Source organism: Schistocerca gregaria, chromosome 2 (assembly GCF_023897955.1).
Source record: "Schistocerca gregaria isolate iqSchGreg1 chromosome 2, iqSchGreg1.2, whole genome shotgun sequence".
NCBI lineage: Eukaryota > Metazoa > Arthropoda > Insecta > Orthoptera > Acrididae > Schistocerca > Schistocerca gregaria.
In genome coordinates this window covers 120,280,567-120,352,655 of record NC_064921.1, presented here as the reverse complement: position 1 = coordinate 120,352,655, position 72,089 = coordinate 120,280,567, and positions in this window count along the sequence as shown.

Below are 72,089 nucleotides of genomic sequence, written 5' to 3'. Positions count from 1 at the left end.
TCTGAAACACACAGATGGAGAATGTCAACTTTTATATGATGTCGGTCTAAACAATATTATAAACGACAGTAAACTCTTGTGCAAGTAGACATACCTTTATGTCAGAAAGAATTTCGTAAATTGATGGGAATCGTACAAAGGGGTGTTGATATTGTCTGGAAGTCCTGAAGACAGCCAAACTCTTTCTCCTGGGCTTGGCATAAAATCTGGATTCAAATTATTGTCATCCTGAAATATAAATAGTAAGAAATTAAGTTTTTCGATGTTTGGGCCATAAACAGATTGTACTTCACACATTTATTTGTCAATGTACCACTTACATTCTGCAGCGGTTCACTCACACTGTTTAATTCGTCTTGTATTTTGATAGTATCTCGTAAGAACAACCAGATGAATATTTCATCATGAAAGCAACAGAACAAGCTTCTTTTACATTCCGCAACTCTTCAGGGTTGCATTCCGCACCCATTTGAAAAAAGGAAATAATTTTTAAATTAGTATCTACAATTTGACCACAACCATGTAGGTTTACTTACTTACTGATACAAAACGTGTGTCCCTTGGATAATGTCGCGCTTAAACCCTCTTGTCAGCTTTTGATTCTGCTAGTGGTTTGCGGTGCATGTGGTAGTCGAAATATTAAATAAGAAATGTAAGATGTATTATTTTTTCGTATTACAAATACTATGCAGTCAATTCAGCACACATCTGAAACCAAAAGAGGGTTGAAACTAATTGGAGGTAGATGAGCATGTTGTAGTCGAAATATTAAATAAGAAATGTCAGATGTATTATTTTTTCGTATTACAAATACTATGCAGTCAATTCACCACACATCTGAAACCAAAAGAGGGGATGAAACTAATTGGAGGTAGATGAGCAGAACGAGTGGCTTTTCCTACGATTCTCTGTGTTACAAAGTATAAATTACCTGCGAGTCCGATTTATTTCCACGTTTCTCAAATTGGCGCAGTGTGGTAAGAGGGATTGTGAAGAGTCTGAAGGAGCTTAGTAGTCGGTTAGTGCCGAGATTGTATTTTATTTCTATATCTTATATAACCTTTAGACTGTTTTGTGCCCATTTGAAACAACCTCATTGAATAAGTTAGATGTCGGACGAAACAATATTATCAACGGGAGTGAACCCTTGTGAAAGTGGACACAGTTTGTGTCTGCAAGTATTTCTTCGATTGATGTAAGTCGTACAGATCTGTGTTGACGTTATCTGGTATAATTCCGTTTAAAGTATTGAAGATAGCCGTAAATGTACTCCTGACTTCGACATTCAAGCTAGATTCCAGTTCATGTCATCCTGACATATAAAAAAGTAAGAAATTAAGTTTTTTGAAGATTAGGGCCATAAACAGATTGTACTTCACACTTTTTTGTGTCAATGTATCACTTAGATTACGGAGCAGTTCAATCCCAGTGTTTAATTTTTCTTGTAGCGTGATAGGATCACGTAAGAACAATCAGATGCATATATCATCATGAAAGGAGTAGAAAATATTTTTTTTTACGTTTCACAATACTTCAGGATTCCATTCCGCACGCATCTAAAAAAACAAAAGAATCTTTAACCTAGTATCAACAAGTTCAGCAGAACCATGTGAATTGTCTTACCTTGTGATAAAAAACGGGTATACCTAGGATAATGTCGCGCTTCTACCCTCTTGTTAGCTTTGGATTCTGCTAGAGGTTTGCATAGCAACTTGTAGTCGAGATCTTAAATCAGAAATGGTAGAACTGTTATTTTTTCCTATTACAAATATTATGCTTTCAATTCAGCACACTTATGAAACCAAACGATGGGTGAAATTAATTCGTGATAAATGAGCAAAACGATTGGCTTTTCCTACGCATCTATGTGATACAAAGTATGACTTACCTGCGAGTCAGATTTACTTCCATGTTTCCCAAATTGTCTCCGGCCGCTGTGGTCTCGCGGTTCTAGGCACGCAGTCTGGAACCGTGCGACTGCTACGGTCGCAGGTTCGTATCCTGCCTCGGGCATGGATGTGTGTGATGTCCTTAGGTTAGTTAGGTTAAGTAGTTCTAAGTTCTAGTGGACTAATGACCACAGCATTTTAACCATTTTTTCCCCAAATTGTCACAGAATGGTACGAGGAATTTTGGAGATTTCAGGTGACTTAGTGTTCGTTTAGTGGCGAGATTGTATTTGTTTTCTATATCTTCTATCACCTTTAGACTGTTTGTACCTATCTGAATCAGCCGCACTGAATAGGTTAGCTTTTACATTATGTCGATCGAAACAATATTATAAACAACAGTTAACTCTTGCGACAGTGGACATACCTTTGTGTCTGAAAGGCTTTAGTCCATTGATGTGAGTCGTACAGAGCTGTGTTCATGTTGTCTGGTATAATTCCGTTTAAACTCCTGAAGATAGCCGAAAATGTCGGCCTGAGATTGGTGTAAAAGCGGGTTTCCAATTAACGTCATCCTGAAATATAAAAAAGAAACAGATTTTTTGGAGTTTTGGCCAATAAAAAGATTGTACTTCACACACTTTTGTGTCAATGTCGCACTTACATTATTAGCGGTTCGCTCCCACTGTTTAATTCGTCTTGTACTTTGATAGCATCACGTAAGAACAAACAGATGCAGATTTCATCATGAAAGCAGTAGAACAAGTATCATTTACATTCCACAATTCTCGAGTAGCCCATTCTGTAGTCCTGAAAAAAAGGAGAGATTTTGAATCTACAGGTTGGCCACAATCATGTCGTTTACTTACTTTGTGATAAAAAAAGGGGAAACCCTTGGATAATTTCGCGCTTCTGCCCCCTTGTCAGCTTTGAATTCTGCTAGAGGTTTGCGGTGTAAGTTGTAGTCGACATCATACATAAGAAATGGCAGAACTACTATTTTTACGTGAAACAAATACTATGCACTCAATTCAGCACATATCTGAAACGAAAAGGAGGGTGAAAAGAATTAGTGATAGGTGAGCAATACCAATGGCTTTTCCTACACATCTATATGTTAAAAAGTATGTCTTACCTGCGAGTCTGATTTATTTCCACATTTCCCAATTTGGCGCAGCATGGTACGAGGAATTTGGAAGTGTTTCAGGGGACTTAGTGGTCGGTTAGTGTAGAGACTGTATTTATTTTCTATATCTTCTATCACATGTAGACTGTTTCTTACCCATCTGAAACGTACGCACTGGAGAGGTAAGGTTTCACAAGATGTCGATTGAAACAATATTCTAGGTGACCGTTTACTCTTGTGAATTTGGACATATCTATGAGTCTGAAAGGATTTCGCCCATTGATGTGATTCAAACGGTGCTGTGAGTTTGCTATCTGGTATTAATACATTTAAAGTCCTGATCATAGCAGAAAATGTTCTGACAATGGCATAAAAGGTGCATTCCAATTAATGTAATCCTGAAATACAAAAAATTAAGAAATTAAGTTTTTTGAAGATAAGACGTATAAAGAGGTTGTACTTCACGCATTTTTGCGTCAATGTGCCACTTACATTCTGGAGCGCTTCATTCCCAGTGTTTAATTAGGGCTGTAGTTTGACAGCATTACGTAAGAACAATCATATGCATGTTTCTTCATGAAAGCAGAAGACCAAGTTCCTTTAACATTCCGCAACTCTCAGGAGAATTTTCCGCATGCATCCTAAAACAAAGGATTTTTGCAATTAGTATCTACAGATTGAGTACAACGATGTATGTTTACTTTTTTGTGATAGAAAACGGGTCTACCTTTGATAATGTCCCGCCTCCACCCTCTTGTCTGCCTTGGATTCTGTAGGGATTTGGTTTGCAAGTTTTAGTCGAAATCTTAGGTAATAAATGTGCAGAACTACAATTTTTCGTATTACAAATACGATTCAGTAAATTCAGCACACATCTGAAATCAAAAGAAGGGTGAAATTGATTTGTGATAGATGAGCGAGAGTAATGGCTTTTTTATGCATCTGTGTGTTACGAAGTGTGACTTACCTGCGTGTCCAATTTATTTCCACATTTCCCAGGATGGTGCATTATGGTATAAGGAATTTTATAGAGTTTCAGGTGACAGAGTGGTCGGTTAGTGTCAAGATTGTTTTTATTTTCTATACCTTCTATCTGCTTTTGACTGTTTCGCACCCATCTGAAACATATGCATGGCAATTATTATGTTTTAAATGATGACGATAGAAACAATATTCTACAGGACAGTTAATTGTTGTGTAGTTGGACATACCTTTGCGTCCAAAAAAGTTTCACCCATTAATGGGAGTCGAACGGTGCTGTGTTGATGTTATCTGGTATAAATCCCTTTAAAGTCCTGAAGATAGCAAAAAATATTCTTATGACATTGACATGAAAGCTTGATACCAATTAATGTCATCCCGAAATACAGAAAATTAAGAAACTAAGATGTTTCAAGATAGGGACCATAAATAGATTGTATTTACACTCATTTTTGGGTCAACGTAGCACTTGCATTCTGGAGGGCTTGATGTTCCCTGTTTAATTTGTCTTGTTGTTTGATAGCATCAGATGCATGTTTTATCGTCAAAGAAGCAGGAATAGCTTCTTTTACATTCCGCATTTCTTCAGGAGTTCTTTATGCACGAATCTGAAAAAAGAATTGAATTAGTAATACATGTTGAGCACAAACATGTGGGTTTACTTACTTTGTGATACAAAACGGGTCTCCCTTGGATAATGCCGCTTCTCTACCCTCTTGTCTGCCTTGGATTCTGCTAGAGTCTTCCGTTGGAAGTTGTAGTCGACCTCTTAGATAAGTAAAGTGCAGAACTTTCATTTTTTCGAATTATAAATACTACACAATCAATTCAGCATATATCTGAAACCAAAAGAAGGGTGAAATTAATTTTGATGGATAAGTAATACCAATGGCTTTTCCTACGCATCAATGTGCTACAAAGCATGAGATCAGTTTTTGTTGGTAAGGACTATAAAGAGATTTCTGTGTCAATGTATCACTTTCATTCTGGAGCGCTTGATGTTCAGTGTTTAGTTTGTCTTTTAGTTTGATAGCATCACGTAAGAAAAATCTGACGCATGTTTCATCTTGAAAGCAGCAGTGATAGCTTCTTTTGCATTCGGCAATTGTTCTGGAGACCATTTCGAACGCAGCTATTAAAAAAATAATTTGGAATTAGTATGTACAGATTTAGCTCAACCATCTGAGTTTGCTTACTTGGTGATACAAAACGGGACTTCCTTGGAAAATGACTCGCCTCTGCCATCTGGTTAGCCTTCGAATGTGCTAGAGGTTTGCTTTGCAAGCTGTAGTCGACCTATTAGACAAGAAATGTGGAGAAATATTATTTTTTCGTGTTACAAAGACTATGCAGTCTATTCAGCTCACACCTGAATTATTAAGGAGGGAATAAATTAGTTTCCGATAGATGAGCAATACCAATTGCTTTGTGTTACAAAGTATTCCTTACCTGCGTGTCCGATTTATTTACACATCTCCTTCGATGACTCAGAATGATACGAGGAATTTTGAAGAGTTTCAGGCGACTTAATGGTCGGGTTGTGTCAAGATAATGTTTATTTTCTACGTATATCTTCTATCCCCTTCAGACTATTTAGTAATTATATGAAACATACATACGGTAAAGATTAGTTTTTACATGACGACTATCATAACAATAATCTACACAACAGTTAACTCTTGTGAAACTGGACGTACCTTCGTGTCGCTAAAAATTTCGCCCATTAATGTAATTCGAATGGTGCCGTGTTGATGTTATCTGGTCTATGTCCCTTTTCAGTCAACAAGATAGAAGAAACATGTTCTCATATTCGCATAAAACCTGGATTTCAGTTATGACATCCTGAAGTATAAATAATTGAGAAATTGAGTTTTTTCAGGATAAGGACTATAAAGAGATTGTACTTCATACTTTTTGTGTCAATGTACCACTTACATTGTGGGGAGCTTTATTTTCACTGTTTAATTTGTCTTGTAGTTCATAGCATCTTGTTAGAAAAATTAAGTGCATGGTTCATCATAAAGCAGCCGAACTCCCTTGTTTTGCATTTCGCAATTCTCTCGGAGTAAATTCCGCACGTTCCTGAACAAAAAAATTGTTAAATTAGTATCTACAGGATGAGCACGACCATGGTCATTTGCTTAGTTTGTGACACAAAACGGAACTCCCTTGGATAATGTCGCGCTTCTACCCTCTTGTCTACTTTGTATCCTTCTTAAGGTTTGCTTTGCAAGCTGTAGTCGACGTCTTATACAAGAAATGTGCAGAATATTATTTCTTCGTGTTAAAAATAATATGCAGGCAATTCAGCACTCATCTGAAATATAAGAAAGGGAAGAAATTAATTTCTGGTAGATAACTAGTACCTATTGCTTTTCCTTCGAATCTATGCGTTACAGAGTATCACTTACCTGCGAGTCCGATTTACTGGGTGATCAAAAAGTCAGTATAAATTTGAAAACTGAATAAATCACGGAATAATGTAGATAGAGATGTACAAATTGACACACATGCTTGGAATGACGTGGGGTTTTATTAGAACCAAAAAACTAGAGAAGTTCAAAAAATGTCCTTCATCTCATCAGAATAGCAATAATTAGCATAACAAAGTAAGACAAAGCAAAGATGATGTTCTTTACAGGAAATGCTCGATATGTCCACCATCATTTCTCAACAATAGCTGAAGTCGAAGAATAATGTTATGAACAGCATTGTAAAGCATGTCCGGAGTTATGGTGAGGCATTGGCGTCGGATGTCGCACGGACTGAGGTATGGGGACCTGGGAGGCCAAGCATAACGAAAGTCGCTGCTGAGCACACGATCATCACCAAACGACGCGCACAAGAGATCTTCCACGCGTCTAGCAATATGGGGTGGAGCGCCATCCTGCATAAACATCGTACATTCCAGCAGGTGTGTATCAGCCAGGCTGGTGATGAGGAGATTCTGTAAGATATCGGCGTACCTCTCACCCGTCACGGTAGCAGTTACAAAACCAGAATCACGTATTTCCTCGAAGGAAAGAGGCCCGATAACGCTAGATGTGGGAAATCCAACCCACACTGTGACTTTCTCGTCGTGCGATGTAGTTTCCACGACAATTCTATGATTTTCGGTAGCCCAAATTCTGCAGTTGTGGGCGTTGACAGACACTCGGAGCCTGAAATAGGTTTCGTCGGTCCATAATACGTTACTCAACCAATCGTCATCTTCCGCCATCTTTTGAAACGCCCACACCGCTTATACCCTCCGCTTCACTAAATCACCAGGTAACAGTTCATGATGCCGATGGATTTTGGACGAATAGCATCGGAGGGTACGCCTAAGTGCCAACCAAACAGTAGTGTATGGAGTACCGGTGCGACGTGCGACTGCACGAGCGCTGACTTCCCCGTGAACCCGCTACAGTCTCCATTTCTTCCTGAACTGTCTCACCAGCATTACGCCTTGTGCTCGGTCGGCCACTAAGGGGTGTATCGTGTAACAACCCGTGGCTACGAACTTCGATATCATTCTCGCCACAGCTGCATTTGTCAACGGACCTTTACCCGTTCGAATCCCCTTCCTATGGCGATAGGATCGTAATGCTGAACTAGCACATTCCCCATTCCGATAATGCAGCTTCACTAAAAGCGCCTTTTCAGGTAACGTCAATATGCTGCGACTGCTGGCGCATCTGATTCTCTCTCTCATTGCAGCTCCTTTTATACACGATTGTCATGCGCAGTCACTGACGTTTTGCTGTACAGCGCCATCCGCTGGACATTTTGTGAACTTTGTTTTTTTTGTTGTAGTAAAACCCCATGTCATTTCAAGCATGTGTGTCAATTTTTACCTCTCTATCTACGTTATTACGTGGTTTATTAAGTTTTCAAATTTATACTGACTTTTTGATCACCCGGTACTGTTCCCTCGATGGCGCAGCACGGTAGGAGGAATTCTGAAGAGTTTCAGATGACTTTGTCGTCGGTAAGCACCAAGATTGAATTTATTTTCTATATCTTCTATCTCCAGCAGACCATCTGAAACATACGGATGATTAAGATTAGGTTTTACATGATGACCATCGAAACAATATTCTACATGTCAGTCAATTCTTGTGTAGTTGGACTTACTTTCGTCTCCGTAAAAACTTTGTCCATTAATGTGAGTCGAACGGTGCTGTGTTGTTTGTATCTGGTCTAAATCCCTTTTCAGCCAACAAGACAGCAGAACCATATTCTTCTGACCTTCGCATAACATCTGGATTTCAGTTAATGTCATTCTGAAACATAATAAATTGAGAAATTGAGTTTTTTTGAAGAGAAGGATTGTAATGAGATTGTACTTCGCTGATTTCATTTTCAATGTTTAATTTTTCTTTTATTGTGATGGTTCCACGTAAGAGAATGTAGATGTATGTTTCATCACGAAAGCAGCAGAATTAGCTTCTTTTGCGATACGCAGTTCTTGTGGTTTCCATTCTGCACGTATCTAAAGAATATGGAATTGTATAATTAGTATCTACTGGTTTATCGCGACCATATGATTTTACTCACTTCGTTATAAGAAAAGGCACTCTCTTACATAATGTCTCGTGTCTGCCCCCTTATCTGCCATGGACTGTGCAAGAGGTTCCTTTGCTCTGCATCTTTTTCAAAAAATGTGCAAAAATATCATGTTTCCCTGTTACAAATAGTATTTAGCACACATCTGAAATATAAGGAAATGAGGAAATTAATTATTAGTCCAGGAGTAATACCTGTTGCTTATCTTTGGCACATATGAGTGACAATGTATGACTTCCTTGGAGTCCGATTTATTTCCATATTTTCCTCGATGACGCGACATGATACGAGGTGTTTTTCTAAGATTCCAAGATGGTTTTTGATCGGTTATCTGCATCATTGAATTCAATTTCTATTTTTTCTATAGCCTGCACATTATTTAGTACCCCTCTGAGACATAAGCATAGGTAAGATTAATTTTTACAACATGACCATCACATCTTTGTTATGCATGACAGTTTTTACTTTTTAATATGCTCTGCAATGTGCACATTAGTATTTGATCTGGCTTTAAACCCTTCTAATTCAACAGATGGCAGAAATGTGTCCTTTTGACATTCGCAAACACTTACAGCATTATATGATAAGAATCTACAATGTAAAAGACTAATGCATTTAGTTTTGTTTGAAGTTGCGGAACCCAAGGAAATTCTACTTCACAATTTTTTGGGGCAACATATATCTAACTTTCGAGAACGTCTGATTTCCAATGTTTAGTTTATCTTGATAAGCGCTATTATCACTTAGCGGAATGTAGTTGTATTTTGCTTCATGAAACCAGCACAAATAGCTTCTTTTGCATTACGAAAATCTTCTGGTGTCAATTTCGCAGCATCCGAAAAATAAAAAGTGATACATTAGTATGTACAGCATTAGAATCAACAGCTGGTTATTACTCAACTATCTGATACATATCAGTACTCCCTTCGAGAATGCTCTGCTCTCTTCGTTACCAGTCTTAAAATTTGCTAGAAAGTAGTTGAAAAACTGCAGCTCAATTTTTATCAAACATACTTTCCAAGACAACGTGTTTGCTTGTTGCAAATATTCTGCAGTTAATTTCGTACATTTCTAAAACATAAAAAATGGATAGATTAGTTTTTATTGGATGACCTTAAATTTTTGTTTTTACATCTTGAGGACTACCACGTTTATGTACTTTAATACTGTTTCTCATAAAAAATGGTTACCTTCCAGTCCAGTACACTGTCTCTCTTTAATTTACTCACAATGTGCTGGGTGGTATTTTAAATGGTTTAAATGCCGTTTTATTAACAAGGCAGCAAAATCTTGTTTTTTTTCTCTATCCATCTGCATTATGTACCCTTCTGACCCATAAAAATGAATAAGGCCATTTCTTGGAATATGAGTGCCATAAATGTGTTTAACTGCACAGGTGTTTCGTTGGAAGCAGGATTATTTCTGATTCTGAATCATTTTCACTTCAAATTTTTCTTCCTGAGCGCTACAGTATACTTCAGTCCTTTAGCTGCCTTTTAATCACTAAACCAGCAGAAATAGCTTGTTTCTATGATTGAAAATCTTCTGCACTCTATTTTGTACACATCTGAAACATAAAAAATGGATAAGACTTAATTGTGGAGGATGAGTGCCACCGGAAGGTTTCGCTTCACAAGTATTTGAGACAACGTGGGACTTACCTTCCAGTCTGAATTATTTTCATTCTTTAATTATTCACCCAATGTGCTTTGAGATGTTTTAGATTTTTTTCTGGATTTTTAATTGATAAACCTGAAGAAATAGGATGTTTTGCCTTTTGCGCATATTGTCAGTCCATTATTTGGCCATCTGAATCATAAAAATGGATAAGATTAGTTTTTACAGCATGAGGACAACCACGTGGCTCAACACTTTCTTACAGAGCAGGACTTACTTTAGATTTCAATTCGTTCCCATCGTGTAATGTGCCTCCCAGTGTGATATGAGATTCACTTACGTTTATAAAATAAAGGAACACCTTGAATGGCTAGAGATGGGACGTTCATACTGACAGGACATGTACATTAGTATGTTCTGCAGAAATAATTAGCATTTCAGTCGCCTCGGTTCAGTATGCGTCCTGTTGCCTAGTGTACACAGGGTCGCCCTAGGCCCTGACAACTTGTTCCATACGTGATGACATCGACGCATGTAAGGCGCGAATGCCATGTTGTGGTATAACTACCCATGCTACATGCACCTCGTTCCAAAGTTCATATGTGGTGGTTGGCATTGGGCCACAGCACTGCACCCGTCGTTTCGCGATAGCCTACACATTTTCGATTGGCGACGAGTCTGATGATCTGCCGGGCCAGGGCAAGAGACTGACATCTTGCGACACCAAGAAGCCATCTGGAGTCACATGTGGCGGTGCATTGTCTTGGTGAAAAATGGTGTCTGGGATGTTGTGCAGAAAGGGTGTGGCTACGGACTGCAGGATGTCATTCACGTAGGTCACACTGGTCCCAGTGACCTGGACGGGCACCAACTGTGGTTTTTGAGTGCACTCAATAGCACCCACACCACAAGGCCTCGAGTTGGCTCTGTGTCTTATGCGAATGCAGTTACTGCGATGGTGCCCTCCCTGCGTGCGGCGAAGCAAAAAATAAAAAAATAAAAAAATAAAAAAAAACGAAACTGGATTCTCACTCAGACACTATCCAAAGCCATCCATTCCTGTCAACAATGACGTCGTTCCGTACATCATTGCCGTCTAGCATGTTTCTGCACATTCGTCAAAGGTTGGTGGAGAATTTTTTGTACTTTGATGCTGTCTATAATGCACAGCGGGAAGCAGTTGGTTGCGATTCATGCTGACACTCTTAGTTACTCGACATACGACAACTACTGACTCAAGAGCTCCAGCTAGACATCTTAAATACTGAAGACTGATGTGCTCACCATCACGAATGGCTGGGTGGGCAACCTTTTTTGCTAAACAAGCTAATAGTGTATCTATCTTTCTTGGTGTCACAACATGTGGATATAGTCATTGTCTTTCCCAATTTTCATGTGGCTTGTGTATACTGTATAAATACTGATATTTCAAAATTGATTTGTGCCGTTTCACCAGAGTTAATTTTTGAAACGAATCCACATTCGCAGATGAGAAATACAGGGAGGGGAAATCCCTCTAGGAATTCTCTCTCGATAATACAAATAAATACTGATGTTTTAAAGCTTTTTCGCCATGAATATTTGTTAATGCAGAACACCTCCTTTGCTTCTAGAGGTGTCCTGTCAGGAAGCTGCGGTGCGATAAGGCCCTGGGTAAAACTGTGGTAAACAAGCATCAACTCATTTTTCTTGTGGGGAAGCAGGTCTCGGCTCGTTTAAGTTTTTCTGTGTCTCTGATTCAGCACACAAAATACGAAATCTCTTTCGCCTCTTGTAATGGTACTTGAATTACGTAACCATTACGGCACCCTCAACCAGCCTCTCGATACCAGCAATATTCAACTGTCTTTCTGTAAAGTAGATGACATATTTCTGAGACAACATTCAGATTTGATTTCATTAATGTAGAGGTACTTTGATACATCGATATGTTTATATTGTAATGATATTATTCTTATGTGTATTCTTTCTTTTGTCACTATGATCTTTGACGTACTTGTACCTCTGATTTTTGGGCGCGTAAGCGATTATTAGTTGTTAGAGAGTCAGATTATAAAATGTGAACTTTAACAGTGAGGAAGATGTTTTCAAGTATGTTTTGTATTGTGAAGTGATGTTTTGTGTGTTAAGTGATATTGCAGCAAAAGTAATATAAAAGAAGTGTAACTTAAATTCGGAGTGGTGATTATTTTTTACATCACCATTGTGCTAACTTTGAAAGGTTCAATCTTCAAGAATGGTTTGTGAAGCGCATCTACATAACTTTTGAACATAGCAGAATAAAACCTAGGCCTCTTTGCATCCAAACTTGGAATCGTCACCACCTAGATTTTCGACGATGTAGCCATGGTTTTACAAAGAGACCAGCATAGGGAACACGAAGAGATGAGTGCCTAGTTTATCCATTATTACATGAAATGACTTTATTAACTGTGCTCTAATGAAACCTGCCACATAATAGCTTTGTTGTTCCCCGCAAGTGCAGTATTCAGCAGCGTGAGCAACACCACAATCATTATTAATGTTGTGGTTGGCAGGAGAGCCAACCGTATGGTTAAAGGAGGCCGAAATGCACGCGTTTTAGCTCACGCAGGCTGGCGTGAGGTCTGGAACATGACAAGGGAATTACAATTGAGAAAAACGGACGTAGCTGGTGGAATACTTAACTTTAATCCATTAATGGAGAACGTCGCTCTTTATGGTACATGATTCACAATATCAATAGTACGGATACTGGCGCTTGCTAGGTCGTAGCAAATAACGTAGCTGAAGGCTATGCTAACTATCGTCTCGGCAAATGAGAGCGTAGAAGTCAGTGAACCATCGCTAGCAAAGTCGGCTGTACAACTGGGCTGAGTGCTAGGAAGTCTCTCTAGACCTGCCGTGTGGCGGTGCTAGGTCTGCAATCACTGATAGTGGCGACACGCGGGTCCGACGTATACTACCAGACCGCGGCCGATTTAAAGGCTACCACCTAGCAACTGTGGTGTCTGGCGGTGACACCACAATTAAATTTTGACCTTTGTTGTGGTAGGGTTGTTAGACTCTGCAGGGAGGTGACTTTTCACAGCCCAACTGTTAACATCGTGATCAGCTAGGCGTTGAGAGAGAGAGAGAGAGAGAGAGAGAGAGAGAGAGAGAGAGAGAGAGAGAGAGAAAGAGCAAAGTCGAAAATTCGGCTTGAAGTATTCTTCTGTTTATCCAGTTTGTCGTTTTTTGTCATATCTATGATCACATGTTTTTGTCTGTCATTTAATGTTACAGAATCTGCTGTCCTCCTGATTGAGCGACGCTGTATCCGTTCCCCATCTGTGTCTTTGAGGGCTGCACTCGGCGCTGACTTCATTTCTATGGATAACAATGCACGACCGCATCGAAATGCGCGAGTGAACGAGAACGTGGAACGAGACGATATTCGGTGAATGGACTGGTCTTCCTGTCCCTCGACTTAAATCACATTGAGCACGTATGGGATACGTTGAGCAGACATACTGCAGCACTTGCGTCGACCTGGAAGCTATCAACTACACTGTTGGAGGAATGGAACATCCTACCAAAATAAGTCTTTAGCAACATTGTGGTCAGCGTGGGGGAACGTTGCAGCGCAAGTACTGCACACTGGCGTTCGTGCTGATCTTTCTCCCTGTTAAGAACCATGTCCCATCTTTTGTAAAGTCCAGGAGGCCATCACGAATCGCGATGACTACAGTGTAGTTATTGTCTTTGAACAAAAGTGTTATTTTCGTTCCGCTCATAGCACATTTCCTTTAATTAATTTCTGTGCTATATTGTACTAGTTGTTTCTATGTATGGTCTAAGTTTTCCTCGAGCTATGTTACTTGGCAATGGCACTGCATGCGAAATTTGCTTTCGTTCTTACGTCTTGCATACCACTCTACGTGAGTACACTGAAGATTTACAAGAAAAAAAAATCGGTATGGTCACAATGAAAATGCAAAAGAAACTCTTCCTGAGTGATTAAATTTATGTCTGATAAGTATTCCATGCTGGACCTTTAACTTTCGCAGGTAATGCTCTAATCAGACGCGGTATTTTGACATGCACCATGGCCAACTTCACAGCTACAACCTACTGTTATTGTCTACGATTTTACAAAGTGAGCAAACATGTAAATAAATTGTAACCGACATGACACTGACCTCAGGTTTAGATTAAGATTGTCGGATTCAATTGAAAGATCGAATGTTCTAAAGTTTAATTGAAGGAATGGATGTTCTAAAGTTCGTCCATCATAGTTTCTCAGTTCTTCTTTTCAGATTTCGTTTAGTCCTAATTATAACCAATTAAACATCTGTTTTGCTATGTTGTACAAACTACTAGCTGGTAAAGAATCACATTCACAAATTAACCAACTGTACGTCGCATACTGCATATAATTTTGGCAAAATGGCTGTTGCACTATTTGACAATATCATCATAATAATACGTTTAAACAGAATGCATTATTAATTTCGGTTCCTACTCTAAATAAAAGAAAAAAGACATTTTGTTTTATTTCAGTGTCCTAGCACTTATCCCAATAATAGTGTTTATCTAATGATTACCTTCATAAAAAACTGTTTCAATGAGTTCAATGTGAACAGGAAATGAGTAATTAATTATAATACTTTTCCAACCTTGACGATAAGGCCGAAGTAGCCGCAGTTTTGATAAATTATCCAAAGAAACGCAGAACAACCGAAAAGTCACTCCCATAAAGATGGGAACTATTATAAACTGAAGTGGAAATAGTTGCATCCATAATACCAACATGGCACTGCACGCACTCCAACAATGGGTGCCGCCAACACATGTCATAAAGCGCTCACTGTCAAATGCATTAGACCTGTGTATGCCTTCAAGAAAATCGTGTTTTCTCGGAAGCAACGAATTTCCGTTGATGAACAGTATTTTAAAAGTCGGTTGTGTGCACGTAGAGTAGACCAGCTTTGTTATAAATATTCAGCAGAGGTAGTGTTTAACATACTGGCAAATAACGTTTCTGAGGAAGCAGACACGAATATTGGAAGCCGATGGTTTACTGAGCGTAAAATCAAGTAAGTTGGGACAATGGTGCGTAAGTTGTCTTCCAACTACCCGAGGATAGACTCACTGCAGTCAGAAATTTCATATGGAGAAGTTCCAAAATCATCATATATGAAGTGAAGGAACTGCCTAAGAAACGCTAAGGATATATTAGATGGGTATGGTCATACGAGTATACACTGCTATTGAGTTACAGAGGTTGATGGAATGTTCCCGTAGATGAAGTGCGGTTCCACAATAGAGTATCTGCAATGAGTACAAATACGTGGGTTTAGTCTTCCGAAAATCTGCACATATTACATGAACAGACTTGACTATCAGAAAATTGGATGATGTGCGCTATCAAATGCCACAGAACAATAGGCCAGGCTATACACAAAAGTACTCATTAAGCTAAATGGTGCTACTTATTAAATGTCAAATGAATCCATACAATTCTTGTATAAGTATTTCGAAAGCAGTTTGTTCTAGTACGAAATTTGGTTATTCACACTAATGCCCAAAAAGGGTTTGAAATGTTGTGTGATGTGGTTGATATCAATTCCAGCATTTTACAGAAAATATATTTAAGATACATACCGAAATTTCAGCGAATGCAACATTTCACCTTTCCCAGCTTTCATTTACTTCTCGCATCAACATTCCATACTGTTACTGGTGTTGTTGTTGTTGTTGTGGTCTGCAGTCCTGAGACTGGTTTGATGCAGCTCTCCATGCTACTCTATCCTGTGCAAGCTTCTTCATCTCCCAGTACCTATTGCAACCTACGTCCTTCTGAATCTGCTTAGTGTATTCATATCTTGGTCTCCCTCTACGATTTTTACCCTCCACGCCCTCCAATACTAAATTGGTGATCCCTTGATGCCTCAGAACATGTCCTACCAACCGATCCCTTATTCTTGTCAAGTTGTGCCACAAACTTCTCTTCTCCTCAAACCTATTCAACACTTCCTCTTTAGTAATGTGACCTAAACATCTAATCTTCAGCATTCTTTTGTAGCACCACATTTCGAAAGCCTCTATTCTCATCTTGTCCAAACTATTTATCGTCCACGTTTCACTTCCCTACATGGCTACACTCCATATAAATACTTTCAGAAATGACTTCCTGAGACTTAAATCTGTACTCGATATTAACAAATTTCTCTTATTTACAAACGGGTTCCTTGCCATTGCCAGTCTACATTTTATATACTCTCCACTTCGACCATCATCAGTTATTTTGCTCCCCAAATAGCTAAACTCCTTTACTGCTTTAAGTGTCTCATTTCCTAATCTAATTCCCTCAGCATCACCCGACTTAATTCGACTACATTCCATTATCCTCGTTTTGCTTTTGTTGATGTTCATCTTATATCCTCCTTTCAAGACCCTATCCATTCCGTTTAACTGCTCTTCCAAGTCCTTTGCTGTCTCTGACAGAATTACAATGTCATCGGCGAACCTCAAAGTTTTTATTTCTTCTCCATGGATTTTAATACCTACTCCGAATTTTTCTTTTGTTTCCTTCACTGCTTGCTCAATATACAGATTGAATAACGTCGGGGAGAGGCTACAGCCCGGTATCACTCCCTTCCCAACCACTGCTTCCCATTCATGCCCCTCGACTCTTATAATTGCCATCTGGTTTCTGTGCAAATTGTAAATAGCTTTTCGCTCCCTGCATTTTACCCCTGCCACCTTCAGAATTTGAAAGAGAGTATTCCAGTCAACCTTGTCAAAAGCTTTCTCTAAGTCTACAAATGCTAGAAACGTAGGTTTGCCCTTCCTTAATCTAGTTTCTAAGATAATTCGAAGGGTCAGTATTGCCTCACGTGTTCCAGTATTTCTACGGAATCCAAACTGATCTTCCCCGAGGTCGGCTTCTACTAGTTTTTCCATTCGTCTGTAAAGAATTCGCGTTAGTATTTTGCAGCTGTGACTTATTAAACTGATAGTTCGGTAATTTTCACATCTGTCAACACCTGCTTCCTTTGGGATTGGATTTATTATATTCTTCTTGATGTCTGAGGGTATTTCGCCTGTCTCATACATCTTGCTCACCAAATGGTAGAGTTTCGTCAGGAGTGGCTCTCCCAAGGCCGTCAGTAGTTCAGTGGATTGTTGTCTACTCCCGGGGCCTTGGTTCGACTCAGGTCTTTCAGTGCTCTGTCAAACTCTTCACGCAGTATCGAATCTCCCATTTCATCTTCATCTACAACCTCTTCCATTTCCATAATATTGTCCTCAAGTACATCGCCCTTGTATAGTCCCTCTAAATACTCTTTCCACCTTTCTGCTTCCCCTTCTTTGCTTAGAACTGGGTTTCCATCTGAGCTCTTGATGTTCATACAAGTGGTTCTCTTATCTCCAAAGGTCTCTTTAATTTTCCTGTAGGCAGTATCTATCTTACCACTAGTGAGATAAGCCTCTACATCAATACATTTTTCCTCTAGCCATCCCTGCTTAGGCATTTGCACTTCCTGTCGAGCTCATTTTTGAGACGTTTGTATACCTTTTTGCCTGCTTCATTTACTGCATTCTTATATTTTCTCCTTTCATCAATTAAAGTCAATATTTCTTCTGTTACCCAAGGATTTCTACTACCCCATGTCTCGTCTTTTTACCTACTTGATCCTCTGCTGCCTTCACTGCTTCATCCCTCAAAGCTACCCATTCTTCTTCTACTGTATTTCTTTCTCCAATTCCTGTCAATTGTTCCCTTATGCTCTCTCTGAAACTCTGTACAACCTCTGGTTCTTTCAGTTTATCCAGGTCCCATCTCCTTAAATTCCCACCTTTTTGCAGCTTATTCAGTTTTAATCTACAGGTCATAACCAATAGATTGTGGTCAGAGTCCACATCTGCCCCTGGGAATGTTTTACAATTTAAAACCTGGTTCCTAAATCTCTGTCTTACCTTTATATAATCTATCTGAAACCTGTCAGTATCTCCAGGCTTCTTCCATGTATAGAGCCTACTAGTACATACTTAAATTACTGCTTCCTTTCAGTTTTCTGTACGGTAAAGAGTTGTTTGCTAACAGCTCCCCCCCTCTCCTCCCCCCTCCCCCCACTTCAATGACACATTCAATTTTTCTTCTCTGCTGTGGAGATCATCCTTTCAGACAACAGTGAAACATTTCACAGACATTTCGTTTTTGAAGTAAACACAAAAATGTTTCCTCACATACAGAGTACCATATAGGAAGTATATATTCCAGTTTAAAACTACCAAACTGCCCTTGAATCAGGGGTGGCACGCGAGACGCTAACTTTTGGCACGCATAGCTGTTTCATATGAAAGAATTAAACTTTTATTTCACGTAAAATTCCCAAAAGAGCAATCCATCGGGCGTCTTTCCTATCATGACCAATTACAATAACGGTATCTCAGTTTATTGATTCAACTATCGTTAGATTATCGCCTATATTCCTGTTTGAAGAAAAATCACTATATTGGATTTATTTTGAAAATCCCGCACGCCATCTTGAAGAAAATATAATTCGCCTTGACGGTATGCAGCCAAGAATCAGCAGTAGTATGGATTGTACAACCTGATACGTTTGTTGCGCTGCGCGAGTGAAACGAGCCAGAAATAGCCAATATATCCTATATTTAATTTTACTACACACTCACAACACTATCGGCTCTTCACGTGTACACGCAATGCAGATTCGATCGCGATAGACGTATCATCACTTCAGGTAAGGAGAGACAGCTTTTTATAATGTTTTTATAATTAATCTCTGATACTTGTCTTCAGTTTTAATAGGCTTTCATTTATTTTATATATTCAGTTATGGTGAGTAGGTACAGCAAACGACATTAGCAATGCTTTCTACCTCAAGTCCGCAGCTCGTGTACTCGCTGTAGCACCCTCGCTTCCCGAACACTGGGTCCCGTGTTCCATTCCCGGCGGGTTCAGGGATTTTCACCTGCTGTGTGTTGTTGTGTCGTCTTCGTCATCATAATTCATCCCGATTGCGGTCGGAGGAAGGCAATGACAAACCACCTCCGCTAGGACCTTGCCTAGTACAGCGGTGCGGGTCTCCCGCATCGTCCCCTATGCTCTGTCAAGGAGTATGGGATTTCATCATCATCTATCTCAAAACCTTCTAATTTTAGTAGTGCAAAATAAATAAATATTTAATTCTAATAAAATGTTTTTACTGATTACAAGGATTCCTTGTGATAACAAAATAAGTCAAAATGGAAGTAAGGCTGCTAGGTTAAGTGAAGCAAATTTAATATTTTATATTTATAATACATGATGTTCAGAACTAAAATATCAATTCTCTAGAACAGTTGAATACAACTCTCAAAAATTCTCGAGAGGACAGACTATTAACTTTCCCAAGATCGTATAACACTCAAATGAAAGACAGACAGCCTGTCGAGCAGTGTAGCTCTGTGGTACGATGCTAGCTATCCATGTGGAGGGCAAGGGTTCTATTTCCGGGCGGATTGCATTTGTAAACATTGGTGAAAAATTTATATACATTTTTAACGTAGTCGCACACTCTACAGGCATTTCTCTGAAGCGTGAAAGACATAAAGGTTGAAAAAAAAAATAAAAGAAACAGCGCTCGAGGATGGTAATTGCTCGATCGCTGGTTCGAGTCTGTCATTACATTTATAGCTTTTTTTTTCATTCAGCTCGAATACCTTCGTAGTATAAACATATGCTAATTAGCACATATTTAACTGTCGTTTTTAAGAAAAATGCAAATCGTATTTCTATCTAATTATATATCACACCCAGAAATCGAGTTTTCATTGCAGATATAAATCCGTAATCACCGATCCTTTATACATAAGGATGTTTTCGAAAAAAAAGAAAAACTTTCAAATTAATTTTTTCCATTTTCATGTACCTTACGCTTCACAGAAATGCCCGTGGAACATCAAATTTTGTTTAAAAATTTACCACAACTGGGAATCGAAGGCCACCCACGTAGCAGTCGGACATTCTACCACAGAGCCATACAGCCCATCAAACCACCAACTTGATTTACGGTTTTAAACAACTTCGGGGAACTTTAAAGAGGATTTTGTATAGGAGATTTGAGGGTTGCTTCGAACTACTTTAGGTAACATATTTCAAAATGATGGAGCACAGAAATCAGTCGTCCTTTTCTCTCAGATTTTATTAAAGCAAATATAGATTTCTGCTAGTTCCTATCTATTGTCAATGTGCTATTTCATAGTGTCAGTATATGTCCTGGTACGTCACTCCTCTGTTGAACGGGTTTCTGTCACCGTCAATTGAAGACTACTGTATAATGAAAAGAACAGTCTTGAATGAATGAACTTATCAGGGCTAACAGAGGATGGTGCTCCAGCAATGGCTGGAAAACACAAAGGTTTAATGGAATTGATTGAAAACGGGGGGGGGGGGGGGGTGTCAAGTTGGCGATATGTCGATGTTAAAGTTTCATTGCATTATCCATCAAGAGAATTTATGTGCCAAGTTCCTCAGAATGGACCATGTCATGAAGGTAGTTGTCAAAACGGTGAACGTTATTAAGTCGAAAGGACTGAATCACCGTCAGTTCCAAGAATTTCTGATTTCCTTGGATTCAGTACATGGTAACACATTTTCGTATTATACAGAAGTAAGGTGGCTAACCCGAGCGAAAACGTTGAAAACAGTGTTTGATTTGAAGCAAGAAATACAATCATTCTTTGAAAGCGAGTCAAAAAGCTTCCGGAGTTCGAAGATAAAGAACGGCTTTCCGACATGTTCTTGGTCGATATAATTAGCCACTTAAATAATGTTAATACCTGACCCCAAGGAAATTAATGTCATGCATGATCTTATATCTACATTCCAAACGAAACTTGGACTTTTGGAACAACAATTACGAACAAAAAACTTCACACATTTTCCTACATTGTCAAAGCAACTGGAAGTCACCCAGGAGCCAGCAATTACGTACGATTCTTTGATATCTGACTCGAAATTCTCCGTAGACATGAGTTCACTACCGGACCTACCTTAAGAGCTATGAGCACTTTTTCTGTAGAAGAGACATACTTCACAATAGACAACATGGACATAGTTCTTAAGGAACACACATTAGAGCCACTGTTTACTGGACATTTTATTCTTCTTTTGGTCACTACTACTACCTCCCAACATATGGAAAGCAAAGAGCTTGTAGTAGAAGAGATTTGTTTCACAGTACAGAAGATGAAAAGTGGTTCATAGCTCTTAAATTACGCATTTTAGAGCAATGTTTATTAGGCTTTCTTGCTGATAATGATCGTTGCTGCCATATCCATTCCTCCTGGGACGCCATGTACACTGATCTCTCATATGTCTGTTCTTTTACTCTTTCAAATCGAAGCCAAGTATAAATACTTACTACAAAAACATGTAGAAATACTATATTGTTACAGACGATATAAGAGCATTACAACGACGCTTACCACCAGTTTCCAGATGGACACCAAGCAAGCGAAAAAAGGCTGTGCAGGCGTTCTTGGAAAGAGATTGATTCAGACATGTAATAGTGTTGTGTCAGTTTATTACTAGTAAGTGATAATAAGCGTAGCTTATACAAAGCAGACCTGAAATAAACGCAGTGCCACGATTTGTACACGATATTTGTATCGAAGTGGAAGTTAAATAAATCTAAGTCTTGAAAAAAATTGAGAAGTTACTTCTATGTAAACTGTTATCATAACACAATTTAATCAACGATTAACGTTATTAACACCTCATTATTGCAATGAAATCAGTGGGTAATATAAACTTCGTTCTTCGGCATCAGTTCTTCAAGCCTTGGCATAAGATTGGTAACTGCGACTCGCCTCTCTTTCTCCACGTTCATTCGCAATCGGTATTTCGTATTGACTTCTGTGAATGTTGAAAACCCTACCTCATGTATGTACGTTGGGGAAAAAGTATCAAAGTTCGTTGTGCCTTGTTACCTACTTGCGGGCACTCGTGGACCTTCTCCATCAAGCACCAAAACCCAAGCAATGGTGAGGAAACGAATATCGGGTTCATTGTGGAGACAGAAGAAATATCAATAAATTGGGTTTTTTCTTCAGTGGTAAATGTTGATGGAAGGTTTGTTCTGAAAGGATCTCTGATCCAGTTGTGTTGATCTGGAAAGTTATTTGCAAAGTAGTCAGCGAGTTTGGTTAAATGATCCACAAACGCAATTCTTCTCTCAACTGAAAGTGATTGTCTTCTAAAACTGTGGAAGATCAAGGAAAATGTAATGTATTGGGAGTTCTAAGTTACACTTTATTACGGCAGCCCAGCTAACTTTTACTGAATGACGCAATACACTTCTGAGTGACGCAGATGAATGATCACTATATTTCAACATAGTCATGCAGTCTCTGTAAACAACGGTCGGAACGCGTCTCTACGAATCCCAGAACGTAACTTCTGACAATGCGCCACGTTTGTTGAGAAACAATTTAGTGAGGGACGACATGTGGTTCAAAAACGGTTTCAAATGGCTCTGAGAGCACTATGGGACTTAATATCTGAGGTCATCAGTCCCCTAGAGCTTAGAACTACTTAAACCCAACTAACCTAAGGACTTCACACACATCGATTTCCGAGGCAGAATACGAACCTGCCACCGTAGCGGTCTCGCGGTTCCAGACTGAAGCGCCACTCCTGCCGGCACGACATGTGGAAACTTCCTGAAGTCGCTAAGTGTATCTCTACCATCCAGCTTTTCTTCCGAAACAGTAGTTGCTTTCCGAAGACTGAAATTTTGTCTGGTAACTGTACAATGAATGTCTCACTACTTTGAAGGTATACGAGGCCCGTTCAAAAAATTCCGGAACATTCGTAATTTCGCGCCATGGTGCGTTTGAGCGAAATTCGGTTGGCATCCCTGCACACGCCTGTGTTTATTGTGTAGCCGGAAGTTTCGTTGTTATATGTCTGTTGGTTATTGTTCAGTGTTGTACTGAACAGTGTTGTGTCGCACAATTTGCGAATTTCGAGACGGCAGAGTTAGAGGAGCAACATATTAGTATTAAATTCTGCGTGAAATTCAAGAAAACATTTACAGAAATGATGCAGAAAGCCCACGGTGATGTGTGCTTAAGCCGTACTCGGTGTTACAAGTGGGTCACACGGTTTAAAAATGGCCGAAAGTAAGTTAAAGATGACACTCGTCCAGGAACGCGCTTCGACATCTACCTACGACATCTACCTACGATGCTAATGTCAGGAACGTCAACGAAATTATGCACGCCAATCGAAGACTGACTGTCCGAGAGACTGCAGAGGAATGTAACATTTCAGTTGGATCATGTCATGAAATCCTGACAGACATCTTGGAATGCATCGTACTGCCACCAGATTCGTCCCACGTCTCATGAGGCAAGACCGGAAAGAACTTCACCTCGCAATCAGTGAAGAGCTTTTGGATTGCGCAAACGAGAACGAGATGTTACTTAAGGAAATAATAACTGGCGATGTGTCGTGGGTCTACGGCTAAGACGTTGAGATCAAGCTTCAGTCTCCGTAATGGGTCGGGAAAGATTCTCCAAGACCAAGCTCAGGTCACATGTCAAAGCCTTGCTGATATTTTTCTTTGACTTTAAAGGATTAGTTAATCATGAATTCGTGCCATAAGAACAAACTGTTAATCGATGATACTATCGGGACGTGTTGCGACGTTTACGAGAAAATATGAGAAGAAAACTGTCTGAAACGTGGCGAGGCAATTAATGGCTCTTGCATCACGATAACGCAACCGCATATTCATCTATGTTGGTGCATGACTATTACCCAAGAAACGAAATCACAGTGCTGCCCCTCATCCTCCTAACTCTCCAGACGAGGGACCCGCAATTTTTTTTTTTTAATTTCCAAGGCTGAAAACCCAGTGGAGAGAACGAAGATTTGCAACGATAAACGAGATAAAACTGTCAGACGGCGCTTGGTGCGATATAGCAAGAGGCATGTCAAGACTGCTTCCGGAAGCGAGTTCTGGAATTTTTTACAGGCCCCGTACATCCAATGAATTGACTGTTACATTAATGTCAAATAGATTCGACACCTCCAAAACAGTAAAAAGTTTTCCATATTAAAATTCGCCGCAGCTGCGCTGAGTTGGTTCCTCAAAGCCATACGCCATCTGGCTGGTCATAGAAATTGCTGTTCCATTGAAATTAAGTTGATATGTGGCAATTTTTAAAAATACCCCTTGAGAAAATACTTTCATATCATTAAGAAGTAGGTAGAAACTACAAAAGAAGCATGAACGTCCACCTTAAGGAGCACAAGAGCAATTGTCACCTAGGCGAGACGGATAAATTAGCGTTAGCAGATCATTCACTAGGACCTTGAAACCAGCAAATTCGTGCCTCTCACGCAGTGTTTTTGGCAAGATCTAATAATTACTACACTGGGAAGTACATACACACTATGAAAAATTTAAGAAGATTTTAACAGAAAAGAAGGAAGACTGAAAGTAGCCCTAGTGCTAAACAAGAGAAAACAGCGCCAGCTCTCCTCCAACAAGCTCCGTAGCATACGTCTGTAACTGCTTTCTGAGCCGTGAAAGCGTGTGAGAGAAATATCAGCAACTACGTAAATACCGGTCGTGAAAAACTGCATAGCAGTAAATATTCCATAGGATGACTTCCTGACACAAAATATTTCAAAATAATTGTTTAAATTATCTGGCATATGGCGCCGTCGGTTGGGAACAGCTGGTTGAAGGCGATATCACTGCCGAGATTGTCAGCGATATAGCGACCGTTGGCGCTAAAATGATCATGTCGTTAACTGGACTATTGGATGTGTCACTCCAGGAACACAAGGTCGTAAGAGGTCATGTACAAGTGATACTTAGAGATGTAAATAATTTATTGACTGTACAAAACCGTCAGGACAGGGTGCAGAATGAGAGTTTTACTCTGTAGCGGAGTGTACACTTATATATGAAACTTCCTGGCAGATTAAAACTGTGTTCCGTACCGAGACTCAAACTCGGGATCTTTGCCTTTTACGGTGAAGCACGCCTCAAATGCTATCCCCTCTGCTGTCCTTCCGCCGTCACTTGCCCGGGAAAACAGAAGTCCCGAATGCGAGTCTCGGTTCAGCACACAGTTTTAATGTATTAGGAATTTTCAGCATCGTGTGATCACTAAATTTGGTGGCGAGGCGAATCAAGATACGAAATGCAGTGATATAATGAAGCTGATCCACCTTGTTTAATGATACGTCAACAGAAACAAAAGTTTCAGATCGGAACAATGGCAAATTACATTTCATTCCATTAATCTCTACTGTTTTTAAGACGGATTGAAAAGTAAAATTAGTTTTCTCTCACAAAAAACAGCTTAATGTATGAAATCTGTCTACTATGCCTTACAAATTCTTACAAATGTGTATGATTTAGGGATTACAGCGTGCTCCGATTCCAACCCTCTTCTTTCATTCATTACGTAATTTTTCGGGTAGATAGAAAAGTTTACACGAGATACTAAGACAACCAAAAAGAATAAATATATCTGGAGTGAGCATTCAAATGTGTAGAAGGGTTTGTCCGTAATGTGTCTTTGGATATCATTATGTTTCTAGCACAAACAGATTCCCTTCGTAGGTACTGTGCATTTGGTACAGGCATTTTGTAGACATCACAACCTTTTGTATTTGATTGTTGGAATAAATTGCGCTCTTTTTGAAGAGCAATATGAAGACGTATCACGTCACTAACGCGACGTCAGGGTGTATTCACACTGTCCGGTAAGTCACTTCACATCACTTCTCTTAGCCCAGTACATGTAAAAACAGCTGACACGAAATAACCGGGGCCTCTTTACCTTGTCCATCATGGACCCTTTTTATTACGTAACTAATAACGTCATAAACAACTTTTTTCCCTCTTTATTCAAGGTGACGTTTTCATTTAAAAATCTGTGTAATGGGAACTGCTTCCTCAACTTACTTCTTATTTAGATAAATTTTGGACGTCAGCACTGTTCTGTCACTGTTAAACCTAAACAATTTTTCGCTTTGAGATGTTGGACATCGCATGCGCAAGAATACTAGATGGGAAAAGTATTCAAGCTATCATGGAACATTTTCGGTTTGCCCCGAATGCAAAGCATACTAATAATAATAAAATAAAGATTACAAAGACACAAAAGCATAAAATCCACTATTATAATACGAGCGAGTGCGAGGGAAATAGTTTAACTCACGACATTAGGAGACGACGAAATCGTCAGAACTATCCTCACGAGAAACTTTGACGTGCTGTGACATAACGTGACTGTCCGTTGACGATCTGTGTGAATTCCGCCTTTCGAAATACACTGTGTAATGTTTTGACGTGACATGACGTGATACGACTGCCAATATAAACTGACGTTAGGCAAACAGTGTCGTCATCTGTTGAAAACACGAGCAGAACGCAGCGCTCACTCAACAGTCATTTGTAATCTATGAAGACAACCAGATATAACATTCAATAACGTATCGATTACGTCCTTCAAGATGGCGGGCACGTGACACACCATTACGGGGAAAAAAAAACACGGAATACGTGAAGCATCTAATGAAATGAAAGTAACGGAACAACCGCGGGAATTAGGGGTTTTGGGAGGAGACAACCTAAAGATACAACAATAAATCTAAGATTATTTCACAGCAACTAAAAATCCAAAACTTCACGCACACGAATTCCTCCAGAATAAACTGAAGGAAAAAATACACAAGACTCAAAATTTGAATAGAATATTTCGCATGAGCTATATAGCGCAATGGAAGACAGCATGATAGCAAAATACACACAGAACTACCTCGAGGATAATAAAAAAAGACATCTGAATTCGTGTATTTCACCTGCCCTAAAAATAACTTTAAGAACCATATTTTCAGACAGATTTCCCTTCCACAAACTAACTACAGTCTGACAGTAATTCTGGAGGAACTGGTGTGCTTGAAGTTTTGGATTTTTAGTTGCTCATAAAAACGTACTTATGAGCCACAGACAACTCCAAATTAATCAAGGCTTGCCACAAAACATATCAAAAGCACGCACACACACACACACACACACACACACACACACACACACACACACACACAAAATCCGTACTACAAACAACAAAACATTCAACCACTATTCCAAAACAAAACACAAACATTCAGTCTAAAAAAACTAACAAACTGTAAAGAAAACTAACTGCTCAAAAACTAAAACGAAATAACCAATAACTAGCGAAGACTCGATCCCATTCAACTTAACTATTACTACAAACCATAACACAAACATAAACGTCCATCATAATTAGTGAGTTATCGCTAAGAACAACACAATCCGTACATAAGAAATTCATTTCAAATACACCGCGTGACCACGACGTCACGTTAGAAAATGCTCTGGGAAATCATCTTCGTTTCACCCGGAAACATTTGAGCTATAACTCAGGTTCCTGCCTAACTTCGCCATCACCAAACGTGGCACGTTACGGAATCAGCCAAATAATAAGAACAGAACTGTAATTTTAATCACCTATCGTTTCACTTGGTTCCAGCCCAACCTCACCTCTAAAATCGTGCCAAATACGGAAAGACACAGACAAATATTAGTGAGGAACGATTATCAATACAACTGCTACTAGTTTCTGTAACGCCGGTTTAAGCTGTGATCTCAGGTTCCTCCATGACCACACCCTCGCAAATCACGACATATTTAGAATAAACAGCATAGTTTATAAACATCATAAGTTACACCAGTTACTAAGACAACCACAGATAACATTTAGTAACATCCTACATATATCTGTTGCGTCGTAAACTCATAAGAAAGGAAGAAGGAGGGAAGATTGGGTTTAACGTCCCGCCGATATCGAGGTTATTAGGGGCGGAGCGCAAGCTCAGATCGTGTCATGGATGGGGAAGGAAATCGGCCGTACCCTTTCAAAGGAATCAACCCACCACTTGCCTGTAGCGATTTAGGGAAATCACGGTAAAGCTAAATCTAGATGGCCGGGCGTCGCTTTGGAACGTTGTCCTCCCGAATGCTAGTTCAATGTCTAACCACTGCGTCGTAGTCTTGTCGGTGCACAGGACAACATTGGTCAAAGAAGACGAGTGGAATCGGAACGTGCCCTTGACCTATGATTTGTTATGGCATGTTTACGCAAAACGTGTGTTTGACGCGCTACTGTTGACTTACTGTGTACATTACCAATGTGAGTGAACGCAAAAGTTCTCTTGCCGAAAAATGCGTAGGAGAGTGTATAATTTTGAGGAGTTCGATTTTCCTGTAATTATAACATTAATAAACATTTACAAAAACTGCTTCAGACAAGGAGTGATATACAGTTCGGTTGAGAGAGATGCAAAATCAGATTACTCTGGTGTAATTGCGGTGTCGAAGATCGGTGTATTCATTATATATACATACTTCGAAGAATTTATATTGACCGCCAGGTGAAAGGTACGATAATATGTATTTTGGGTGCCACGAATAATCAGAACTCAGATGTTTGAAGCTGCCTTACTTTCTGACTTCTGTCGCAGCTCCCTGCTCTTACTTCACGATACGGTTTTCTTAGGCTTTTTGTAACTGGGTCCCGATACGTTCGTGTTGCTGGCCTGTTGTCTCATTTCGAACTGTTGCTACGCAACGTTGCGGGCCGCTGCAGGGACTCCTCTATTGTTAAGAAATGCGACACGACACGACTCGTTGTTTACTCTTAGAAGATGAGTTGAAAATTATCACAGCTTGTTGAGGTTATTATCCAGCGATAATAGCAGAGCGTAACTAGGCTGGGGCACCTAGTTCAAAGTCCCGGGACCACTCTAAGAAAAAAATAAAAATAGAAAATAAAATAAAATGGAAAGAAAAAGTGCGAAGTTAGTGAAATCTATCAGTTAAGTTAACTCTTTCGTTACGTTCAGGTAATAAAAGATGTTTCTGCCGTTTCAAAAGTAAATATGGGCGAATCAATTACCTCCTCCAGCCAGGACAGAAAAACCTTATACAGTGGGATTCGAACATCATGTAATTCAGTCACTAGAGCTCTTTCACTCGTATTCCAAGGATATTTATATAGCCAGAAAAATCATTAGAGCAACTAGACTAGGAACGTCCAAGATTCGGCTTCCAGGCCGAGCTCTGGCATGAGTGCCATAGCTAAGCCTCGCTGCACGTTTTCCCCACTGCCGCACCATACTGTTTGGGCGCTTGGAGGGGGAAGGGAGGGAAACTGTGTCGCACCGCATTTAAGTACCAGTGCTGTTGCACTGCATTCGACTTGGTTTAATTTCTTTTTAATATAATTTATTACCCTTTGGCATGAACCGTTTAGCCAGAGAAGGAAGTATCTACATGTTTGGCATACAATGCCACATATACAGTATACACATTAGGAATTACATTAATTACAGGTAAACTTCATGGTACAGTCTGCACATTCAAGCACTCAACACAGTCTATACATCACAACTTCTTACGCACTATATTAAAATCGGGCAACATTGACTTAGTCGGTTGTGGTTAGCTGTCAAAACAGGTCCGACACAGATGTAGTTTGAGGAATTCCTGTTCTGATCAAGGCCTTAAGAAAACTGCGGCGTTGTCTGTCGTAGCGTGGACATCCTAGTATCACTTGGCTGAGGTCTGCAATTTCCGTTGGGTGCTCTCCGCAGTATATAGATGACTTAACTTCCATTCTATAAACATTTGAGGGGTAACAACCGTGATACAGCCGGATGCGCTTTATGGTGGTGGTAAACCGAAACGAGGATAATGGAATGTAGTTGAATTAAGTCTGGTGATGCTGAGGGTTATTAGATTAGGAAATGAGACACTTAAAGTAGTAAAGGAGTTTTGCTATTTGGGGAGCAAAATAACTGATGATGGTCGAAATAGAGAAGATATAAAATGTAGACTGGCAATTACAAGGAAAGCGTTTCTGAAGAAGAGAAATTTGTTAACATCGAGTATAGATTTAAGTGTCAGGAAGTCATTTCTGAAAGTATTTGTATGCAGTGTAGTCATGTATGGAAGTGAAACATGGACGATAAATAGTTTGGACGAGAAGAGAATAGACGCTTTCGAAATGTGGTGCTACAGAAGAATGCTGAAGATTAGATGGGTAGATCACATAACTAATGCTGAAGTATTGAACAGAATTGGGGAGAAGAGGAGTATGTGGCACAACTTGACAGAAAGAAGGGACCGTTTAGTAGGACATGTTCTGAGGCATCAAGGGATCACCAATTTAGCATTGGAGGGCAGCGTGGAGGGTAAAAATCGTAGAGGGAGATCAAGAGATGAATACACTTAGCAGATTCAGAAGGATGTGGGTTGCAGTTAGTACTGGGAGATGAAGAAGCTTGCACAGGATAGGGTAGCATGGAGAGCTGCATCAAACCACTCTCAGGACTGAAGACCACAACAACAACATTACATCTCGATGTATTTCGTATTTCTTAACAATATGAATCACAAACAAAACAAATTTTCAGTGTTACTGGATTACTTTTGGCGCGCTTAAGACATAATATAGTTTTCATGTGATACAAACTGACAGTATGCGAACAGATGCAGACAATTTTAGTGATCTTCATACACATGTTGCCACCTAATCGTGACTTACTCAGTTCTGTAGTCGAAAAAGGTCTTTCTCACAAATATCTCTATCGAAATATGGTAGCACTTTCGCAAACGCATTACGGAGACGAGAAAAGGAAAGCAATGTAGACGTCGTGAACTGTTATAACGCAAAAGGATTTGTCATTAAAATGGAATTACCTTGCATTCAATCAGTTACATCTGCACCCCCACGTGAGTGCTTTCAACCGCAATATCAAACGGTCTCGACAACAGATGTAAACTCCCTGCACACAGGAACAGAGTGGTCAGTACTGATGGCCAGGTGTGGCAGCCTGTGAACGGGTCAGGACCATAAGCCTACACAGAGACAGCAATGGCTTTCAGTGAAACTGTTCAAGAGGCAGCCAGTAGCTAGTGTGTGTGTGTGTGTGTGTGTGTGTGTGTGTGTGTGTGTGTGTGTGTGTGTGTGTGTACGTGGTGAGTGTAACACTGTACGAGGATGAGTGAGGACATGGACGAGATTGATTTGGTATTTCTAGATTTCCAGAAGACTTTTGACACTGTACCACACAAGGGGCTTCTACTGAAATTGCGTGATTATGGAATATCGTCTCAGTTATATGACTGGAATCGTGATTTCCTGTCAGAGAGGTCACCGTTCGTAGTAAATGCCCAGAAAGTCATCGAGTCAAACATAAATGATTTCTGTCGTTCCCCAAGTCAGTGTCATAGATCCTAAGCTGTTCCTTATCTATATAAACTATTCCGAAGACAATCTGAATAGCCGTCTTAGGTTGCAGATGATGCTGTCGTTTATCGTCTAGTACAGTCAGCAGAAGATCATACGAAAGTGAAAAACGATTTAGAAGGGATACTTGTATGGTGGTGAAATTTGCAGTAGACCCTAAGTAATGAAAAGTGTGAGGTCATCCACATGAGCGCTAGAAGGATTCCGTTGAACTTATGTGATAAATCAGTCAAATCTACCATAAATTCAACTAAATCCCTAGGAAATACAATTACGAACAACTTAAATTGGAAAGAACACACAGAAAATATTGTGTGGAAGGCAAACCAGAGACTGCGTTTTATTGGCAGACGACTTAGAAAATGTAACAGACCTACTAAAGAGACTGCCTACACTAGGCTTGTTCCTTCCCTTTTGGAGTACTGCTGCGCTGTCTGGGATACTTATCAGATAGCATTAACGCAGTACATCGAGAAAGTTCAAAGAAGAGCAGCAAGTTTTGTACTATCGCAAAATAGGCGAGAGAGTGTCACGAACATGATGAAGATTTGTGGTGGACATCAGATAAACGAATGCGTTTTTCCTTGCGGTGGAACCTTCTCACGAAATTTCGACCATCAGCTTTCTCTTTCGAATGCAAAAATATTTTGTTGACGCCGACTTACACAGGGAGAAACTATCATCATAATAAAATAAGGGAAATCAGAGCTCTCACGGAAAGGTATAATTGATATTTGTCCGCGCTCTGTTCGAGATTGGAATAATACAGTATTATTGTGAAGGTGGTCAATCTACATGGATACTGTGCAAATCGCATTTAAGTGCCTGGCAGAGGCTTCATCGAACCACCTTCACAGTTCTCTATTATTCCAATTCGTATAGCGCGCGGAAGTAATGAACACATATATCTTCCCGTACGAGATCTTGAAACGTCCCCTTAGAAAAATTCTACACGACTGTGCTTAAACTGACACACAATAGTTTTTAGCGCAACGCAATCTGACTTTCAATAATCCCTACAAAAGAATGGCCCTGACTAACATTAACCTATACCTTTCACAGATCACTTACCTCACAAAAAATCTTCGTTACTCAAGCTACCGCAATACAGCGAGCGCCACTACTGCCAGCTAAATAAAAGATTCAAACTACTGAAGGCACTAACTACTGATAGGCATAGTTAGCGAATGAAAGATTTTAATAGAGTACAAACAATGTATTTACCTCAATAGTCAGAATATATATCAGTTCATGACACCAAATCCTACAAATTTCAAAACACCGCCATCTCTCTCCCCACGTCCACCACTGCTGGCGGCTCACCTCCAACTGCGCAACGCTACGCGCTGTAAGCATCCAGCTACCTCTGCTCAACACTACAATGGCAGACAACAATGCAAACTAAACACACACTGCGCACAGCACAGCCAGTGATTTTTCATACCGAGCGCTAAGCGGCGTTACCAATAAGAAAACCTAAACAGCATACTTACAATCTGATTCCCCTAATTTTATCGTGGTGATCGTTCGTCCCCATGTAGGTAGGTGTCAACAAAATATTTTCGCATTGGGAGGAGAAGGTTGGTGATTGAAATTTCGTGAGAAGTTTCCATTGCAACGACAAACGCCTTTCTTTTAATAATGTCCAGCCGAAATCCTGCCCGGCCAGTGTGGCTCTTCAGTCTGGAATCGCGCGGCCGCTACGGTTGCAGGTTCGAATCCTGCCTCGGGCATGGATGTGTGTGATGTCCTTAGGTTAGTTAGGTTTAATTAGGTCTAAGTTCTGGGGGATTGATGACCTCAGATGTTAAATCCCATAGTGCTCGGAGCCATTTGAACCATCACAAATCCTGTATCATTTCTGTGACACACTCTCCCGATTTTCGTGATACGTTCCTTGTGTCAGGAATTTAAGAGTGATTTGCAGGGCATCCACGTAGATATAGATGTAAAAGAGTGTGAGGAAGCTGTTGATGAGGCTTTGAGTGGAACTGTACAGTGTTTTAAGCGAACAGCTTCAAGAATATTAACCAAAAATAGATCGTGCTGGGTTCAGGACTGTGTGTGTCGTATAGGACTTTTGGGAGCTTCGTCTACAATACTTCGGAAACTTCCAAGGAAGATTTTCTAGAATACAAGAGAACTATGTGGGGCTGTTTAACGAACCGTATAATTTAATTGAACATAAAAAAAAATAAAACGGTTCCTGCCCGTCCAAAACTAGAGGCTGCCTTACGATTTTAGAAAGTGGTGTCATTCACCAAAGTCTAGCCATTATGATTCGAATAGTGGGCAAAACCATTTCAAGTTTTATGTCGGAAGTACTTACATCAATTGCTACAGCATTAAAATAATCTGTCAAGGTAAGACATCGCAATTTATTGCGTACGAACTAGTTAATTTATAGTTTCTGGTAGAAGAAAAACCAAGAACGGGTCTGTCTTTCGTATCATGTAATAACTATCAAAAGAGGAGCCATTGTTAGCAATACCTATGCGATAAAAGTAAACAATTGCAGAAATGTACATATATATTTTGGAGTTGTCGTTGCCAACTACTGTTCTAACCTTACAAGAGGCAATTAAATGAAATACATTAATTTCATTTATTACAATTTATTATTAAATATGCGATATAGAACAAAACTTATTTGAGAGGCAGTGAAATTTTACTGTAAACGTCTGTAAAGAAAATCTCCTTCGGTTATAAATTCGTCATCTGAATGAGGAGCGTTGGACGTAGCTCCGGGTAACATCCAAGTAGTTGATGTTTGTGGGGCTTCCAATGATTTTGGTCTCTTTTTGGTCACCATTGAATTAATATGGTCTTGGCGTGTAAGTCTATTTTTTAAGGGAAGGTCTGTCAAATGAACTGCAACAAATTTCCCACATAGAGGTAAGTCAACCGCGTCGGGCTGAGGTCTATTTGAAGTCGATGGGAGACTCTTGAATATTTTCCGTAACTTTTCAATGGCATTCCCAAATTTTGCCACCTTGTTTACATGTCTTTTATTTCATTGGGATTTCATTGGGCGTTGTCCGCCTCCGGTAGCTGAGTGGTCAGCGCGACAGACTGTCAATCCAAAGGGCCCGGGTTCGATTCCCGGCTGGGTCGGAGATTTTCTCCGCTCAGGGACTGGGTGTTGTGTTGTCCTAATCATCATCATTTCATCCCCATCGACGCGCAAGTCGCCGAAGTGGCGTCAAATTGAAAGACTTGCACCAGGCGAACGGTCTACCCGACGGAAGGCCCTCGTCACACGACTGCTGCACTGGGCGTTGGCAGAGTAGACACAAGTGGGCGTTGTTGTGAACCATTGGCATTCTGTACGATGTCTGTAGTCTGATCATCAGATGTTCCAGCACCGTTATACGTCCTATTACCTGTAGCACTAGTAGTTGTTGTAAAATGAAATTCAAAGTTTACCAAGAATTAATCGCACTCGCAACTCTCTACGTTTGAGGTAATGGTTTTGTAACCCCTTGCAGATTTTAGTTTGTAACTAATATTTCTTTTTTAAGTTGCGCAAACATTGCAAGAATGGATGAAAAAAAAATTGAAGCGGAATGGAAATTTCCTGTGTATTGTGGTGTTACTGGCGGAACTCATATTGCGTTAAAGCGTACATTTGGGAATTATCAGAGTTTTACAACTAAAGGGGAGGTTACGTTATGCTATTGGCACTGGTAGATGCTGATTGTGACTTCCTATACACCGATCTGGGAACTAATGGAAGAGCGAATGACGCAAGTGTATTCTTGTTGTTCTCGCTTAAGGTGCTGGTTTTCAATCCCAAGTACTGATTATCGATATATGTGTACCCTACTCTGAGGCATAATAGAACAGTGGAAAAGGGAGTGGGAAAATACAACATGACATAAAGGAAATAAATACGCAACAATTCGTCCATCCGTCACCTATTCAACGAAAGCAACAAAAATTCAGTACCTAGGCAGCTAGCGTCTACCAGACAGATTTTTTTTTTTTTTTTTTTTTTTTTTTTTATCGAAGGCTGTTTGCGAAAACTTCTTTTCTCTTGTGGAGAAGAAGAGGACGCAGATCAATCATTCCTTGGGTGCCACAGCCTACATGAGACGACTGCAGTCCTGTTACAAGAAATTTGCAGCCATGACTATCCGTTGCCTAGATGCGTGATGGATTAGTTAGCAGATAGGCTCACAGAATTTTGTATGTGGCGTATTGATTCACTGTGGTCACAGGTTTCCGCAGGTAAGAACAACTTGTCACTGAGAATGGAATGCACGGAAGTGTTGTGTAACTAGAGCTTTACGGGTAAATTAATAACATATTCCATCATCAGAAACAAATTTTATTTTATATTTGTTATCCAGTGCGTTTCGTAAGTTCTACACCATTTTAAACGACTTTATGGATAAAATGGGCATTACCCATATGTCGCATATATCGTGCATACTATTTTGTATTCTTATGAAATATAAGCACGCATAACAATAGCATTCTCAAACAAGGGTACGGAACTTCGTTCTTCATGTGATTTATTTCTTGTGAAGTATGTCTCGCCTGCGAGTCATATACATTTTCACCCATTACTCTGCCTCGCAATGCGCTGGATAGTATTTTAATTGGTTTAATTCCTTCTCGATCAACAGCATCCATAGAGGAACTGTGTTCTTCTGACCTTCCCAAACCAGTTAAATTTGTAACCAGCTAAAATGTAAAAGATGAATAAGATGAGTTTTTGCAGGCATTAAGACATTTTATTTCACAATCTTTTGAGAGAAAGTACGCAACACATTCGTGTGCGATTGACATCCACAGTTGAATTTGTTTTCAGTGTGTAACCTGCTTATTTAATCACGAAACCAACGGATCTGGCATCTATCGCGTTTCGCAAATCATCTGGTGCTCATTTCGTGCTCATCTGAAAGATAAAAAAGATGAACAAATTAGCATTTACAGGATGAGCGCCATCAGTCCCTTAGATAATATCTCGTCTTTCCCCTTTCGTCAGACTGCTAGTGCATGTTTTAGAAGCAGTAAGTGACTTCTTAATCAAAAAATCTGCAGAAATGTCATGTTTCGTGTTGCAAATACTATGCAGTCAATTCTGAACACGTTTGAAGCACAGAAAATGAATAATTTAGTTACTGGTCGATGAGCAACATCAACGGGTTTTGGTTGGTAGCTATGTGTTACAAAGAGTGACTTAATTGCAAATCCGATTTTCGATAACTCAGAATGGTAGCAGCTGTTTAAAAGAGTTTTAGATGACTTCTTATGGATAATCCTCCAGAATGAGTTTACTTTCTGTTTTGCATATTTCACGCAGACTGTTTTCAGTCCGTCTGACACATAAGCATGGATAGGATTAGTTTTTACAGCTTCAGCATCCTAACTTCGTTCTGCATGACAACATTTACTTGTGAAGCGGATTGCAATGTTGACTTTTGGACGGGTCTATAATGCTCCAGCTAAGAATTTGCTATATTTCACGGTCGGTGACTGAGAATAGCGTCGATGCTTTCTTAAACAGTGCCTCAGTATAAGATCCAATCCACCTCCGATTTTAAAATTCCAATCCCTAGGCGTTTTGGCTGGGCGATGATGAGTCGGTCAGGACATTGCATTTATATATAGAGAGATTCTCGAGTTTCGTCATCGATAAATGCATTGAGGCTCTACGTGGTCCCACCCACCAAGTGATCAATGTACATGGTGGTTCAGCAAAGGTGTTCACCTCTAATGTTATTAAAACCACTGAAGATATCGGTGTGTATGTGTGTGTGTGTGTGTGTGTGTGTGTGTGTTTGAGGTTTACGGGCGCTAAATAGCGTGGTCATCAGCGCCCACTGAATATATCATAATTCTATCATCACCCAGATGAATTGTGGGAAAGTTCCCACTAAACGAGATGTAGTCTCTCTTCGTAGCTCCAGCTTAGCTGAGTGGTTAAGTGTTTCCATATCATGCAGCAGGCGCGAGTACGCTTCCAAGGCGTGTTGGAGACTTTCTCCTCTCTTGGAGTGGGTGTTGCGTCGTCTTCGTCATAATCATCACAGACGCGGAAGTCCCTTAATGTGGCGTCACCTCAAATAAGACTAGCAACCCGACAGTTGGGGTCTCTCGGCCATCAAGGCCACACGATCATTTCTTTTTTTTTTCTTCGTAGGTATATTAATTACAAAGATGTTGACATCAACTTTGCTTTTTCAAAGGAAACTACAGTAATGCAATTTTGTCATATGATGACATGTTTGGAGACCGTGGCTGTTATTTGAAGAGAAACGTTGATGGCGTTGAGACAGCAACGAGCCACAAGTTTATTTTCAGTTCCTTTATTTAAAGGTTTCGAATCGTTATGATTCATCTTCGGACGGTTTTCATGCTTTCATTACAATGTTTTTTACAGATTAATTGTCCTAAAATATAAATAATGCACAGATGGTTGAGTTACAGATTTAACTTATAATTATTTATTATTTATATTTTAGGACAATTAAACAGTAAAGAAACGTTGTAATGAAAGCGTGAAAATAGTCTGAAAATGAATCATAACGATTCGAAACCGGTAACGGTTCCCTTTGAATAAAGGAACTGACAATAAATTTGTGGCTGGTTGCTGTCTCGAAGCTATATGATTCCTGCTGCTAGCGCTACTAAGATAGATGAATTCAGCCGCAATTCACTCTTTAAAATATGGTTAATAGTTTCATAGTAATATGAATACTTTGAACTTTGAATTTATCTGTTCTGAACACGAAACAGATTAATGTCTTATGCGAATGTAAGTCATTATATATCCAAATAAGGAAATGCATCATGTCGGACAAGGAAGGAACGAGATATACACCATTTCATAATGACGTGCTGAAGGCTCTGCTAGAGGAAGACTTACTTGAAATACATAGATGTACTGTATGTGATTCCAACATGATGGATGTCCGGCTCACTATTCGGTTGCGAATAGGGATGCAGTCTCCCAGCTCTTTCTAGGTCGCTGAACAGGGCGTGAAAGCGTTAAAAGTTGGCTTGCACGTTTTATCTGGGGTAAACACAAAGATTAAGTCTAAGCGCCAGTTCCGATGACAAAAGAGGATTTAAACCGTTGCATTGTTGCAGCATGTGCAATGCTTTCGAAGGAATCCCTTCAGTCGCTCCAGAAGTCCTTAGCAGCGACTGCAAACTCGTATTGCAACAGACGCTCGGCTTTTAGACTACTTGACGACCTAAGTGGAATTTCAAGGAAGTGTTTATGACCATAGTCTTCTGTGATTTACTTTTCCTTGGTGTTCTGATGTAGTTTTATAATGTAAGTGTAAATTTTGACATTAAACTCTTTTAGGTCAATTCCCTGTTTTACAGATCGAAACTATTTTTTAACGTGCACCTTTCTTTCAAGATACGAGGAACATGAGCAGAACTTTTACCGAAGCTAACTAGTGAACCTTCCTTAGATGTTATGTCCAGTGCCTTTAGATGGTGTGTTGCTACATTCACAGGTAGCCAAGTGTCGTTATATCAGTTTTTAATTAAACGTTTTTCCACTGTTCCGATTATGTAAGCAGACAGTCTCGGTTACGTCAAGGTGGAGCACGCCGAATCATCCTGACTCAAGAGTTTTGTCTAACAACACGAATTTCCGCATAATGCAGTAATTAGTTTCATGTTCAAAACTCACCATCGGAACACATAAAAAGCGAATATGCTCTTGTCTAAAAGGCTGACGTAGAAATGGTGTTACAGCTGCTTGAGACTACCTACTACAGCACCTTTAAAAAATTTTCCAAACATTATGGTATGCGAACATATTCACGCTCTTTTTAACATGTAACTCGTCTCTCACTTCCACAAGCACCGCTAACTGTCCATGCCCATGCACTTCTAGTTGCCCGTCTCTTTGTCACCATCGCCTGTGTCAAAGCCCTTCGTTCTGTACTACTACTACAGTCCCCTCTCATTACCACTATCTCCCTCTGGCTTTCTCTTATTGCTAATATCTCTTTCCTTCCTTCCTATTGCTGCTGTATCTTCCCACTGTAACTATTTGTCTCTTCCTCGTTGTCATTGCTATAGTCTGGCTCTCATTTGCTTCCACTTTTTCTTTACCTTTATTCCTCTTCCATTGGTAGTATCTCCTACAATATTTTCCTAGGACTATTTTGTCATTGTCAAGTATGTTTCACTGGCAATGTGCCCTCTTTCTCTCAGCCCGTCATTGTCTCCTTCGCTTTTTCTATGCCACAGCCACAATCTGTTATCTTTCAGTATTTATTACTTTTCAGTCTTTTCTCCATTGCCACTGTCTACTTCTCTCTCATCATAAAAAAACCAGAATATGCTCGTATGCCAAAATTTTTGACAACATTTTTAAACATGCTGAAGAAAGTAGAAAGAGGCAGGTGGTACCCCACTTTTCAGTCAGAACCTTTTAAACAGCAGAATATTTGCTTTTTTTTATTTTTGCTGCCACAGCAGGTCATATCACTCATGTGGAGGCACTTCATGGGTCTGTAAAGTTTTGATAGTCTACTTGTTTGAAATTGAAATGCAGCAAAAGTAATTTCACATCCCATAGCGGATTGTACGGGCCAAAAATTATGCATGTACTTCGGTACTACAATATGGGGTTCCCATAACCCTTTTGGCGATAACAGAGACATTTTGCAGCATACATCTGCGTGATACGTCACTTTGTAAACTGCGGTTTTATCTCACACTGGATTTTGCGTGCGTGTTTTACGTGTACAAGTGGCGTAACGTCAACTTCTGTATTTGGGCAACAGATAAAAATATCAAGAAAGTTTTCAAGCTTTCTTGAATCCTCAGCTCGATTTTCTTATGAAAAAAGGGCAAACAAGATCTTTTCGAGTTCTCTGAGGAACCGCCCGTTGGCTGATAACTTTGAACCTCTGTATCTCCGAAACGGATAACGATAACAAGAAAATTCTCAAGATTGTTCTAGATCGGATGTTATGAATAAATGACACAAATTTCAGACACTTACTGTGCAAGTGACTTGGAATCTGCGGCTCGGATTTGGTACGAAAAAATAGTAAAAGAAACGCTTCTTCTTAGGTTTTCTAATTAACCACCCATGAACGAATAAGCGTTTTTGAAAGCAGAAAGATGGCACTTCTTGATAAGCGCCTATACAGCACATTGCCAAAATTTGAGCAGTTTTCTGTGGCTATTTATTATTGAGACATTGCCTCGCGGCTAATTTTTCTTGGATATTATACGCGTGGAAGTAGTGTGACTTTGAATCTCTGTAATTTGGAAGCAGATAAGGATATCAACAAAATTTTCAACGTCATTTACGACCAGGATCGTGGAAATGTATCATATAAATTTCATTTTTGTATGTACCTGTCTCGCAATCCCCGGCTCGGTTCTGGCACGATAAATTGGTAAAACAAAAATCATTTTTTGGGCTTTTCTCAGGAAGCGGCCATTAACTAATCGTGCTCAATGAAGCCTCTTAAGGTCCACTGTAGTCTATATCAACTGCAAAAAGAACAACCGATTTGCTGCATTCGCCTAAGCAGGAGGAAGGGTGTAATATTAATACTTTTAGCCTGTACCCTAAGGTAGTGACACTAAGACGATCCTTCTGTTGAGTAAACAAATGGTCCCCAGTCGAAGATTACCTCAGATACTTGATTCGACCTTCGTGTTACCAATAGAACCAGAGCATGGTACCCGAAAAAACGCTGTTTTTATGTTCGGCATTTTGGAACACATGAAGTAACATGCTGTCGTATACATACCGAAAACTTCTTCATTGTAAATACTGGTAATTTCTCCAAAACTACTAATCCGATTTTTAAGAGGAAAATTCCGTTGAATTCATATCTTTAAGAACTACTACGCTAGAAGCAAAAATTGCTATAGCTCCACTTGACAATGCGAAAGTTGATACCAGTATGTCTGTAGTTAATATAGCTAGGAAAAGAGACTGAATTTCATTAAGTGAGGACTTTTTCACAGTGGATTTGGCTGTAAATAGAATTATGGTGTCGTAAGCGGTTCAAGAATTACCTGAGGTGATCAGCCTCTATAAAACGAACAGCATAGGTGATAGTCAAAGTCCTTTGGGAGCCTCAGATTTTACTTCAGAGTCTATCTACGTCAATGACGCTCCGTGTGTCATTACGTTCGGCATTTTGCCTGTCGGTAAGTTTTCTGTGTAGCTGATTAGATATGGCACAAGTAAGTTTTTCCAGTCGTCCATATGACGCTGGACCAAAAGTCAAGAAACCCAGAATCACACTGGATTGCTCTACTTTAATGTTAGTAACGGCAATAATATCTTAAGCGCATTACTCCACGTTGTGGCTACATATCAGAAATGAACTCTGTATACTCGCTTTAAACTGGCCAGCGAGTCCTATGACCTTATCTCCAAACTTGCTGTGTTCCTGTATTCTGTTGAGTGATACTTGCTGTGTTCCTGTATTCTGTTGAGTGATACTTAAGATAGGTAAATAAATTAGGGAAATCAATGTGAAGTAGAAATTAGAAAATAAATGAAAAACTTAGTTTAGTTTAGAAGAGTTACACTCTGGCAAACAGCGGACAGAGCAGCAGTGGCAACGACCGGCGCCTGGAAGTCAGCATGTTCAGGAGAAGCCATCGCCCTCCCCACATAAGCGGACGCTGTCGATTCAGCTGTCAGCGCATCGCCCGACTGGCTCATGTGTTTCTCAATTGTCACATGTGATCAAAGGCCCTCCCCTACATTCCAAGAGCCAATGACCGACGTTAAGAAGATTCTTCGAGAAGCTTTTCAAAATGACAGAAGAGGCAATGACCGTGAAGTCGTTCACCTCCAGTGAACTGAAGTAAATAAATACGCGAGACGCAGTGGGCCCGACGGTAGGTTTCAGTTCAGTTTCGGTTCGAGTTTGGTTCCAGCACAGTTCAGTCGGAGCTGAAGACCGTCATGCAGGAAGAGACTACATCGTACACAGGAGGACCAAGTCCGCCGCTGTAATCGAATAACTAACCTAAGGACATCAGACACATCCATGCCCGAGCCAGGATTCGAACCTGCGACCGTAGCAGTCGCACGGTTCCGGACTGCGCGCCTAGAGCCGCGAGACCACCGCGGCCGGCGCACGTCTGGTGAGGTACGTCACCTGGTGATGTCACGTTTCCAACATTTGACAACCACTTTTCGGGTATTTTCTGACATTTGAATTACTTTAAATTACTTGCCTCAGTATCATCTAAGTCGCTTCACACACTTCCGATGCGTTACCGAACCTATGGCGAGAGTACAAGAAAGCATGACATGAGGATGAAGTGCATTCTCTAAATCGCGATTAATTATTAAAGTAAATTTTCAGTTATGTTGGAAAAACTTACATAAATGAATTATAAGCTACACTACACTCTCTTAAGCCAGGAATGCAAGTTGCCATGACCAAAGGGAAAGGCTACAGAAATATTTGGTCACACGGACATAATAGTGACGTTGCTCTGTGTCGGGTTTCGTTTGACGCAGCACACATGTTTTCCTATAGTGCAGCTCGAATAAAAAAGAATACAAGCATTTTGTTTGGAATGAGCGGAATTTGTATGGTTTTCGTCTCAAGAGTGGACTAAAACATGGAACTTATTCCAGGTGTCATTCCGCCTCTGATACAGCACATATTTTGCACTTGTATACAGTGCACCAGTAAATTTTCATCTTACAGCCTCCACAGGCACATACCACCGATTCGTTAAAGACAAGCTCATCCCGACAACCGCTCATTTTACCTTGTCAGTGCTAGTGACGACTAGACTGAGACTCCTGCTAGCTGCGGTAAGAGAGAACGAGTCGAGGAGTACGAAACGACCGCGGAGTCATAGTTCTCAGGTTCGTCATAGGTGCGGAAAGGAGGAAGGCTTTCATTGTAGCACTGATGTAACAGTGGCGCCTTGGTTAGTAAAGTACACAGCCCGCAACATTAGGCTCACACTAGCTCTGTTTCTGATCTCTAAAAGTGACAAAAATTGATTTTGTTTGTGTGTCATGAAATTATCACCGAAACCAAAGACTGGAAGCTTCACTAGTCTGCTAAATTCAAAGATGAAGCTGAGAAAGTTAACAGTTGACTCGAATAGGGCAAATCGTAGCGATTGCTTCATTCTGTTGGTGTTGTCGATAGCTGTACTATTGGAGTCGAGGCTTTGTTCACGCGAAGGGCACCAAAGTCAACGCTTGCAATTTGTGTTTGAACTCTACTATTTCTGTCCCGGCAGCTTCGCCAGTTCAATTACTGACCACGCTTTCAGCATCACACAAAAGGCACGCAGTTCCACTGAGAACGGTTCTGGCGCGAATAGCAGCTGCCTGCAGCTGTCAGCAGGCAATAGAGCTCCACACAGAGACCTGGCAAATGGCTTTCTCTCTGGGTTCCAGTCATGCCTGTCTTTCAGTTACATGTAATGTGAACTGCAAATGTAGCATCTCAACAGCTTTTGTGCAGTTAGATGTTTGAGATACGGGCAATGGCTCTTTGGGTGCTTGTCTACAGATAGCAACGCTTTATCATCTTACCATCAGAAACTTATTGTGGATTGGAGCGTGCCATCAGAAACACATTGTGGATGGGAGTAAACATTTTTGTAATCTTTGAAAGCCTTAATGCAAAATTTTCGAGTTTCGTGTTCGGCTCACTACTAATAAGTCCGTTCTCCTACAGTGACGCAAATGTGAAGTCTTAAATAATGAACTCCTTAACAGAATGCTGGCAGAGTAATACGAGGGGTTATCAGAAACTAAGGTTACAAAGTCTGCAGCGAAACGTCTGCAAATTACACTAACGGCCATTAAAATTGCTACACCACGAAGATGACGTGCTAGAGGCGCGAAATTTAACCGACAGGAAGAAGATGCTTGATATGCAGATGATTACCTTTTCAGAACATTCACACAGGGTTGGCACCGGTGGCGACACCTACAACGTGCTGACATGAGGAAAGTTTCCAACCAAACAGCAGTTGACCGGCGTTGCCTGGTGAAACGCTGTTGTGATGCCTCGTGTAAGGAGAAGAAATCCAAACCATCACGTTTCCGACTTGGATAAAGCTCGGAATGTAGCCTATCGCGATTGGGTTTTATCGTACCGCGACATTGCTGCTCGCGTTGGTCGAGATTCAATGACTGTTAGCAGAATATGGAATCATTGGGCTCAGGAGAGTAATATGGAACACCGTGCTGGATCCCAATGACCTCGTATCACTAACAGTCGAGATGACAGGCATCTTATCCGCATGGCTGTAACTGATCGGGCAGCCACGTCTCGATCCTTCAGTCAACAGATGGGGACGTTTGCAAGACAACAACCATAGCTGCGGTTACCCTTGACGCTGCATCACTGACAGGAACGCATGCGATGGTGTACTCAACGACGAACCTGGGTGCACGAATGGCAAAACGTCATTTTTTCGGATGAATCCAGGTTCTGTTTACAGCATCATGATGGTCGCATCCGTGTTTGGCGACATCGCGGTGAACGCACATTGAAAGCGTATATTCGTCATCGCAACACTGGTGTATCACCCGGCTTGATGGTATGGAGTGCCATTGGTTACACGTGTCGGTCACCTCTTGTTCGCATTGACGGCACTTTGAACAGTGGACGTTACATTTCAGATATGTTACGAGCCGTGGCTGTACCCTTCATTCGATCTCTGCGAAACCCTACATTTCAGCAGGATAATGCACGACCGCATCTTGCATGTCCTGTACGGGTCTTTCTGGATACAGAAAATGTTCGACTGCTGCCCTGGTCAGCATATTCTCCAGATCTCTCACCAATTGAAAACGTCTGGTCAATGGTGGCCGAGCAACTGGCTCGTCACAATATGCCAGTCACTACTCTTGATGAACTGTGGTATCGTGGTGAAGCTGCATGGGCAGCAGTACCTGTACACGCCATCCAAGCTCTGTTTGACTCAATGCCCAGGCGTATCAAGGCCGTTATTACGGCCAGAGGTGGTTGTTATGGGTACTGATTTCTCAGGATCTATGCACCCAAATTGCGTGAAAATGTAATCACATGTCAGTTGTAGTATAATATATCTGTCCAATGAATACACGTTTATCATCTGCATTTCTTGTTGGTGTAGAAATTTTTGTGGACAGTAGTGTATTTCATATAACCAATACAGTACAGAAATAGGTTATTTTTCAACATGATCTCCATATCGGTTTAGGCACCTGTCGCTTCGTGGTATGAGTCTGAATGTAGCTTCTCGGTATAAATTCTGTCATTTCGTGTCAGTCACTTGGGTGGGAAGTGTTTCACCTCTTTGTCAGCCTCGCTGGGTAGCCGCGCGGTCTACGGCGTCTTGCCACAGTTCGCGTGGTTTCCGCGTCGGAGGTTCGAGTCCTCCCTCGGGCATGAGAGTGTGTGTTGTCCTTAGAGTAAGTTAGTTTCAGTTGGATTAAGTAGTGTGTAAGCCTAGGGACAGGTGACCTCAGCAGTTCGGTCCCATGGGAATTTACCACCACCTCGTCGTCTGTCGCGTATCGTCGTACTCCTAGGGGCTCCTTCAAGAGCACGTCGTCATCTTCCTTCACGACAACGCCTGACCTCATACAGCCAAGAAGACCACCAGGCTGCTGAATCACTTTTGTTGGGACATCTTCGACCACCCTCCCAACATCCCTGCCCTCGCTCCAAGCCACTTCGCTGAACATTTAAGGGCACGATTTTCACCAGGAGGGTATGTTAAACACATGGCACGAAGCTTGTAAACCTATATGGAGACTGTGTCGAAAAATAGTCCAATGCATGTATTATCAGTTGGCTGTATGACGTAAAATTTACACGTTTTAGAGCAGGCTCTATAACCTCAGTTCGTGATCATTCGTCGCCCTCTAGTATTTCTGTGTAGGTGGATTACGCGGAATAAAATTTAGCCTTTTTTGCAAGCTTATTTTCAGTACAGAAAAAAGCCATTCCTAGACATGACGAATGGTGTGATTATATGACTTGAATAGGCAGAGCAGTTTCTGACATGAGGAAACACTAGGCGAGCGCCTAAGGTGGGAAAATTTTAGGGGTGGCAAAGGGCGGACAAAGTTAATTTCCAATCAGACAGTAATTCATCAAACGAGGAGAAAACCTCAAAACTAAAGCAGCCGCTGATAACGGCTGTAGATCTCTCACTAGAAAATGAAGATGGATCATTTATATAATCGCGAGAAAGTAGATGCCACAAAAGAAAAGATTTATTGCTCATTCTAAAATTATTTCAATTAAAACAAAACAAAATAACATCACGGTTATCCAAGTGCCCTAGTTTGATGTTCGGCATGTCTCTCATCAGTATAGCATAATTTTTAAATTCAAGGAAAAGTTCATACACACCAGAATATAGTTTCATACCTTTATTATTACACTTTCTTGCAATAAAAAAAATAAATAATTGATGCCAAATTTGGTTGTAGTTGTATTTTCAGTTAAGTTCTAGTTTAAAATGTTCTGCAAACTTTTCCGATTTCAGTTATTTCAGGAAATTTTAGGAACTTAGGACTAGAAATAAGAAACTGAGCTGGCCGGGGTGGGCGAGCGATTCTAGGCGCTACAGTCTGAAACCGCGCGACCGCTGCTCGTGGATGGATGTGTGTGATGTCCTTAGGTTAGTTAGGTTTAAGTAGTTCTAAGTTATAGGGGACTGATGACCTCAGAAGTTAAGTCCTATAGTGTTCAGAGCCATTTGAACCATTTTTTTAAGAAATGGAGGATAATTGTCGGTCTCAATCAGATTTAAAGGAAATGAGGATAAAGCTTGAAAATTGTGGACAACCCGCAGATAATAAGGACCTCTTGTCGCTTTAGTTTGATGATAAAGGTATAATAGTAGATTTGCATTGTTGAGCCGTTGAACATTGGTGGTGGTGGAGGGGAAAGAGATATCGGGGAAACCGACGGTAGTATAAAAGAGGTGGCGTCATTTTTTAATTGTCGCCAAGGGAGGCAAAACAGCTAGCAACGGCCTCTGTATTGGCCGAGCGAGGTGGAGCAGTGGTTAGCAAGCTGGGCTCAGATTCTGGAAGACAAGAGTTCACATCCGCAAATGCTGGGATGGTTCCTCTCAAAGGACACGGCCAGTCTCCTTCCTCATCCCACACAAAACAATCCGAGCTTGTGATCCGACACTAATGAGATCGTAGTCTATGGGACGTTAGACCCTAACCTTGCTTTCTTTCATCCTGATGTATGTTGTGCGTGCCTAACGCTTCTGGAACTTCTCAGATGCTGATTGCGAAGCAGTATGTTAAGCTTACCGCCATCTTTCGGGCTTGAAGAGCTCTAATCATTGGCGTGAGGGACATGGCAGGGTCACAACGAGAGTCCACCTAGACACTTTGCTGTAGTACTATGATTGCAGAACTAATGGCGCCATTCTGTAAAGACAATAGTGAGGCAAGAAGCGATGACACCGGTCCGTCCAGAAGAACTACATCACGAGAAGGTCGTAGGCTTGTTAGTCTGATTCTAACGTCGGATTACCGGGCACAGGTTAGAGGCAAAGCTTCAGTTTTGAACTGTCGGGAGCCGGTTATAGAAAGGTGCCTTGAGATCTGGATTTCCTATGTGCCTTTTTCCCCTGACACCGTACTACAGACAACTGAAATCTTCAAGAAGTGCAACCAGTGTTAATGGGGACACTGAGAGGAAATCGGTGGGGTGATCAGTAACGAGTCTCGCTTCCGTTCTTGGTGGTCATATCGATGTCGTCCGAAGATGAAAAGTCGTCATATGGTGAAAAGTCACAGAAAAAAGAGTTTATGGAGAACCGTATCTTTCTTAGAATCATGGTACAGTCAGGTAACGTATATGGCAAGACTGATTTAGCAATTGTTAAAGGAGGGTGAATGTTGTCCAGGAACAGGCAAGAACGGTAAACTCTATTATCATACTCGTCGTGATGTAGGTAAGAAGTTGCATATTCTGGCAAGATAATGCAAGGCCCCTCAAACAACTTCGTGTATGCAGGGATCTTTAAATGGCCTGCCCAGTCCTTCGATAGGTCACCTGTAAAGCACGTCTGAGATGTGACGGAAAGATAAATATTTTGATGACAGCCTTCAGCCAGTAGTCTTCATTAACGTAAAAGGCGGAAAGTTCTGAGGCGTTGCCTCTCTTTCGTTGTTATTCCTGTTTCCACATTTAATGAGGCGGTTTGGCAGTAGCTGCGTACTGCCTGCCAAGGTATTTTGTGCTTTGCCTGCGCCGGGGTTATGTGGGGAGGGAGACGCTCCTCGCAGTGCTACCAGGGTGCCACCTTAACATATCAGTTTTTGGGAAGACGTAAGTGGCCGGCCACAGGCAAATCTGCAGAAAGTAAGTGAGTGCTGGTGGCCGCATTCACGTAACGGGAGAAGTTTGCGAATGGGGTTGGGCGACACCGCAGTGAATCGCCAAGTGCCGAGCAGTGTCCAGCTGCTAATGAAGGATGGTGTACCGTTCCCAATGTTAGCTGTACTGCTTTTTCGACTTTCAGGTGCTCTCACATGACTGGTCAGAGACCTCGGAATTGTTCCTTATGAGGAGAGAAACGTTTCGGAATCTGTAGGTGTATACCAGCCGCATGGCCGAGGATCCTTTTTTCAGAGAACTTTATATGCTAGCATCGTAAAACGTTTCTCATCTGAATCTGAGATAGTCCCGCACTGCTTGCCGCCGACACAGTGTACTTCTCTTGGTATGATTTACCACACAAGCTAAGAATAAACGCCAGACGGCGGCGTCAGAGAGGTACCGGTGGGGTCAGTAACTTTTAGTGGGAAGTCATAGTATTTTGAACAGTGACTTTTCCCTGTTTCCTGGAGATAGACAGTGAACCGATTTCTGATTATGTGACTGGAATACATGAATCTTGCCAGGCTCAACTGATAGGTTGAGGTTTTAAGGGGGCTCCACATGGGGTACTTGTTTGAAGAAAGGGACGGTCTGGTAAATGTGTCAGAAAGTTGGTCCGGGGCACTCAGTGAGGAACTTCGTTCAGCGACGCTGAGCAGGAGAGTTCGTACACGGTTGGCGATAGAGACGAAGTCCAACGTTCGAGTCTGAGCACGGGTGTCCTGGCTGCTGACTTCCAGATTTTTCACAGCGCCGAACACGGGACCCACCCACGACAGGCAGCCGTCTCTGGTGAGCAGATCTGCAGACCCCGCACATAGAGCAATTTCCGTTTTGCTTTCCACCTGTCATGTCCTTTCGACTTACGGCAGCAGTTGTTCAATTAATACATGTACCATAGGCCTTCAGTTTATTGGTTCACATTTACTGTCACGTCAGCTAGAGTCAGCCAGATAGCGACACCGTTGCTGCAAAAATAGGGAGTCGTCGTGCTAAGATTTCCATCCAATCACAAAACTGCACTTTTCCATTTTGATAAATCAATCGTTTAAATGAGCAGCCTTTCTTATTTCAATAAAAAATATACATTGTTCATTTAGTAACTGAAATATCAGTGAACGCCTCAGGATAAAGGAACAACTAAACCGGCATGGGAATGTGCGGGTCATTTATCACAAGCCACTTGTTATTTCAAAAGAGTTCAACAATATCTTATTGTACAGATAAATCTTATAATTCAGCTCACTCACAAAATACATTTCCACTGAATCGTGTTATTCGATCTTACCATCATAAATATAGAGCATTGCTCAAACATACATTAAAAATGGAAGCTCTTCAATTTAGATTTACAGTTAAACAGAACAGCAATAGGTTTAATGTAAATAAATCAAAATCGTTTGTAACACTGGCCAAAGATAACTCACTATTCTTACTATCCTCAGTCAGAGAAGTCTACCTGGCAAAACACGTTTCTTCTGAATTCTTTTACTCCATTTTACCACCATAAATATGGAGTATTCCTCAAACATACATAAAAATGGAAACTGCTTGTTTCAGATAGTCAACAAACTGCCCAATTAACTAAAACCAAAGACCCTACGAAGTGGCCAGCAATGCGCCACCTGGCGACGATAAAGGCGGATCGCACCAGTAAGGAAGGATGCAAAAACATGGAACGAGGCAACACGACTCAGTAACGTTGCCTTTTGCTTTGGATATTAGGTGTTAGTTATTCTCTTACCACAAGTTGCCAATTTAAAGTTCACTACCAGGGCCCGGTAGTATTAATAAGCATTCAGGTAATCCGTAACATAGAGATTTCATTAGCGTATCTTAAGGTGCACCTGTGTCTGCGGTTTGTCCGATGCAAAAATTAATCACAGGTAACTCCCATATTATCACAGCAAAATGGCATCTTGTAAACTGTCGCAACATGTTTTTTAGGTGTCGAAAGAGATTCCTCAGTGATTCGTTGCGGAGGCTATTTGCTTCAATGCCATAACGAACACAAAGTGTATTCATTCCCAGTGGTGTCTCAGCATATACTGGTATTGGTTATTGACATCATATCCGATTGGAATGAGATATTAATTTAATATCTGTGATGCGATGAAAAGTTTGATAAACATCGGACCTGTGCTTCATGGTGTAACACTTTCAACGGCTGTAAGTGTATAATTTTGCGCTTTCCTTCTACAAGAAGAATTTCTGCCCTGATGACTTAGTTCGAGTAGGCGAAAAAAAAAACAGAAATCGAACCTACGACCGTAGCAGCAGCGGTTCCGGACTTAAGCACCTACAACCGCTCGGCCACAGAGGCCGGCGCGACAACAAACCGGAAGGATGGTAAGGAAGGAAGTTCAGGTATACATGTATAGGATTTCGTAATGGGAATCATTTTCAATAATATTCTCCTGTCCTTTAATCTGCGTCGTATTGGGAACCAAAATAGCATTTCAGCCAATGTTGACAGCACGGATAACACACTGACACGTAGGAGAAGTAAACTGTGTTGTGACAGTAGAAAATTTTAATTTTTATTCTTGCTTTTGTGACCATAATAAGAGTCCAGGCTCCATAGGCAAACAGCCAGCCGACATTAAGAAATAGTCCTCCAGCGGAATAGCTAGAAGCAGAGATTCAGATGCAGATTCAGAGCCAGTGTCGGCAGTTTGGAGATTCCGCAGCGAGGCGCCAGCGGGGCCGATACAGCTGATAAAGGTTTCAACTACGGGAAGACGGTAGTTGACTCTGGTGGACACTCAGGCACTGCAGCTCAAGTAGGATTTTTAGTGTTTCATTGGAATAGTGTTGAACAGAGGCTGTCAGTCTTTGTCTCAATTACTTGGAGAGATTACAGTGCTAACCAAGAACAAGTGATGTACTTGTTTCTTATATGTACCGGCAATTAGCTTTGGAGGAGCAAGTCCGAATAAATAGACTGAATCTTACTAAGAGGTTTATGGTCCAACAGCTCACATAAGTATATGTGAGAATAAACTTTATGGAAACTAACCAATCTTTTCTGCCTATTGCAGTTCTGTAACCTATTTCAGGAAACTTATTTGCTTCAAACCAAGGAGATTCTCTCCCTCTCATCTCCGATATAAAAGTTGACAGCAATTTATAAATAATCCATTGTCGTTAACATCCTGATTGTGCTACGCAGTTCGCACTTACTTCATTCTGGTATAGTGGGGCTGTGCCGGGACGCGACAGCTGTGTTGGCTGATCGTGAGCAGTGTTTGGATAGGTAGCTCGATAGAGCACTTGTCCATGAAAGATACTGCTCCAAGGTTCGAGTCCTGTCCAGATACACAGTTCTAATTTGCCAGGGAAATTCATATCAGTGTGGCGTCTGCTGCGGGATGAAAATTCATGCTGGAGTCTTGGCCTTTTCGCAACTCACGGAAGCACTAAGCATCGTAATAGACCAGAACCTATAACACATCACTTGCGAATTTCTTTCGGTCATTTACTTCACATTTGATTCCCAACCATTCCGTAGCATGTTAACCGACGCTCTGAAATGGAACTGGCGTGATGTGAGAGAAACGTTCATCCGTGTATCGTATCTCTTGGCAAGTGGTAAGCCGGGGCCGGTGCTGGTTCTCGCGCCTCGCCCCCCCCCCCCCCCCCCCTCCACCACGTTGTCCAACTACCGCAGGGCGCCCGGCGCGAGTTACGTGGCGCGTGGCCGGCATTGTCCACTGCAGGGGCAGGCGCCGTCCGCGTAACGACGTGGTCCGCGCCGTGTTGCTACCAGGGATGAACAAGTCCATAAAGATAAGGGCGGCGCGGCCCCTGCGGGCACTGCGCTCCGTGTCGAGCCTTTACGACGCCCACAAGCACAGCGGCGGGCCGTGTCACGGAAACACTTCACAGTCCCCCGCGGGCCGTGTAGCTGCGTAATCACTGCTGCCTTAAAGACCACTCTAACACCATCTCGTAAGCACGTGGACTCTCGATGCAAGCAACAACCGTTTCTGTCTCGACGCTAAAGTGTGCGCTACCTGTATGTGAATATATTTTACTGTCCTACTAGATTTCCTTATTTCAAAACTTAAGGTTGGTTCCGGTTCTCTCGTACCACTACAGAAGTTGTCAGCTACAACAGTAATCCGTCAATGTCTACACTCCTGGAAATGGAAAAAAAGAACACATTGACACCAGTTTGTCAGACCCACCATACTTGCTCCGGACACTGCGAGAGGGCTGTACAAGCAATGATCACACGCACGGCACAGCGGACACAACAGGAACCGCGGTGTTGGCCGTCGAATGGCGCTAGCTGCGCAGCATTTGTGCACCGCCGCCGTCAGTGTCAGCCAGTTTGCCGTGGCATACAAAGCTCCATCGCAGTCTTTAACACTGGTAGCATGCCGCGACAGCGTGGACGTGAACCGTATGTGCAGTTGACGGACTTTGAGCGAGGGCGTACAGTGGGCATGCGGGAGGCCGGGTGAACGTACCGCCGAATTGCTCAACACGTGGGGCGTGAGGTCTCCACAGTACATCGATGTTGTCGCCAGTGGTCGGCGGAAGGTGCACGTGCCCGTCGACCTGGGACCGGACCGCAGCGACGCACCGATGCACGCCAAGACCGTAGGATCCTACGCAGTGCCGTAGGGGACCGCACCGCCACTTCCCAGCAAATTAGGGACACTGTTGCTCCTGGGGTATCGGCGAGGACCATTCGCAACCGTCTCCATGAAGCTGGGCTACGGTCCCGCACACCGTTAGGCCGTCTTCCGCTCACGCCTCAACATCGTGCAGCCCGCCTCCAGTGGTGTCGCGACAGGCGTGAATGGAGGGACGAATGGAGACGTGTCGTCTTTAGCGATGAGAGTCGCTTCTGCCTTGGTGCCAATGATGGTCGTATGCGAGTTTGGCGCCGTGCAGGTGAGCGCCACAATCAGGACTGCATACGACCGAGGCACACAGGGCCAACACCCGGCATCATGGTGTGGGGAGCGATCTCCTACACTGGCCGTACACCTCTGGTGATCGTCGAGGGGACACTGAATAGTGCACGGTACATCCAAACGTCATCGAACCCATCGTTCTACCATTCCTAGACCGGCAAGGGAACTTACTGTTCCAACAGGACAATGCACGTCCGCATGTATCCCTTGCCACCCAACGTGCTCTAGAAGGTGTAAGTCAACTACCCTGGTCAGCAAGATCTCCGGATCTGTCCCCCATTGAGCATGTTTGGGACTGGATGAAGCGTCGTCTCACGCGGTCTGCACGTCCAGCACGAACGCTGGTCCAACTGAGGCGCCAGGTGGAAATGGCATGGCAAGCCGTTCCACAGGACTACATCCAGCATCTCTACGATCGTCTCCATGGGAGAATAGCAGCCTGCATTGCTCTGAAAGGTGGATATACACTGTACTAGTGGCGACATTGTGCATGCTCTGCTGTCTGTGTCTATGTGCCTGTGGTTCTGTCAGTGTGATCATGTGGTGTATCTGACCCCAGGAATGTGTCAATAAAGTTTCCCGTTCCTGGGACAATGAATTCACGGTGTTCTTATTTCAATTTCCAGGAGTGTATAAGGAATATGTACACTTCGTTGTAAAACTGTATACAGGGTTAAAAGTAAACTGACGAATTCTGGGAGGCTGCATGAGAAATAAAAACAAATATTTTTCTCTAATGTCATATTTTCTTGTCATTATTTTAAAAACCGATTGGGGGAGTTTTCTCTGGTGAATACTAGTGAGGTTGCATGTGACATGGCAATCACTTTTTGTAATGTGTCTCCCTGCGAGGCACTATTTTACGTGGACCTCAAATGTTATTTACACTTGTCAAGCCGGCCGGGGTGGCCGAGAGGTTCTAGGCGCTACAGTCTGGAACTCCGCGACCGCTACGGGCGCAGGTTCGAATCCTGCCTCGGGCATGGATGTGTGTCATGTTCTTAGGTTAGTTAGGTTTAAGTAGTTCTAGGGAACTGATGACCTCAGACGTTAAGTCCCATAGTGCTCAGGGCCATTTGAACAGTTGCCAAAAAGTAACAAAACAATTTTCAATTCTTTATTACCAAGGGAAACTATCATTAATAGAGTACAATTATTTCAATTAGAGCAAAGATCAAAAATGTATCCTTTGACTTGTTAACAAAAGGTTACACCAGTAGATCATGTTCCGTCTAACACATGAGTGTACTTACCTTCTCCTGCTGCTGCTACTACTATCCGGGCAAACATGTCCCCTTCTGATTCAAGAAGAGTTTTGGAAACAAGGTTGCTCATCTCTCCCCACACAAAACGGTTCAGAGAGGTCATTAGGGGTCATATCAGGGGCACAGTTTGGCCATGGTATAGAGTCATGCCAATCAACTTTTCTGCACCGCGCGACCGCTACGGTCGCAGGTTCGAATCCTGCCTCGGGAATGGATGTGTGTGATGTCCTAAGGTTAGTTAGGTTTAAGTAGTTCTAAGTTCGAGGGGACTGATGACCTCAGATGTTAAGTCCCAAAGCACTCAGAGCCATTTGAACCATTTGAACTCTTCTGGAAACTATTTGTTCAAGAATCGACGCACGAGACGACTGAAATGTACCGATTCTCCGTCATGCCGGAATCACATTCGCGCTCTTGTAGCGAGTGACACGTCATCCAACAATTCTTTCAATGCTCTGGCTTGGATGCTGTAATAATGCTTGCCATTTAACGGCGTAAGTAGGAGATATGTTCCAATTAAACAGTCACCAACAATATCTGATCACATATTCACGTAGAACCGAACTTGATGAGCGCGAGTAAATGTGCTATGTGGATTAAACTCATTCCAAACACCTGAACTGTGAATGCTAAAGACCACATCGCTCCCGATTGCTACTTCATACATAAACAGCACAGAAAATGGAAATGTAGGATGCATTTGACAGTTGACCAGGTACCACTGCGAAAACAATGCTCTGAGTGGATAATCATTTAGTTCCACGTTGTGTGCACGCTGTACATGAAATGGATCCCACAGTTCCTCATGAAAGACGTTTCTTGCATTCGTCTGATTTGCTCCCACGTTACACACAATTGCACGAGTGCACGAGTGCCTACGGAAATATCTTTCTCCAGAAGGGGAGAGTTCAATAAGCAGAATAAAGTTTGTGTATCCATCTCCATTGGAGTCGAATATCTTCCTCCTCTCCTGAGTGCTCTATCTGCTCTGAGCGTTTGATGGTGTTGCTGCAGCTCTTAGCTCTCGGAGGATATTTTGAGGCCTGTGTAACCAGAATAACTCGAAAAATAGCTCCACACGAAAAAATGTGTGGAATACAAAGATGGTTATTTTCGAGGGGGATATCTGCTGGTGCTAAAATTAAAATTAGCTCGCCGCCCCAGCCCCGGGGGGTGGGGCGGGAGGAAACTTTAAAATTTCAAATGGGAACTCCCATTTCTTATTGCAGAATCAGATTCTACATAAAAAACTACGTACATTTTGTCTTAAACATTTGTTTTAATTCTCGGAAGTTGGCGCTGTAAATCAGGAAAATTCACGATCTCATTTTGCGTGGAAAATGGTTACGGATAAATAAAAAATACTTATTTCATTCGTAAATTTTGATTCTCTAAATCTGAAACTCTCCCTCTCTCCCCTTAGGGTGGGTTTTGAGAGAGAGACAAATTAGAGTTTTCAAATTTGACCCAAATATTAATTTTTTCCGCAGATTTTTATTTATTCGTAACCATTTTCCACGCAAAAATGAGAACGTGAATTTTCTTCAATTACGGTGCCAGCTACCAAGAATCAAAACAAATGTTTAAGACAAAGTGTACGTAGTTCTTTTATGTAGAATCTGATTCTGCAATAAAAAAATGGGGGTTCCCATTTGAAATTTTAAAATTGCCTCCCGCTCCACCCCCCATGGCGGGCTACTTTTAGCGCAAGCAGATGTCCCCCCTCGAAAATAATCAATTTTGTTTTCTACACATTTATTAGTGTGCAGCTTATTTTTCGAGTTATTCTGGTTTGTCAACTTCACATTTACACCCTGTATATTTGTATTATAACGAATGTCACCTAACAAACGTTTCATATAAGTATCTATGAAAGTACGTCCTGTATGACTAGATCCTACTGCCTGTTTGTCGTGCAGTACTGGCCAGCCTATTGCCTTTCACTACTGGACACATGTAATTTCATCTCCTACATTGTATTACCTTCTTCTTACTTCTTTTCAGACTGAAACGGCGGAAAATGAGAAAAAAAGTAAGTGTAAAACGGAATGTGGAAGTGGATGAAAATTGCTGTAAGCAGGGTTATGTCTAACAAAATGACCGCGAGGTAAGCAGCTGAAGCGTTGTCAACAATTAGAAAAGAAAAAATCGCCACCGAGGTGTTTAGATTAAAAGCAGTAAGAATAAAGTCCAAAAAAGACTCTAAGAAACCTGAATTTAAACCGGGTGTTCCCATACAAAAAGGGTGGCCATGGAAAGCGAATTACAAAGTGACGAAGAGAACTGAAATTTACTGGAAATAGTAGGTCAATAGAGGAGACTAAAAGTAGGATTATGTGTTTGGAGTGATATGAAGAAGACCGAGTTCTGTGTGGCCGATGCACAGGCTGGGCTCATACAGGATGTGTGAATCAGGAGAATATTATCATTTAATTTGTGATGTCTGTAAAACAACGAGCTAAACAATGGTGAACTGAGCTGAAATATTATCAGTAAGTTCCCACGCTTATGTGTTATATTATTGTTATTCAATAAGTATCATTGCAGTTTATAATTAACAAGTGATGTTATGACACTTTTTGCAAGCCTTGTAATTGTAGCTCTTTTACTTTCGATGTAGTAAAGAACTGTAATTAAAAAATAAAAATCATTAAACTGCGCTATTCATAGAACATGTCTTGAGGTAAGCGAAAATGATAATATTACGATTAATGACCACAGTTACCCTGTAAAGTCAAAAAACTTAGCCCAGCCAATATTGCACAAATTTCCCCTACTTCTGCACAGCTTCCTCAGATTGCAGAGTTCGTATTGCGCAACTTCGTGCCTTTCCAGGTAATGTGCTAAATGACCCGGCCTCTCACACAGACGCTGGCACACAGCGGTAAACGTAGAATGTTGCGGGGTACGGCTATTAGGATACTGTTGTTGATAAATCCGCTGTGCTGCTCATTTGTTGTGGTTCTCTTTTCAGCAAACACCAATCATATCAGTGTACTCACTCCAGCCGTATCACTTCATATGGTTCTAATGCCTCTGAGGTCATCAGTCCCCTAGACGTAGAGCTACGTAAACCTAACTAAGCTAAGGACATCACACACATCCATGACCGAGGCAGGATTCGAACCTGCGAGCGTAGCAGCAGCTTGGTTACGGGCTGAAGCACCTAGAACCGCTCGGCCACGGGCCGCCGAATCCGTATTACTCCATTAATAACCAAGTACCAAGTGGGACTGTGAAGCAGCTACTAAATATCCTTTTTTCCAGGAGTGCTAGTTCTGTAAGTTTCGCAGAAGAGCTGTGAAGTTTGGAAGGTAGGAGATGAGGTACTGTCGGAATTAAAGTTGTGAGGACGTGTAGTGGGTCGTGCTTAGGTCGTTCAGTCGGTAGAGCTCTTGCCCGTTAAGGCAAAGGTCCCGAGTTCGAGTCTCGGTCCTGCACGCAGTTTTAATCTGTCAGGAAGTTTCATAACCGTGCACAATCCACTGCAGAGTGAAAATTTCATTGAAGATGCTGACTAGTTTATAGTCCACTTGCTGGAACTCAGAGTTTTCACCTAGTGTGGTGCATCCTCCGTTGTGACAAAATGATGAGCCAGCGACATACGCACGCCAGTGGTCTGTTCAGAGGCTTCTAGATTCACGTGGTTAAGGTCTGGGTTCGTTTCACACTTCAGGCAACCATTTTGAACAAGCGAAAACAGACGCTCTTCACTTCCGGTAATGTCAGTTGAATAATTTAAGGTTTCACCGTGGTTCCAAACCCTTATTAAACATTGTATCTCTTCGATATCGACTGCTAGACCGTCTATGTAGGTTGCGCCGTAACAGAGGTGGAAGTTGTGGTAACCAGAAATTTTATCACCAGTAGACTCACTTCCACCAAAAATTTTGTCTTATTAATGAACCAGTCATCACGTGAGGTCACAGGGTACATATTTCTCGTTGTATTTGAACTCGAGACGTTGAAAGCATTTGTACTGGACTAGGATTCGAACTCAGATTCCCCCGTCGCGGGATCTGAGCCCCTTCAAGACTGTAGAGTTCCATCATTTCATTGTTTCCTCGACATTCCGAACTCCGCAAGGCCTCCATAAAAGCCTGGTCTGGCAGAAATATTTTCATTGTGTCGAAAATATTTCCATTCTATTGTGGCAGGGCGCTACAGCAACCAGTTTCGAATTGTTTTGAGACACGATACGATTTTTATTTTGAAATAAATTCACCAGGCCATTTCAAGGTGTACCATGTCGACACCAAACTAGCGACGAAAGATCATTATGATTCTTAACGCCATTGTAATGTACTTGCTATTGATGTTTATGATGCACTTTCATGTTCTAATGATGGTGTGCAAAGCAGGAAATATGTTTTAGAGAAAATGGGAATAAAGCCTTTGTGAACTGCACCAAAGCTTAGTATGCGATAGACAGAAAGCGCGTAGTGAAAGCATACAAATCATTTTTGGAGGTGATAAAATCAAGAAGATTGCTTCATAGTAATGTGAAAAGGAAGAAAACTGATTTAAAAAATGAGAAAGAACCTGATTATGGTGCTGGATAGTTTTAAAAAAATGCCAAATATGAGCAGAAACTGTAATAACCATTTTCAGTAAAACACAAATTTCTGTACTTAGGAAAATGCAACATCCAAAATAAATATCCTATTACTTTCAAACTTGATATGCTTAGTAGACATAAACTCCTTAATGCAAAACTCTAGAATTTTCCGAATCTATTAAAAACTGTTGTAAAAATTGAGATAATTAACTATATGATTTTTTTCTAAACATGAAGTTTAAAATCAGATGATTAATTTTTCATAAATTCAGTAAATTCTATCGTTTCTTACACCCGTAAGTATGGTTTGTATGTTGGGCAAGATTCATCGAAGAATCACTCTTGCTTATGAAGAAAAGTGTGTCGAAATAGTAAATGTCTTTTTCCAAAGCTGTTTCGCAGAAGAACACTGCACTGTAGTTCCTTCTCTAGATTGTCGCACATATGACAAAATGGTAGATATCCAAATAGACGACAGAGGGATATAGAAACAATTAAAATCGCTCAAAAGAGGAAAGGCCGCTGGACCTGATGGGATACCAGTTCGGTTTTACACAGAGTACGCGAAGGAACTTGTCCCCCTTCTTGCAGCGGTGTACCGCAGATCTCTAGAAGAGCGTAGCGTTCCAAAGGATTGGAAAAGGGCACAGGTCATCCCCGTTTTCAAGAAGGGACGTCGAACAGAGCTGCAGAACTATAGACCTATATCTCTAACGTCGATCAGTTGTAGAATTTTGGAACACGTATTATGTTCGAGTATAATGACTTTTCTGGAGACTAGAAATCTACTCTGTAGGAACCAGCATGGGTTTCGGAAAAGACGATCGTGTGAAACCCAGCTCGCGCTATTCGTCCACGAGACTCAGAGGGCTATAGACACGGGTTCCCAGGTAGATGACGTGTTTCTTGGCTTCCGCAAGGCGTTCAATACAATTCCCCCACAGTCGTTTAATGAACAAAGTAAGAGCATATGGACTATCAGACCAATTGTGTGATTGGATTGAAGAGTTCCTAGATAACAGAACGCAGCATGTCATTCTCAATGGAGAGAAGTCTTCCGAAGTAAGAGTGATTTCAGGTGTGCCGCAGGGGAGTGTCGTAGGGCCGTTGCTATTCAGAATATACATAAATGACCTTGTGGATGACATCGGAAGTTCACTGAGGCTTTTTGCGAATGTTTCTGTGGTATATCGAGAGGTTGTAGCAATGGAAAATTGTACTGAAATGCAGGAGGATGTGCAACGAATTGACGCACATAGAAAGAAAGATCCCTTATCATTTAGCTACGATATAGCAGGTCAGCAACTGGAAGCAGTTAATTCCATAAATTATCTGAGAGTACGCATTAGGAGTGATTATATTAAGTTGATCGTCGGTAAAGCAGATGCCAGACGGAGATTAATTGAATGAATCCTAAGGAAATGCAATCCGAAAACAAAGGAAGTAGGTTACAGTACGCTTGTTCGCCCGCTGCTTGAATACTGCTCAGCACTGTGGGATCCGTACCAGATAGGGTTGATAGAGATAGAGAAGATCCAACGGAGAGCAGCGCGCTTCGTTACAGGATCATTTAGTAATCGCGAAGGCGTTACGGAGATGATAGATAAACTCCAGTGGAAGACTCTGCAGGAGAGACGCTAAGTAGCTCGGTACGGGCTTTTGTCGAAGTTTCGAGAACATACCTTCACCGAGGAGTCAAGCAGTATATTGCTCCCTCCTACGTATATCTCGAGAAGAAACCATGAGGATAAAATCAGAGATTAGAGCCCACACAGAAGCATACCGACAATCCTTCTTTCCACGAACAATACGAGACTGGAATAGAAGGGAGAACCGATAGAGGTACTCAAGGTACCCTCCGCCACACACCGTCAGGTGACTTGCAGAGTATGGATGTAAATGTTGATGTAGATGTATAGAAAAAATGCAGTCAATAGTAAGTGAAAAATGATGAAATTTTACATCTAAAAAAATTTATTTTGTTATGTTTCTGAACTTCTACTGCTATGAGTGTGAATCCTGAATCCTTTCTGGTCATGCTGACAAGGTTTTATGAATTTATTTGCAAAATATAGACAGTTGAAATTAAAATGTCCTGTGGTGCCTCTCCTGCTCCAAGTCGGCACGTTTGACGTCCTACCCACCTCAATTACCCTTTACGCCCGTTCTACTAAATGACAGCACACAGCCCCAACTAAATAGGTATCTTGGTTGATACTCTATCTACACACAACGTTTAGTACCTATCTGAGTGTCTGAGATCCGGAGGATGTTAGTGTTGAATGTGATGTACGAAATATTAGGCATTTTTGAGCCGGTTTGCTCAGGCAGTAGTTTGGCTTTGAATGAAGCATTGGAAACAGTTAAGAGAACTACTGGAATAAACAGTCTTTTCCAAGAGATCTGAGGGTCAGAATTCCGTCGTGAAAACCGGTTTCCAAAGTTACAAAACAATACTACCAAAATAGATTTTTGTACCACAAGAAGTTCTGGCCCCAATTAGTTCAATACGAAAAACCTTCCTAAATAATGACCATAAGAATCAATACCTTGAACAAAGGTTTCTCCCACTACTGTAGCATTTGGTCGCTTATGTCCGTTGGAATGCGGCGAGACCTGAAGTCGAACTGGACCGTGGTATTATAGTCAGTAATTGTACATCGATTTTTTTGATACTACGATTAGGCTTTTGTCGTAGGAATCATACAGTACACTACAGACAGAAATAATAGGAAGAATAAGTACATAAAAGAGATTTACTCTGCGTTATTCACGACAATCAACGGTACTTTAGAATGAGTGTGATAGAAAGTTTGCTTATGGTGAACTAAATCTAAACACAAACGTTTGTGAACTAAAAGTAGCGTGGGTGCACTGACGTGATGAAGCGAAATTTTTCATAGGGCAATGAGGAAATTTGCCTGCCGAGCCTCTTAGATTAGCTCTCTCAGAGTCGTGGCTAAGAGGATCTTGTCGTCCACGTTTTCATCGAACAATGGGTCCATTAAGGAGCATATTTACCTTGGCAAGTACAGATTACTGAATGCCGTTTTACTGAATCAATAAAAGAGGGTCCCTGCCGCAGCAAAGAGTCTACAGTGCCTTCGTCTTCTGTTCCATCTCTCGCGTCCTTAAAGAAAGTCTCTCATCAAACAGATTAGCCCTAGCTCTGAGGACCAGCTAGAAATGTATAAAATGTCTCTCGAGCCACCATATACTCGTAAGACTAATTGAGCAAGCAAAGTAGAATTACTTCAATACGGCTCAGATTTCATTTATTATTTACTTCCATTGCTTTAAGAATTTCATGCGTGAGTGGCGCATTCATCAACCAATACCAGAAAATGTGACCTTTCTATTCATGAGGCAATCTGTTACATTACACACTACAGAATAAGTAATTTGCTCGTTGAAACTTGACGGGAAATGTTGAAATCACAATGTACTGAGAGAAACCGTGTTCCTCGGTCCTAAATACTTCGTGGATGATGATTGATAAACTCTAAACTTTGTTTAAGACGTTTTCAGTTACAGTACTCTGGCGTCCTCGGCATGAATTACAATCCAACTAATGTCATCAATACACTGGGTTTTAAGAATTGTTTTTTTCTTCCAATAGCAAATCGTTCGAACAATGCTTTCGGTTCTTTATTCGGAAAGATACTATGTTTTGGAATCTAATCTCACAAGAAAAAAATATCACAAAGCTGAAAAATATAAGCTGTTACAAGTGAGGTAATACAGATGCTACGCCTTCTACTCGCCTACAGACTTCGTTGACCATCATCCTGCAGCAAGTGCTATGGATCTCACTGTGTCATCTGCGATCTAAATTGCGTTTCGCGATCCGCTTTATTTATGAATGAAAGAGCAGCCTAAAAACTCAAGGGGCGTAGTGAATAGTCATAAATAATATCGCCACTGGCCTGTGAAACTTTTCTGAGGTCTTAACCACTACTGTATAGAAGTTGCTTTAATTTTGTAATGTTAATGTTATACAGTAAAAGAAAACAATTATCTTGGTTTTCTTTCGAGGTAATATACATCTAATCAATCCTAGCAAAACATATTTTCCATTTGTAACCTGTACTTAGTCTTTGCTGTTAATCCTTAGATTTCATCGCCATTAGTGAAAACCACTTAACTTTGTTTCGTAGATTTAAAGTACTTCGTTTTTCCTTCATCCGATTTTTCTGAATGCAGATTGGCCAATACAACTGTTAACAGGCCACCAAATTCCCCATATAATGACGTCTGCTGTATTATGCCGTTCATTTAACATTAAAGATAGAACATCGTCGAAAAGTATAAGAATTTGTTGCCCATTTTCACTTATTCGCCACTACTCAAAGAAATGGCAGTTGATTTTACGCTTCATACATGATGATATAATTCTTGACACTTGTATTTATAATTTATTTGGTACCAGTAAGGCGTTCTTGCTAGGCGAATACTCTGTGGAATTTTACTATAAAACTGTATTCATTTAAACAGTGCTGCGAATTGTTTATGGTGACTACTTACATGTTTAGTAAACAGGAGGACCACTCTCATAAAGCAAATTAATGATTTACTTATGAAATTAGAAACAAATTTCTGTAGAAAAATGAAAATTCACACTTGAAAATTAGACTGAGATAGCGTTTACTACAATTACTAAAGACAGCTGATAAACAAGCCTAAGGGCGTGACTAAAACATCGGCACAGATTAACATTTCCGCAATGAAGTTATCAGGGTGAAATTTCATTTACATAGCTTTGTCAACTTTTTATGAGAGTGCCAATTCCTTAGGAGCATTTTATTGTTGAATATTATCTAGTTTGAATAACCCACATTTTGCGGCGAGGAAAAATTGCTTGTCCTGGCTCAGTGATGTTACACTTATGAATGAAGTCTTACCTGTTAAGTTTATGTGTATCTTCAAAAGGGAACCGAAAAAGTAGTATATAATAAAATGTTCTCACGCGTCTGAGGTCAGGTTCCTGTTTCAAATAATATGCGTAAGGGTCTCATACAGCACAGATAAGTACAAACGAAGCTCCTTTGTAGGAGTTTGTAGCATACTCATACTCAATATTTTATTTTCATATTTTCCATGATTTGTATTCGATGATGCCAGTAGCCGAAACATTTAATAGGGAATAAATTTATGTACTAAATAGAGAATTATTAAATAAGATACGATAAAATGGCTCATACCTGTTCTTTGGTATGATATCGCTATTTCTGACCTGAATACAAATATGGAGTAAATAAGTCATACAAGCAGCAGGTCATACTCGTAATTTTTCATAATAAAAAAATGGTTCAAATGGCTCTGAGCACAATGGGACTCAACTGCTGTGGTCATTAGTCCCCTAGAACTTAGAACTATTTAAACCTAACTAACGTAAGGACATCACACACATCCATGCCCGAGGCAGGATTCGAACCTGCGTCCGTAGCAGTCGCGCGGTTCCGGAGTGCGCGCCTAGAACCGCGAGACCACCGCGGACGGCTTTTCATAATCATTTGGGTACTTAAGGCTAATCAGTTTGAGCACAGTATTGCGTCTGTAAATAATGTATTGACGCAGCCAAGTAAAAATTCAAACACTTTCCCTGGCAACGCCAGTTGGAATCTATTAATAGCTCGATGAAGTTTGAACAAAGAGAGCCCGCTGACACTGCAGATATTGCGGGCACACTACTGAGGCGACTGCAACACACCGTGTGAGCTGGGTGCAGCAAAACGACATCAGAGAGAGAGAGGTGCTATCATTAATGGAACCACACATGGTTAAGTAAGGTAGCTTAAGTCGGACGTCTGAATAACTATTCCGTACCCTGACGCTGCAAAATACAATCTAAGACTCAAAAAAAACACGCACTTCAAAGGAATAACCCAAACACTGCGGAAGTGTACACGTACAGAGAAACAAATTATTACAGTTCCAGAAAAATTGGATGATTTATTCAAGAGCAAGAGGTTCACAAATTGAGCGAGTCAGTAAAGCATTGGTCTACCTCTGGCTCTTATGCATGCGGTTATTCGATTTGGCATTGGTTGACAAAGTTGTTGGAAGTCCTCGTGACGTACATCGTGTCACAGTCTGTCCAACTGGCGCGTTATATCATCAAAATCCAAAGCTGGTTGTAGGCTCCTCCCCATAATGCCCGAAACGTTCTGTGTAGGAGAGAGATCCGGCAACCATGACGGTAGGTGTGGTAGGTCTTGGAAAACACGAAGACAAGCAGTAGAAAATCTCGTCGTGTGCGGGCGGTCATTGCCTTGCTGAACGTAAGCGCAGCATAGCTTGCCATGAAGAGCCACAAACGCAGCGTGGAATACTATTGACGCACCGCTATGCTGTAAGGGTGCAGCGGATGGCAATCGAAGGGGTCCTGCTATGAAAAGAAGACCATGACACCCTGCTGTCAGGCCGTATGGTAGCCGACAATCAAATTAGTATTCCACTACTGACTGCGATGTTTCCAGACACGTTTCGCTTTTGATTGGGGACCATTTCGAAACGGGACTCATCACTAAAGACAGTTTGACTCCAATCAATGAGATTAGGCTGAAGATGTGTCTGAGTAACCCTAGACAGCGGTGGGATACTAACCTGACTGTCGTGCGCCATACAGCAGGAAATTATAGTCTGGGTTGCCGTCTCTGGGAAAATGGGGAAAAGTAGGGCATGTTATGTCGCTACTGCGTGGCAGCAGCATAACGAACATGGGCTACTTCCATAAATATATTAATCATTTCCAGTGGAAGTACCTCAGTCTGGAGCCGTGTAGCCCAGAGGTGGTACCAGTCTACCTGCTCAAAGCTGTGTACGAGCTTCAGTGGAACAGCTGGAGACATCATCGTTGTTAGTTATAGCGGCACCATCCACGCCGACTCGGGTGGAAAGGACTCAGGCGCCTTCGATTAGCGGGCTACTTGAGGATCCTACTGCAACTTTCACCTTCCACCCTGAGGCTCTCCAGTTCCCGTCCGCGAACATGCACCCACTCTTCGTCGTCGCGGGCAGTGCGCGCTCTATTGTTTCTGTGGGGAGGCTCTGCTACCGGTGTCTGCCTTTACCATGTTCAGCCTACAGTGTGTTCAAGTGTGATCTAGTCACCTACTTCCGAAGCTGTTAGAGGCCCGGGCAGTGCGGACGGCGCTGTTTGTTAACCGTGTGAGGCCGACGATCTTGCGACATTAGTGGAGCTGACACCACTGTTACCGTCTCCGCCTGTGGCTGCGGGCCGCGAACTGGTAATCAGATACTTGGTGGTTATGACTAAACTTTTACTACTTGAACCAGTATAGAAAGATAACCATTTACCACATTGGTACCCAACCTTACAAGAATTATTTTCAGACTGTGTGCTGCAGATTTAGCTTTGTTAAAAGTGTTAGTGTCATGATATGCCGCTGGGCGCCTGTACTGATACGGTGATGTACAGTTAAAACACATGCATCAGTGTACATTACAACTGCAGACAGACAACGTGGGCCTGGACAAGGTGATCACAGCTTTACTTGAAGGGCTGTTTCAAAAGCGCCGGCCGGGGTGGCCGAGTGGTTCTTGGCGCTACAGTCTGGAACCGCGCAACCGCTACGGTCGCAGGTTCGTATCCTGCCTCGGGTATGGGTGTGTATGATGTCCTTAGGTTAGTTACGTTTAAGTAATTCTACGTTATAGGGGACTGATGACCTCAGAAGTTAAGTCCCATAGTGCTCAGAGCCATTTGAACCATTTTTTGTTGTTGTTGTTTCAAAACAACAGCAATTGTGCTGCTGCTCCTCTCGAGTATCGATGCAGTAATATAATGCGAAGAAGTCCTCTTTCTTGACTATTGGTGAAGAACGCGATTCACCAAGTTCGAATTAAGTGACGGTCTGGAAATTGCTCCTTGGAGAGGCCGACGGCCAACTGCGCGACACATCATTGCAGAAGTTACTGTTGCCATGGGTGAGAATGCTGGATGCAATGTGTGATCTTCAAGTAGTGCACGTAAGTTGTTACAACAGTTGAACAATCCATGATCCACCGTTGTTTCCAGCAACAGTGGAACAATTGGTCGTCACACCGAGCATTTTTTAACCTGAACATAAACATGGTACGCAGTTAACAAATGTTACGGTCTCATTTGGAAATTTAAATATATTTCTCTCAGTGATTTATTAGTTGTTTATTTTACGCCTTGGAACAACGCTTATGGGACGACACCACAACAACAAAGCACAGTTGGCTGCAAATAATTTATTTTGAATTCCTTTCGACAAAGCTCATCTAGATCACACATTTTGTCTATATTATAATTTGAAAGATATGCAATTTAGAGATCATATTTTCCAGACATTTTTGCTTCGAATGGTCGTCCCAGTCACATCCGAGAATACTGACTGTTCCTCCAGGAACACCCTGTAGATGAGAGCACACGGGCCACGTTAAGATGCAATGTCAGGAACCCCGTTGGTATGAATGTGGGGTTGTAGGTCATCGGACTTGTGGACAGCGTGAAAACAAGTGTTCGTTAACAGCCAGAGAGCTCCTGATGGCATTCCCAGCTAACCGAAATACTGCAAGGCCATTGGAGAGACGGAGTGGTGCTTGGTGGGTGTAGTTAACGAAAGGAACATAGATTTTTCATGGACACAAGGGCTTATGTGCTAGTAGCCAGTCTGGAGCTTCTACGTAGGAGGAGACTGAGGAACCTGCGATATACGAGGTGCATTCAAGTTCTAAGGCCTCCGATTTTTTTTCTAATTAACTACTCACCCGAAATCGATGAAACTGGCGTTACTTCTCGACGTACGCGTTTGTCACAACGCTGACGCCATGATTCCATGGCAGCGGCGAAGGCTTCTTTAGGAGTCTGAGGCAGTAGCAGCACGGCTGGTGAATGTGCGGCCACGGAGAGTGTCTTTCATTGTTGGAAAAACCCAAAAGTCACTAGGAGCCAGGTCAGGTGAGTAGGGAGGATGAGGAATCACTTCAAAGTTGTTATCACGAAGAAACTGTTGCGTAACGTTGGCTCGATGTGCGGGATCGTTGTTTTGGTGAAACAGCACAGGCGCAGCCCTTCCCGGACGTTTTTTGTTGCAGTTGAGGAAGGAATTTGTTCTTCGAAACATTTTCATAGGTTGCACCTGTTACCGTAGTGCCCTTTGTAACGCAATGGGTAAGGATTACGCCCTCACTGTCCCAGAACATGAACACCATTTTTTCAGCACTGGCGGTTACCCGAAATTTTTTGGTGGCGGTGAATCTGTGTGCTTCCATAGAGCTGACTGGCGCTTTATTTCTGGATTGAAAAATGGCATCCACGTCTCATCCATTGTCACAACCGACGAAAGGAAGGTCCCATTCATACTGTCGTTGCGCGCCAACATTGCTTGGCAAGGTGCCACACGGGCAGCCATGTGGTCGTCCGTCAGCATTCGTGGCACCCACTTTGATGACACTTTTCCCATTTTCAGGTCGTCATGCAGGATCGTGTGCACAGAACCCAAAGAAATGCCAACTCAGGAGGCGATCTGTTCAACAGTTATTCGGCGATCCCCCAAAACAATTCTCTCCACTTTCTCGATCATGTCATCAGACCGGCTTGTGCAAGCCCGAGGTTGTTTCGGTTTGTTGTCACACGATGTTCTGCCTTCATTAAATTGTCGCACCCACGAACGCACTTTCGACACATCGATAACTCCATCACCACATGCCTCCAACTGTCGATGAATTTCAATTGGTTTCACACCACGCAAATTCAGAAAACGAATGATTGCACGCTGTTCAAGTAAGGAAAACGTCGCCATTTTAAGTATTTAAAACAGTTCTCATTCTCGCCGCTGGCGGTAAAATTCCATCTGCCGTACGGTGATGCCATCTCTGGGACGTATTGACAATGAACGCTGCCTCATTTTAAAACAATGCGCATGTTTGTTTGATTGAATGTCTTGACAGTTGCTGAAAGTTGTCCAAGGAACACATATGCCTGTAATAATCGTTAAGAGACCAGTTAAAAGTGCTGCTGTATTTTTAACACGAAGGCTACTCGATTGAAGCAGGCCTGAAGATGACGTAGTGTATCGTCGAAACTGGTACCTTGAAATAAAACCCACATAACGGCGAGTGCTATTGTTTTATTGGGCATTAACAGTACATCTGATATCCCCTAGGTGCCACATGTATTATTTCTTTTCAGATGTACTACTATTTTCTGGCAGTGTATTTAATCCTAGAGGGCCGGTACCTGCTACACCAGAGATGCAGCGTCGGCCACCAACACGTAGTAATGCTTCAGAGTGCAGAAAGCTGTTCAGGATCATGAAGCACTTCCAGCCAGTACGGTAAGAGCTAGTTAACCAGCACCTGGCTAACAGTATCATTTAGCATACTGACAATCCATGGAGAGCAAGCGTTCTCATTATACCAAAAATCAGTGGATGGCACAAAACATACAGATTTTGTTCAGATTGCCTATGCTTGAATCCAAGGACTGTTACAGACGCATATCCTATACGAAACATAATGGAGTTTCTGGACAATGTGGATTGGTGTAAATATTTCTCGACAGTGGATATAAAAAGTGAAGTACTCCCTGGTAGTAAAATCGGCGAGCAAAGCAGAACAGCATGCAACTAGGCGGATTGGCAGGGAGGAAAGATCACTGATATCACATGTAATACAGCCGCAAGACGTTATTTAGTACACACAATAAGAGCTGGTGCCCAAGGTACCAGTGGAGCAGAAGGAAACTGTAAAGAGAGACGGATGCTATCATTGTGATGGCCATGGAGAGTGGAGGAAGAGGGTGTAGGTCAGACGTAGGACTAACACAGTAAAATGTCTGCCACCATTTCTGAAAGGTGAAGCGGAGACACCTTTCAGCGGCAACCAGGGCGACCAGAGGAGCTGGTAAGAGAGTCAAAGTGATATGCGCCTCACTGTAGCAAAACACGTGGGCCAACCCCTTATAAGTATTATTCCTCAATCGCTGGGGGTCTATTCAGTTGGCAGTCATCCAATCAGGAGCTTGGATCTCTGATGGTCTATATCTTTTTCATGTACTATCTGAAATCTTTGATGGAACAGTAGGTCCCACATGGGAGGAGGACCAGTGCTACCACCCAAGTCAAGACTGATGGTGAGCTGTGGACACCTTCATCCAAGGAGCCTTCTGATATACCCAGGGAGCAGACCACTATGTGTTATTGCTCCCACCCACCATCTGTTTATGATGTCACACTTTGATGCTGCCCTCCGTTCTCCCGTTGGGAGGCTGCAGCATGACTCCAAACGACCTCAGGCACTTCGTGCAGAGCTGATGATGCTGCTTCTGCATGCATTCTAAGGTACTATCCATTAAATTAATTTCTCATTTGTCCTCAAGGGGCGACGGACGTCGCTCCAGTGTTAATACGACCGAAAATCACTGGAGAAGCGGGGATGCTGCGCATAGTAACCATACTCGTTAAATATTCAGCTGCAGACTAGGAATTAAGTGCGTTACGTTAAATTCAGACTTACTGAAGCAGCGAAGTTATATGACAAAAGCATAGTGCACCTAGCATACAGCTCATATGACGTAATCACACTATATCTGATTAAGCCCACAGAGTCACACATACACGGGAAGACTGTCTTGAACAACTATTTCAGTTTCTCAAGTAGCTTCCTCCAACAATGTCGACATAACTCGTTCCGAGAGATGAACATAGGAATGATTCCTGTCTTCTTGAGAGATATTTTCACGCTACTTCCACCTGTCATCGCAACTGGGCAAGGAATGTTACTGAAAACGCTATCAGTAGTCAGGCAGTATGCAGATATATCTTCTCACGTTGTAGATCATAGAGTACTCCAGATTCCCATTGAAGAGGCTGAATCAAACGTTGCAAATAGACCATACAAAGGAAGAGTATGTGACTAGTGAATTCACCTAAATTCTAGCAGATCATGCAATTACAAATCGAATGACTGCGATAAGATGTCGATTAGATATATTGAAAGTAAATAAGCAAAATTAATACGCAAATTTCTGCCAGTAAATTATTTGTAAGCGGATTTTTGAATCTGCCAGACGTTGTGGAAGGAGAGGACAAGCAGAAGTGATATTATGTGGTTAGCATAAATCACTTTTGATAAAAATTCCAGTCAGGCGTTGGCAGTTGGAAAAAAACTGTTTCTGTTCAAAATTTGTTCATAGCCCGCACGATTGCGGAGGGAGACGTTTAACTACATATACTCGCGATGGCGCCACTTGGAGAGGGAAAACCGTACATCTAAGACTTCTGATCCCCGACATAAAGAGACCCGAGATTCAAGCGACTTGAGAAAGCGCAGGCGACTTCTGTGTACAAAGAAGGTGAAAGAAGGGACCCGCATAATTAAAGACTAATATCCTTTACATTGGTTTGCTGCAGAATTCTTGAACACATTCTGAGTTCGAATACAGCAAATTTCCTTGAGACACAAAAGCTTCTTTCCACAGATCAGCATGGCTTTAGAA